We start from the raw sequence: 72,089 nt of genomic DNA on the forward strand, positions 1-72,089 counted from the left end.
CATAAAAGGATTTGTCAGATCATATGACATTTTCGTATCTTGGGTAGCAGTGATGTGTTGCTAGATACCGCTCACTATTTATTATGTTAAATACGCGATTTAATATAATTACCAATGTCGCGAGAACCTACAGGGTCACACACAAAAGGAAGGATTGATGAGAGATAGAGTAAATAAGGAACACTATAAGGTACGGTGCACTTAAGTGAATTGTAGAACATCGTAAGGTATGGTGCACTTAAGTAGAATACAAAATATGGTAAGGTACCATGTGCTTAAGTGATTTTGGTATATCATAAGATATGGGCCACATACACTTAAATGGTCTTTTTAGCTTACAACCCACACAGGTAGTTCTATATATAGAACCCTTGTATAGAAGCATTTGTTCATATGGAATTTTGTTTCTCTCTTTGTCTCTCACTCAAAGCCTTCATTCATAACAGCTAGCACTGAGATTGAAGGAATCCGTTCATGTGGACTGAGTAGAGGCGTTGTCACCATTCAACGTTCGTGATAACTCCTTAGATCTGCATCAAAGGTTTCAATCACCACAAGAGATAACGATTCTATCACTGATCATGCCCATTCGTAAGGATCACTAAAGGAGACATTTTAAATTTCGCTGCATTTTGGATTGCCATTCTCCTTCAACATTAATTCCAGAAAGTCCACTTCGGGCCACATGATTAAATTTATAGGGGGGGTTATGGCTTGACAATCCAAAGTGCAAAAGTATGTAGCACTCTCTACTACAGAGCTTGAGTTTATTGCAATTACCGAAACATGCAAAGAGTTACTATGGTTGAATAAATTTTTGTAGGAGCTTGTTTTTTTAAAGACAAATATGGGTTATTTGTTGATGGTCAAAGTGTCATTCATCTTGGTAAGAGTTCAACTTTTCATAATAGGTCCAACTCTGCATAGTGTGATCGGTCGCCAAAATTTAATTTGGTTTATTTAATTAAAAGAATTTAAATTAATAATAATAATAATGTGTTTATTATTATTGTCTTGTGGTGATCGGTTATGGCCTTAGATTTCCTTTATTTTATTTTGGGATTTTAAAATATGACCTGCGTGTCGTGCCTCTCTTTTAATCTCTTAATGTAACTGCTTTTCTCATCTCACTCCCTCGTATGTAAAACGAATTTCTTTTATGTAATGTAATGTTATGAAGAAAGAGAAGAATACAATATCAAAGGAGGACAACCTTGAAGATCTTGCTTGGAGAAGCTTAGATCGTTATTAGGTTAGCTTAGGTTCTCTCATTGGCTTGGGAGAACAATTGCGCTAGGGGCCATAACTGTTTCATTTTGTATGTATGTTGATGCATGTGAATGTATGTTGATGCATGTGAGAGATGATTTATACGATAAATGAGCCGGTGAGATCAGAATAATTGTAAATTCCCTCAAATTAAATATTAAGTTTATGCTTTCCAAGTTTTAGCACTCATCAAGACTAGTATCGAATAATGTAGGTTTCGCCTACGCGAGGTGCATATTCTATATTAGTAAGGTGCGATGGGATAATTGTAATATCCAATTGCTAAAACAATGGGTCAAACTTAACTAAACAAATTATAATAAGATTATATATGTTTAGAAGCAAGAGTTGGAAATGATCCATGTGATGGATTGGAATAAGAAGTTATTCACCCAACTAAAATATTCGAGAGTTGTATTAGATACAATTGGAAGGTTTTCCTACCTAAATAACCTAGTTTTGTGTAATCCGCCTACACGCACTTAAAACAAAGTGAAATGTGGATCTCGACCCATTAGAAAATCTTCCAACGAGATTTTCCGAATCAAATGGTGAGGGTCATTTATTTTGATAAAATAGAGGAAGCATATTTAATTAAAGGCCTAATTAAATATGTTATTGATACTTATATTTTCATAATTTTTATGTAGATTACCATGACAACAAACACCTCTAACAATATTTTGCGATCAATCCTTGATAAGGAAAAATTGTCTGGGATAAATTTTCTGGATTGGCACCGAAATTTGAGGATTGTCCTCAAACATGATAGAAAGTTGTATGTCTTGGAGAAACCTGTTCCTGAAGAGGAACCTCCTAGTTATGCACCTAAGGTAGAAAGAGATGCTTATAAGAAGCATGTCGATGATGCCAATGAAACTGCTTGCCTCATGCTAGCTACCGTGAACTCAGAGTTGCAAAAGCAACATGAGAATATGGCAGCGTTCAATATGATCGAACACCTGAAGATGCTCTATCAAGAGCAGGCAAGACATGAAAGGTTTGAAGTTTCAAAAGCCCTTTTTTAAGGCAAGTTAGATAAGGGAGCCCCTGTAGGTCCCCATGTGCTCAAGATGATTGAATATATGGAGAACCTTGAGAGGTTGGGTTTTCCCCTCGGAAAGGAACTTGCGACTGATTTGATCTTGCAATCGTTGCCAGATAGGTTCAGTAAATTTGTCCTTAATTTCAATATGAATGATATGGACAAATCTCTTCCTGAACTGCTAGCCATGTTGATAGCTGCTTAACAGAATCTGAAGTCAAAAGGGAAGTCCATTCTGATGATCGGAGATGGAAAGAGATAGAACAAAAGACCTACCAAGCAGGGTGATAAAGGGAAAGGCAAGGAAGTTGCCAAACCCAAACCCACTGCTCCTGCTTAGAAGCCTAGTGGAGGCATAGCAAAGGAAGGCACCTTCTTCCATTGCGGTAAGACCAGACACTGGAAGAGAAACTGCCCAAAGTACCTAGAAGATAAGAAGAATGGAGTAGAGACTTCAACTTCGGATATTTTTGCTATTGAAATTAATTTATCTACTTCTGCATCATGGGTATTAGATACTGGATGCGGTTCTCACATTTGTACCAATGTGCAGGGGCTAAAAAGGAGTAGAGATTGAGCAAAAGGTGAAGTTGACCTACGAGTTGGCAACGGAGAAAATGTTGTTGCTTTAGCCATAGGAACTTATGTATTGACTTTACCTAGTGGTTTAATAATTCAGTTAGAGAACTGTTATTATGTACCTACAATTAGCAGGTTTCTTGTTTAGACAAGTTTGGTTTTTCATTTATAATAAAGAACAATTGTTGCTCCATTTATTTGAATGATATACTCTATGCTACTGCACAAATGAACAATGGACTATATGTCCTTGATCTTGAAATGCCTATTTATAACATTAATACTAAAAGGATGAAACCTAATGAGTTAAATCCAACTTACCTTTGGCGTTGTCGATTAGGCCACATAAATGAGAAACGCATTTCCAAACTCCATAAAGATGAACTCTTGGACTCTTTTGATTATGAATCATATGAGACATGCAAATCTTGTTTAATTGGAAAGATGAAAAAGTCTCCATTCACAGGAAAAGGTGAAAGAGCTAATGATCTTTTGGCCCTCATACATACTGATGTATGTGGACCATTGGACATACCAGCCATATGAGGTTTTCAGTACTTTATCACATTTACTGATGATTTCAGTAGATATGGTTATGTGTATTTAATGAAACACAAATCAGAGTCCTTTGAAAAGTTCAAGGAATTCAAGAATGAAGTATAAAACTAAATAGGTAAGAATATTAAAACTCTTTGATCAGATCGAGGTGGTGAGTATTTAAGCCTAAAGTTTGATGACCATTTGAAATAGTGTGGGATCATATCCCAACTTACTCCTCTTGGAACACCCCAATGGAACGGTGTATCTGAGAGAAGAAATTGAACCTTGTTAGACATGGTTTGATCCATGAGGAGCCACGCCAATCTTCCAAACTCCTTTTGGGGACATGCACTATTGAGAACAGCTTACACACTTAACCGTGTTCCATCCAAAAAAGTTGAGAAGACACCATATGCGATATGAAGTGGTAAGAAACCACATATGTCTTACATGAAGATTTGGGGTTGCGAAGTTTATGTGAAGCGACAAATTTCAACTAAGCTTGAGCCCAAATCTGACAAATGCTTATTTGTGGGATATCCTAAAGAAATAAGAGGGTATTACTTCTACAATCCTTCTGAGGGCAAAATGTTGTCGCTCGAAATGGAGTTTTCCTAGAAAAGGATTTTATTTCCAAAGGAATCAGTGGGAGGAAAGTAGAGCTTGAAGAAATTAAAGAATCACAAAGCATTGATACACCTATGGAGGAATTAGAGCAGGAAACACAAGTAGTTATGGAAGAGCAACCTGCTCAAGTAGAACAAGACCAACGTAGGTCAAGCAGGATACGTCACCTACCTGAGAGATATGGATATCTCATAACTATTCAAGGTGATGTATTACTCATGGATCAAGATGAGCATGTGACCTACCAAGAGGCCATAACTGGTCCCGAGTCTGAGAAATGGCTAGAATCCATGAAATATGAAATGGATTCCATGTGCACAAACCAAGTTTAGACCTTGGTAAAGCCTCTTGTAGAGTTAACCCTATAAGATGCAAGTGGGTCTTCAAAAAGAAGACTGACATGGATGGTAAGGTACATACCTATTAAGCAAGACTGGTTGCAAAAGGATATAAACAAATTCATGGGGTTGACTATGATGAAACCTTTTCACCAACTGCAATGCTTAAATTTGTTTGGATTTTACTTGCTATCGCTGCATATCATGATTATGAAATATGGTAGATGGATGTCAAAACTATTTTCCTTAATGGGAATATTATTGAGGATGTATACATGACATGGCCTGAAGGATTTGACATACCAGAAGAAGCCCAAAAGATATGTAAGTTACAAAGATCAATCTATGGATTGAAGCAAGCTTTCAGAAGCTGGAATCTTCGTTTTGATGAAACAGTAAAACAATATGGATTCATCAAGAATGAAGATGAGCCTTGTGTATACAAGAAGGTTAGTGGGAGCATGATTGTCTTCCTGGTATTATATGTAGATGACATATTACTCATTGGAAATGATGTCGTTACCCTATAACAAGTAAAGTCTTAGTTGGGGAAAGCTTTTCTATGAAGGACCTGGGTGAAGCAATCTATATATTAGGAATTAGGATCTATAGAGATAGATCATAAAAACTGCTTGGCCTAAGTCAGAGTACATACATAGACAAAGTACCGAGACACTTTAATATGCATGATTCTAAGAAAGGATTCATACATATGCAACATGGCTTGTGTCTATCAAAAACACAATCCCTTTCAGCTAAGGAAGAAGGGGATCGCATGAATAAGACTCCATATGCATCTGCAATAGGATCTATCATGTATGCCATGTTATGTACTCGCCTAAATGTCTCGTATGCTTTAAGTGCAACGAGTAGGTACCAATCTGATCCCGGTGATGCTCATTGGTGAAGCGCCACGAAAAATACAGAGTCGCCACCGGATTTTATTTATTCCAAAGGAAATGGAAAATAGAGATAAAACCCCGAATGAGAGAAACGGTCTCGCATTCAAGAGCGTATTTAGAAGTCGGTTATGCAAAGGAAAGGTATTAGCACACCTCACATCCATGGTACTCCATGGAAACCACTTGCTCGTATCAAATGCGTATGGATGTTGTTTATCTGTATGTTGCTTGCTATCGGGAATGAGATGAAAGAATATGATGGGGAGAGAAAATAAGTTTTAAGTTAGTGTGCTCGTCAAGGATTTCGGCCCTTGTGCTTACGTATCCTCATACGTGCAATAAGGAAGTCAAAGCTTCTTAGTTCGGCTCACAAACGGAACATTTGTTTGGTTGTTTTTACTGAACAGTATTGACGTTCGCGTGCTACTATTCACTCGCTTGTATACTCTGCCATGGGAGCGGAAAGTATTTGCTTGTTTGCGGTAAAGTGGATACGTTTGGTTCACACTCTAGCAGTTAAACATTACTTGCTCGCACATGGAGGCTTAAGCGTTGTTCACGGTAGAACGAAAGTAGCACGTTCTTTTTGAAAGGTTTTGAAGAGAAATCCCTAAGGCAAAATATGGTTTGATTTGTTGGGGTTGATTTTATGTATAGAGACAAGCATCAAACCCTTGGCTAGATACAATCAACAGTCCAATAACTCAGGAGTTGAGAGGACAATGTTGTCCTAACCACTCTTTTTCATCCAAAAAAAATATTTGAATTGTGAAAAGAGTTTGGCAAGTATAATCATTGGAACTTAGAGGGCGACAAGTATCTGACCCTTGACTAAGTACATTCAATAATCAAAGTACTTGGGAATCGAGAGGATCATGGAGTCCTAACTATTATTTTTCTCCCTCATAGCACCTAGATCTAACTTGTTTGAAATATTATATTTTTTAAGGGGGGAATCCAAGTGTCGGGTCCTCAGGCTAGGTACGGCCGACAACCCAATTACTTAAATGTTGTGTACAAACACGTACACCCTATTTCACATCCCAATTTGTTATGAAAATGTTTTGAAAAAGGTACTTGACGTTGGATCAAGTGTTTGAATTTATTATGAAAAAGTGTGTGAAGAATGGAGGTGAGAGATAGAATGAGTGTGAGAAGAGATAGAATGGATGAAGAATACTTGATGTTGGATCAAGTATTCACGTTGCAATGGTGTGAGTTTTATTCGGAAAATAACTTAACGTTGAATCAAGTACCTTCTGTTTCTTTCGAAATGCTTTATTTCATTTTGTATTTTATCTTTGTTATTAACATGCATGGCTAACTAGAAAGCAATAAGTCTAAGCTATTACATGATTATGGGGTGGGGGAACATTTGACCCATAATTGGGGGATGGGTCCACACAATACAATATAAGGGAACGAAAAGAAAATACAAGTAACAAAGTATTAAACTATGTATCATGCCTAAAGCATACAAGTGGAATGGTGCTTCAAACAATACAAAGCTATTGAATGAGAATGAAATAATTAGGAGCATGGCTAGCTAGGAGTGAACTTGAATCTCAAAGTCAACATGTGGAAACACAAAGTAGCAAACGGGTTAGCATGAGATTAAGTCAAATGAATGAGAATGATACAACAATATATAAGTATGTACAATGGTTAAAATCGATTCGAATGGTAATGGATCAGTCAATGAAAAACAATCAAAGATCTATCATGTGATCATGACAAATGAAATTAGACATACAAAGTATTCATCACCTAAATTGAAATGGGATTTTCAATTTACAATATGTTCATAAACCAACAAATCGATTAAATGGACAATTAAAGTGTATATTAATTCTAAAAATTAAAATTTACCTAAACAAGAAGTAGAATTAAAATTAACCAAAAGGAAAATTCACAATCCAAATTCAAGAATTGAATCTAACCTACATGATCATACAAATCAAGTTGAGTGGAAATTAACCAAATGGGAAAATCATGGTAAAATCTACATTAATCATATTAACCCACATAAAATGAAATTATCAAAATCTAATGACTAAAACCTAATCATGGCATGGTTAATCAAATGAAAATTAATTTTGGAAAATTAAGAAATTAAATCTAATCTAAAAAATGATTAAACCTAATTTCTAACTAATTACCTAACCCTAATTAACCACATGAACTATACTAATTCCTAATCAAAAATCAAGAACCAAAATTTTCTAATTCCAAGATTTACAAGCAAAGTCAGAAATAGAGCTAGTCACCAGAAAACAAGATTAAGAACTGATTAATATAATTTAATGAGATTAAGAAGGGTTAGCATGGAATAATCATGGGCCAGCTTGGGGGTGCATAAGGGATTGACGGAGGGGTGTGGTGGATAGTTATTTGGGCCAAGGGGCCCAAGTCTAAGAAAAACCCAGGATCAGGTTCAAACAAATGCCTCGATGCTGTGTCCATACAACTACCGATTCACAACCCGAACTTGCCCAAACGCGCAGAGCCTCTTCCCTGACCTAAACCTCGTAATCTTCTATTACACCATTATCGTATCCAAGTTTCCATACAGAACTTCTCATCTCCGCCCCATGTCAATAAACACTCTAGAGCCTCACGTGTACCCCCCTCCAAGATTCCAAATTTGTGCTGGACACGAGCTATCCCGTGAAAATGAAATAGGACGCGACGCGTTTCCAGGATGAAGGTCAAATCTCAAAATTTGATTCAAAGCTCAACTCCATTTGCTTTCGCGCGTGTGTAGCATTGAAGGATGCAAGATTGATACAAAATAAAGAGAATCCGTTCTCACTCGAAACCTTCATTCATAGCAGCTAACACTAAGATCGAAGGAATCCGTTCGTGTGGACTGAGTAGAGGCGTTGTCACCATTCAACGTTTATGATCACTCCTTAGATCTGCATCAAAGGTTTCAATCGCCACAAGAGGTAACGATTCTATCACTGATCATTCCCATTCGTAAGGATCACTAAAGGAAAATTTTTAAATTCCGTTGCGTTTTGGATCTTATTCTCCTTCAACATTAATTCTAGAAAGTTCACTTCGGGCCACATGATTAAATTTGTAGGGGGGTTATGGCTTGACAATCCAAATTGCAAAAGTGTGTAGCACTGTCTACTACAGAGCTTGAGTTCATTGCAATTACTGAAACATGTAAAGAGTTACTATGGTTGAATAAATTTTTGCAGGAGCTTGGTTTTTTTAAAGACAAATATGTGTTATTTGTTGATGGTCAAAGTGTTATTCATCTTGGTAAGAATTTAACTTTTCATAATAGGTCCAAACACATTTGTGTGAGATATCATTGGATACATGATGTTTTGGATGTTAAGTTGTTGGAGTTAGCTAAAGTTCATACAAATGATAATGGTTCTGATATGATGACTAAAGCAGTACCAAGAGAAAAATTTGAAGCTTGATGTGATATCGACGGTTTGGTGATTTCTTCCACATAGTTGTGAGAGGGAGATATGTTGGGTTGGGGATCCCTTCTTATGTGGAAAAATGCCTAAATATGATTAGCCTATTTTTCTCACTTATTTAAGTGGAGAGTATCATTTTAGGGTTGAGAGAGATAGAGAGAAAATAAGGATTCAAAAGAGAGAAAAGAGGAGAGAAACTCATTCTCGTTTTTCTACAACCAGTTTCACTAAATCGATGATCCCGATTCGTTAACCGTCAGATCAAGCTAAAATTTGGAGGAAAGGTTTGTAGTACATGTATCTAACTTTTGGCCATTCAAAATTTCAAAAAAAAAACTTCTGAGGTGAGAGTTATCTGCTTCACACTGAAGCTGCAGATTTGAGATTTTTTTAGCTTTTTTAATTCTTATTTGTAAGCTAATTTACTTTGGGATTTGTGGTTGTTAGCACTAGTTTGTGAATCACTTTAAGACTCTCTTGTACCCTTAATTGATTATAGTGGAGTTATTTTTTGGTCTGGACGACTCATGGTTTTTACTCTCATATTGAATGGTTTTTCACGTTAAAAATATCGGCGTTCTTTTGTGCTTTTATTTATTCGATTTACCCTCTTATATTTGTTGTTGATCCTCAAGGTTCCTACAAGTTTGAGGGATTTTATATTTGTTATGTATTGGTCTCTTATTGTGTTTTAATTTTCCATCACCCGCTCCAACCTAAAATAACGACTTAAAAAGATTCCATAAGTATTGGAAAAATTTCAAATGTCACGTTGGTTATAAATAAAATTTTGAAAGAGTTTATATAGATTGACACCTCTCAGCTTACAAACTATAATATGGTATAATAACTTATCGATCAGACCATGGGGCACCCACTATATATATATATATATATATATATATATATATATATATATATATATATATATATATATATATATATATATATATATATATATATATATATATATATATATATATATATATATATATATATATATATATATATATATATATATATATATATATATATATATATATATTCATGCATCAAACTCAAAAGAGTGTTATCCATGAGGGGGTGTATTGCAGGTGTGAGGGAGTGTATTGAGAAAATTTTAAGTTTTAAATTGGTTAGAGATAAAGTTTTGAAAGAGTTTATATAGAATGACATTTCTCACCTTACAATCTAATTTTAAAACAAATTTTGTAAGAATGAGTTATGTCTAACTCTATAATAACAAATTTTATCTATTTGCTAAAGTGTATTTATAAACCTATAGAATATTACTATACACGGAATACTTTCTCAATCACTCATAAAATTGAAGCAAATTTATAACATATTATCACACACTATTACAAATAAGTGATTTTATCTTGGTTAAAAAATGATTTCGACCACAATCACAAATCATGTTGTAAGAGAAACATCAAATAACAGTTTTACAAAATCACGGTAGAAAGCGTACTAAACATGAGGCAGCGGTGAATGGTCATGGTACCAAACATACACTTAGGTTAAGAGACTTTTAAGATTTAATTTTATTTATGAAACAAAATCCCCTCAATTATAATCTACGTTGATATAATATTTTAAAAATTAAAAATATATTAATAATAAATATTTTTTTTTATCTTTCTATATAAAATTATTTTTTAAAATTTATTAAATATTTCTTTATATTTTTTAAAAAGTTTTCTTTTACACAAACAATCAATTCTATTTCCCTTCGAATTCACAATATGGCCTAAAGAGTATCTCTGTCACTGAGACATATTTTTTTTTCCAAATGAATGTCTATTGAAACTAACTTTGTGAGAAATTTTGTAAGAGATACATTTTTCTTCCGTAAACACGGTCTCCAATAACATTGCAAGATGCCTTATGCAAAAATTTATGAGAGTATTTACACAAAAAAATAAATAGTCAAAACATTAATTGTTCGTAGATTGAAGTTGAGGGTTTTACTACTAATTGCATTAAAATTAGTTGAAGTTGGAATTAAGTGATGCAAAAATGACCAAACGCTTACTATCAAATGTGACTAATAATTTGTAGGATAAGGTGTTAGTCACTATGGTGAAGTGAGAGTATTTGACTTTATGCTAATGTTAGAATCAATTGATATAAAATCAACTAACATGTAAAATAATTGAACGGTTAAACTTTGTTGATTACCAAGCTTAAATAGACTTTTATAAGCCATTATAAGTAACATTGAAATTATTTTTCTATAAACTGACATTGAAATTAATTTATGCAAGACTGATTGACAGTTGAACCAACGGTCGAGTATCAGGTCTAATTAGGGTTTTGATAATGTTTAATGAACATCTATCTCATTATAAAAAAGATTTGACTAAGTAAAAAAATCATATTACTATTTTTTTTACTTATGTGACATGTTAAAGGAAATGGCTGCAAGAGAGAAAAGAAGATAAAATTAACCTCAAAATGAATTTGAAAAACAAAAATATTATCAAATATTCACTACTTTGAAAATAAAAATGTAAAGAACATGATTGATTGACAACTAAGCGTATAATATTTTTTTCAATTAAATCATATTAGAAATATATTAATTGAACAAATTTATAATGCGTATAAAAACATATTTCCTTGAATACAGTGTTAAGGATGACATGATGAAAAGATTCTATGTTGCAACAACATAGTCTACGAAATACTCAATTTGTGTGTCAAATAAAATAGATTTTGAGTAGTAACTAAAATAAGACCATCTTTAACACAATTTTATTTTCACCAATATCTAAAAACATAATCTTATTTTAGTGTTAAGGATGACATGGTGAAAATATTTCATGTTCCAACAACTAATTTGATTTAATCGTTATGTTGGTAAATCATTTGTTAACACATTTTTGAGCTTATGTCAGTAGACTACAATTATAAGTTCACTATCATTTTTTTTTATGAAATGTCAATCAATGTCAATATGTTTTGTCATGTAATGCTAAATAGGATTATGTGCAATAATTAAAATCAATTTGTTATCGCAAAACAATTTCACGTGCCTTCTCATTATATCTTAAAGTGTTCTAGCACTTGTTTCATCAAGAATAGTTCACAATTTCCTTGTTCTATAGCTCCAAATTATGTTGCAACAATTGAGCGAACAACTACTTTTTATTTCTTACTTCTCCGTGCAACTAGGTTTCCACAAAGAAGTTACAATATCCTAGATCAGAAGTAAATCTTCTATCACTCACTAAACCTTCTAATAATAGTAAAAAAAATCATAAGTATAAATAATATTTATCTACATTTTTTGTGCATAGAGGATATTAATGTTTGATTTTAAATTGAAATGGGTTTTTCTGCTTGTGAATATATCTTAAAAGATGTGAGTGCAAGTTCTTTTAAAAATATTAACACCCGACTCCATGCTCAATTGTGGTGCCAATTTCTAATGTTACACACATAAAGAGGATCCAACACCACTATAGCAAGAAAATGGCATGGTATATGTCACAAGATGAAGGTTTAAATATCAACGAGCTTCAAACAACTCAAAGTTTCCTCCGCAATGCATCAATGAAGTGAAGTGATTGATTAATCTCATAATATGTAGAAGTATATGCAAGTTTAAACTTGGAAGTAAGAGATGTTACTTGTTCAATAAAAAATCACGAGTTGTTAGAAACATAAACTAAAAAAAACCATTAAAAAATCAAATAACCTAAAAGATCGATTGACCTATTTTTAAATGGATTAAATAAATTTCAACAAATTTAATGAGGTTGGTTAATTTTGAGTGGTCCAAGTTAAAATATCAGCCCACTCCAACTTAAAATAACGAGTTAAATAGATTCCATAAGTACTGAGAAAATTCCAAATGTCATGTTGGTTATAGATAAAATTTAAAAGAGTTTATATATATATATATATATATATATATATATATATATATATATATATATATATATATATATATATATATATATATATATATATATATATATATATATATATATTGACACCCCTCAGCTTACAAACTATAATATGTTATCATAGCTTATTGATCAGACCATGGGGCACCCATTATTTATATCCATGCATCAAACTCAAAAGAGTATTAGGCATGATGGGGTGTATTGTGGGTGCGAGGGAGTGTAGTGAGAAAATCCCAAGTTTCATATTGGTTAGAGATAGAGTTTTGAAAGAGTTTGTATAAAATGGCATTTCTCACCTTACAATCTAATTTTATAGCAAATTTTGTAAGGATGAGCTATGTCAAACTCTATTAATAACAAATTCTATCTATTTTCTAAAGTGTATTTATAACCCTATAAAATATTACTATACACACAATACTTTTTCAATCACTCATAAAATTGAAGCAAATTTATAAGATATTATCACACACTACTACAAATAAGTGATTTTATCTTGGTTAAAAAAAAGTTTCGACCTGGTTTAGTGGGCGGGATAAAATAGAGTGTCATGGAAAATTTACCACTCTTCCCGTCGGTTGAATTGACGCCCTTGTACCGGTCATGAGTTTGATTCACAACAACAACGTATTTGTATTTTTAGAATTGGAAGACAATAATAATATTTAAAAAAGAGCGTTCTATTAATAAGATTTTTTTTATTTGAATTATTTTAAAATTAAAATATTTTTTTTATTAATATTCCATTTTCTTAAATACTAAATCATAAAAATTGAAAATTTTAGATTCTATATTTGAATATGTAATTTCAAAATTGGAAAGTGCACACCATTTCCCCCCTCAGTTGAAATTACTACTCGAGGTGTAATACTTTGTTTATATATCTTTTTAACCTGTTTTTTGGTTTCAATCTAGATAGCATCAAATTTATTGACAAATTCTGAATTTTCCTCCCCATCCTCCTCCTAATCACAAAAAAAAATCAATATAGTGGTTAAACATTAAATCTCAACAACAAGAACAACAACAATAACAACACAATCAATAGAATCGATAAACATTAAATCTCAACAACAACAATAACTACGATAAAAAATGAATAAAATCAATAGAATAGTTAAACATTAAATCTCAACAACAACAACATTAAACATTTTATTTGATACAAGAGCAACAACTAATATTGATAAGTTATATTAATGTTTTCCTAACTAATATTAAGCATTTTTAACAAACAATAATAAGAGAAGAGATTTCATTAAGGAATCAACCTTGAAACTTTTTCTCCCTCTTGTAATTCATCCCAGAGAATGGTGTTGCACTTTATGCAATTGTTTTCATTATTATTGTTTTCATTATGTTAAATTTTCCTTTCAACACTTTGCGTCCAAAATTGATTGTTGCGATTGGCTGATGAGGGTTTTGTTAGGGGAGAATGTAAATACGACAAGGTCTAGTAGGGGACTGAATATACCGTTCCCCTTAAAAATAATAGATTTCAAAAAATGATTTCTTTTTATAAAATTAGAGTTAAAGTGTTGAAGCAAAAGACAACTAGAGGAAGAAAAATATGGTAAATGGATTATATAGCATGTGTTTCGTCATTATCATGGAACCAAGAGATCAAACGAAATTATTAACTCAAGTACACTTGAAATTGCTTTAACAAATAATTTAAATCCATAAACTTAGAGTTAATAAATGTGCGTGCACTATTCTCTTAGATATGTTTGAATGATGTTAAAACTAGGTCATTTAGTACTTTGTGTATATTGGATCTTACCATTTATGTCTAGATGTGCATCATCATAATAGGACATGTAAAATCATATTAAATAGGCCATTACAAGTTTAAAATACGATCTTTTATGAAAAATGAGTCAATGGGTCGATACAAATGGATATGTTGAAGTTTTACAAACTGGTTTTGGTAAAACAATTGTAATTAGATTCGCATACTATCAACATAAAGGGAAACAAGTTTGATGTTTTTTGCACACTAAGTGTTCAAAAAATTATTTGCACACTAAGTGTTCGATAAATTGTCTATATCAATTTTAGTTTTTTATTTTCATTGGAAATTGACTATCATTGTGTGGTTTTGTTCAAACGTATTGTGTAAAATATATTGATTCATTTTCTCATCATTAATGTAAGTTTTCTTGTGGTTTAAACGCATATCCGATTCTTCCGATAACGATTTAGATAGATGAGTGTTGATCCGGAATTGCTTCCGTTTGCCATAGTAAATATTTTCAAAATAAAATTTTTGATCTATGAAAATTTTAATAATGAATTATGCTCGATCATATATGATACAATGCAAAAAGTTAAAGAGATTGAGATGAAATTATGTACACAAGATATATAATGGTAAGACAATTCGTCATCGTTATACCTACTCCATTTTTCGATGATTTTCACCATCGAAAATGATAATGTCTTCCACTATTATAAAAGTCAATGGTACAAGTATTTTTGTACAACGAATTATTATGAAAGCGAACACTAACAACCCAACGCTTTAGCAAACGCGGTCTAAAACAATAATTCTTCCTGTTGGAACAAATTACTCACTACTATCATTCAAGATCTTCAATCATCTTGATCCACCAAATTTGATAGGCCCAATGACCTACTCGAAGCTTCAATTCTACAACATCATTTACTCGAATCTGAAGAATACTTGTATGAATAATTATTCTATCACCGATTGAGAATCGGTTCAAGAAAAAAAAACTAATAAAGTGTCCAAACAAATAGTTGAATAGAGGACCAGTTCAAAGAGAAAAATTATTTCTCCCGCAATTTGAGGGATAAAGAGTCTCCCATTACTTCCCCACTTTTTTGTTTGGGGAAGAAGAAAAATTTCTAGTGATTTCTAGTTCAAATTCAAAGAAATATCTCTGAATGCTTCAATCTCAAAATTGAGAAAGAATGTTCATGAATTTTATAGAAATTAGACAAATAGAGTCTCTTAAAAATATTTATAATTTTTTTTTAAATTGATTATTATTTAAAACTTTTACCAAAATAATACTATCAAATTAATCATTTCTAATCTAATAAAACTCAGATGTGATAATTTAACTTGAATGGAGGGAAGTTCAACAACTACACCTTCTATGAGAACACAGACGAGAAGTTCCACACAATAAAAAAGTGGATAAGCTAAAACCCTAACCCCATCTTCGTAAGAAAGAACCCTCTAGATTTTAAGTAGAAAAAACTCAACCACATCAACTGGTACTTTATGATGTCTCTCACCACGGCAGCTCTCACGCTGCCGCAAATATCACCGGTCATGTGTTTGGCGGCACTTCGTCGGCAGGAAGCTACTGTGAAAACAACAGACCAAAAGCCAGCACAAAACTTAGGTTTCCGCGGAGGCAAGAAAAAGGAATCGCCATGGCATTGTGTAGAAGGCTGTGGGGCTTGCTGTAAGCTTCAAAAAGGTCCTTCTTATCCATCCCCGGAAGAAATTTTCACCAACACTTCAGATGTTGAGGTCAGTTTTCACCCTTCTCTTTCAAACATTTCACAACAACAATTCAAACATCCTTAATATACTCTGTAGCACCGACACGCTTTGAAGAAACACATTTGAAAAAGTCCTTTGTTTCAAAAGTTGTCCGTGCTTCATATTTATAATATATTAAGTTTTGCTTCTTTAAATTGAGATATGAACATTCTATAATGTGAATTGAATTTCAGCTCTACAATAGTTTAATAGGACCAGATGGATGGTGTATTCATTATGAAAAGAGTACTCGAAAATGTTCCATTTACTCTGGTATGTATGTGGCCACAATATTTATCTCAGTTTTGAATTTTATCATTTTCAACTTCCTTGTGGGAATGTTAGCTTTTGAGTTTGATTTGTTATTTTTTGTGTTCTTGTTCAGATCGTCCATATTTCTGTCGTGCGGAGCCTGAGGTGTTTAAATCGTTATTCGGAGTTAAAGAGAAGAATTTCAACAAAGAGGCTTGCAGGTTCACCTTTCTCAATTTATGTTGTTTCCCAATCACATTTATGAGAAATTTTACTCAAAAGTCTGTCTTTTTTTATATCCTTGTAGTTCCTGTAGAGACTCGATTAAGGCCGTTTATGGTTCCAATTCAAAGGAGCTTCATAGTTTTGACAAATCAATCAAGAGTTCTTCTGGTTAGAGTTTTGGATTCTCAATTGCTCAAGGTCATATATCGTGTTTTGCCTTTATTAATCATGTATGTTGTTGGTTAGAGTTTTCTTATTTATAAGTTCTTAAAGTATATGAGTTCTTGAACTGACATAACTGTTGCATAATCTGAAAAAATATCTATATCTAATAGGTAATAGATTAATGAATTATCATTGCACTTTCTTTATTTAAGATTTATTGATTGTTGAGAACATAACTAGTTAGTTTTCCTATGTTTAAATCTGAGCTAGTAGAAGACTCCTATTAATAAAACCAACTATTGGGGACTATTTCAGTTCATCTATGCTTAAACCAACTATTTTGTCCCTGAATAAACCATTTAATATGATTTGAGTTCATCTCATAAGAATTTGTTGTCAAATAAAGCATGTAGGTCACATTCTTAATATGTACAAAACAGAGACAGGAGTGGAAAATAAAAACACAATTATTTGATTGAGGTGTCTTCTATAATGCAGCGGGAAAGATTATTAAGCTTAGGTCTCATGCGTTCTAATGAATATTCATGCTAATGTCTCTTATATTATTATGATTGCAGCACTTGGTGCTGTCTTTTGAGTAGCAACATGGACCGCCAGAGGCTAAACCCGAATTACAGGAAAACATGAACTCCAACTATGAGACTATAGTCTGCTCAAACTCATAATACCAATGAGCCAATAAACTTGATGTCATAATATTGTTTCTGTTAGATTGTTGAGCAGATTACTACATCCTAGTCCTATTTTGTATATACAAATTTATGGATCGGGATAGTTACACATGTCAAACTGAAAGAAAATAATTTTTCATCCTATTTTATAAGCAAAACATTATGGTTAACCTTACTCTGTACAAAAAGTATCTATTGTTTACTATCATTATATTAACGAACTATCAAGATCCAGATCATCCTCAATGTCATCTCCATTTTCAAGTAATTTCAGAAACCGAGCCTGGTTTTCTTCCTTTCTTTTCTTCCGCCAGAACTTATACGAACCCATCACTCCAAGAATCAGAACGATTGAGACCAGAGCACCAAGAAAAATCAGAATTGCTATATGCTTTCTGAGCTTATCAGAAGAGCTAGAAACTGCAGAGCACAATTACAATTCGTTTTGTTAATATAAAGTATAATTATCATGCAAAGGAGCATCAATATTCCTCCTGGGTTTACCATAAACTTAGGACATGAAAATAACTTGCACCTCCTCAAAGGCTTGCTAAAAAAATGTAAGGAACACTAACAAACTAATTCCATCTGACTTTCTTCCCAGTAACAAATGTAAGAAATATGGAAAAGTTCATGTTAAAAGTAAAGCAGTGAAGCATACAAGAATGAAAAACAAGATAAATAACCCTATGTGCCTTTTCTTTAAGCAATATAGTATTCCTCTATCTAGACAAAGTATAGATTCTTGAGTTAGTTAATTTTTCTTCTATTACTTTTACTTTGCCTAATGATAAGCCAACACATGGAAAAAAATAAACTTGAATTTATAATAAAAAGATCCCTACAATTTGTTAGGACACAGTTTGTACCATTTTGTTTATCTTTTCATAGCACAGGGATGGTTATAGAAAAAGCACAAAATATAGAAGATGGGCATAGTAATTAATTTTACAAAATATTGAAGATGGACATAGTAATTTATTTTAATAACTAATTGATGTATTTATTGATTAAATTGCATGAAGTAATAAAGAATATTCAATGGCATCGACAACTAGCTAGTATGATGGTGGATTTATGGTAATGAAGAATCTCCAAAGCAAAAGTTGCAAGATACTCACCACGAACAAGAGATAAACAATCCGGGCACAAAAAAGTAGCATTGAATTGCTTTTCTTTGAACCTAACATATTCACCATGGGGTGCAGTGAATTCAGAAGGACAAAACTCCCATTCATCATAAACATCACCTGAAGTAATGCTGTCTTCCTCATAGAGTCCACACCACTTGCATTTTATACTAGAAAAGTTACTTAAAACCTGGAAACACATGGCAAAATCTCAGTAGTTGCTTCAAATATCATCACATCACATGCATTATGCAACCTAAACATGAATATTGAAGAGTGAAGACAATTAGAATTTAATGACAGGTTCCTAAGCAAATTACTCAAACGGCTGCTTATAAAAATATACATATCACTTTCACTTATTATGTGAATATACACTTACAACCCGTTTGGATAGAAATTTAATTAAGAGCTTATTATACAAGTGCTTATGTATAAGTTATTTCTCTAACAAATTTGCATTATATGAAATAAAGTCAAACTACTTTTAAATAATCTATAAGTTCTTCTCACAAGCTCTCCTATTTTCTTTTTTTTTGAAAATTACCTTGTACATTTCATAAATGGCTTAAACAAGGTTTTAAAAAACATTGAAAATAACCGCGACAAAACGGTATATGCAGGTGCCGATATCGATATTGATACTATTATTCATCATTTTAAATTAAAGAATAAATTGTGGTTAATTTACACCGCGACGATAATAATTAATGTCGCGACGATGATAATCAATGTCGCGACACCTATATTGACCGAAATCACGAAAACTTTTACGTGATCACAACCGTTTTTTAAAACCTTCGTGATGATCTGAAAAAGTCAATAAAAGAGGTCTCATTATGTGAATAACCAAACTTTTGAGTCTAAACACTAAAACATTATTACTTGATTGATTAAGTTAGAATAAACTAGAACATAAAAATCAACTTTATTTTAGTTTATTAATTAGGACATAATTTAATACTGAAACAAAATTAAAAGCAATTAGTTAATTTATGGAAACGAAAAATACAAAAGAAAAACCTAACCTGCCAAGATTGTTGACCATTGAAAGCATAAACGAAACGAGTTCTCTTAACATCTTCAAACACCTTCTTGTTCTCTCCTTTACAAAGGAAATAAACAGTTGAAGTCGTTCTTAGCCACTCGCGGTTATCGAAGATCTCAATTGAACTCAGTGACACAACTGCACATAACATCAACCCTACACAATGCAAATACAATCAACATTCACACATCTTACACTTTTTCCGCTGCGCAATCGATCAATTAAACATGCAATCGAACGAAAAAGTAAAGAGAATGAGTTAGTTACCTGGAAAGTAGGCGAAGAATACGAAAAACGCGAAGAAAATTCTGGAATTGAACAACGACATGGAAGTGTGTGAGAGAGATTCGATCGAATGGAGAATCTCTCTGTAATCGGAATTGAAAATGGATGAAAAGAAAGAGAGGATGAAAGAGAATGGAAGATGATGAATTCTGTTATCTGGTTTGGGGAAGAGTGAATGAGGAGTCTAGTCTACGAGACGTGGGCATTACGCACCTGTTTTCTAATTCAATAACTTGCCACGTCACTTTTGGCGCCAACTAATTCCATTCACATCAACTATAATTACGACTCGGTCAACACTCAAGAGTGCTTGGTGGTCAATTTTAATGATTTATTTTTATTATTGTGGTCCATATTATGGTCAATTTTTATAAATTTGTTTATGCTTTCTTTTTTTTAACAATAATGTCACTACCAAATAATTAATCAACAACTTTTTAACTCCTTTATCTTTGTCCAACATTAGATATTTTGATGCATAATTCATATATTTTGTTGAGACTTTTTGACCAGAGTGCCCCTTGTTGAAAATTAAATCCTAATATATTCCATTTTGAAGATTTTTTTTTAGAATGTCTCACTTTTTTTTTTGGATTTGCCCATTTAATGGACGAGTGAGTGAAGCGTTGTATTTGGCTGCATAGACTCACCTTTTGATTGGACGAGCAGCCACGTCAATTATTCTCAAGCTTGAACTCGGTCAATGGATGGCCGAGTGTATGCAATATTAATTATTTTTGTTTTTTAAATAAATTTAAAAAAGATAATGAATTAATTTTATTTTGAAATAATATATTGCTATAAAAGACTTTCAATGACCGAGCAATTGCTTTGTGTTTGTACTGTCTCGGTCAATGATTGGTCGAGTATTCAAGTATTATTTTCCTATAAATAGCAGGACTTGTAGAAATGTAACTCAGAGCACTAAATCTTTTATTTTGGTAAAAATGTCTGTTTGGGGTCTTGTATTTTATGGACAAGGTGAAAAAATCAGTGTTTGCCTCGATCCACAATGGAATTTCAGAACACTAATTTCAGTCATCCACACTGGCTTCCGACAGTTGGGCGGACGTCGTATGAAGGTGAGGAAAGTAGAGTATCGTTGTCCATACATAACGTTGACTGATGCAAGCCCCGATGGCACGCACATGTATTACCTGGATTGTATAGAAAATGATGAAGATGTTTAGTGTATGTTTTCAGCACATAGTGATGAAGTTAACAGAGGAGTTGAAGGTCCACTTGTGTTGGTTGTTTTTGTTGACTAGTTTTTTAATAACCTCTAAAAATTTTAGTTGATGTGATCGTACTTTGTAACCAGAAGCCTTTGATTATCAAATGTATTTCATAATGTTTGTTTCCAAAAGACATTATTAATACACAATGGTTTATATATAGTACGTGCATAATAGTTAATAATTAAAAAAAACATAATCATCTGGAGGGTCCTGCAACATTTGGACATTTCCTACGCATGTGTCCTATTTCACGGCAAATTCCACACCTTCTCTTTTCCTTCTCAACGTTGTCCATCTAGGTTCTAATCCTGGTGTTGTTTGGGCGCCCTTTCTTCCTCCTTCTCATAGAGTCGTCGTGGCAAAGAGTAAATCCTTTATATTATGGCCAATTCTCCTCATGGGGAAGTCCTAGGAAACTCTCCTTATAGACCTTGAAGACGTTAAGAATTTTGAACACGTTTGGAATGTGAATGGAGTAGTCCTGGCGTATACTCGAACATGATACGATTACATGGGAGCAAGGTAAGTGAAATGTCTGAAATTTCCCACAATCGTAGTGTTGGTTCCTCAAATCAACACTGAATGTACCGGTTGGTCGACCATCATTCTGATTAATCTTCTCTTGGACCATGAAATAGAATCTCTCGCGATCACATTGCATGACGTTATGTGTGTTAGCTTTCATGACTTCCTCAACCATCCCCTTATTGCAGTTATCAGTGAAAACCGGCCCAGAGGCTAACATTTTTGTCCATTGATGGCCTCTTTTACCAAATAGTGATCCTAATCGATAGTACGTAGATATGACCAATGCAGTGATTGGAAGGTTTCGGGTTACTTTGAGTACCGAGTTCATTGCTTCTGCCAGATTAGTTGTCATGTGACCCCAGTGTTGCCCTCCGTCAAATGCCCTTGCCCACTTCTCTCGAGGGATGTTGTCTATCCATGATAAAGCGTCATTGTTTGTTCTTCGGATTTCCCCCCGATAGTAGTTAAATTTCTCCTTGGTCAACGCATAACCCATGTTAACAACTATTTTACGCAGTTCCTTGTCTTTAATCTCACGCATGAAGTTTTGCGCAATGTGTCTAATGCAATAGACGTGTGATGACGGAGGATACTATCATCCATTTTCCGGATTGTTATATGCACTCTTTATCGATTCATGCTTGTCTGATATTAGACACAAATTTGCTTTGGGAGTAACGTGTATTCTCAAATTCTTAAGAAAGAAACTCCAAGCATCCTTTGTCTCACTTTCAACAAATGCGAACGCTATTGGAAAAATGTTCCCGTTCTCATCATATGCCACAGCCATCAACAGAGTCCCTCTGTACTTGCCATACAACCATGTTCCATCAACCTGCACAATAGGTTTACAATACGCGAAACCACGTATACATGGTCGAAAGGCCCAAAAAAGACGATGAAAGATCCTTTGGTCACCCAAGTGTGATCCATCATTTGAAATCACAGGTAAGGATTGAAATTCTATAATAGTACCTGGTAGATATGTTTTCATTACCAGTATCCACAGCGGCAGATCGTTGTAAGATGTCTCCCAATTTCCATACAGCGACTCAATTGCCTTACACTTTGCAATCCATGCCTTTTTGTAGGATATGATATACCTGTATTTTTCAGTAACATGAGCGATGATCACCTTCACCTTAAGAGAAGCGTCGTGAATTATAAGCTCCATTATGCTCTTACTAATCATTTCTGAACCGAGTTTTGTATGGTCTTGTGACATAGAAGTGGTTGTGCATGTATGAGGCCCATCAGACTTACCAACTCTTCACCTTGAGTTGCCCTTACGCAAAGAAACCCTGCATTTGAAATTGCATGTAGAATTTCTACATTTGATGACATAAAGTACATTGTCAGATTTAGTCACAGAATAATCTAAACTACGTTTTATATGCCACTGTTGCAACGCAATAACACACACTTCCTTATTTTCAAACTCGATGCCCTCCTCTATTTTGTCAGCATTGTGAGTTGGTATGAAATTTTCAAAAACGGAGATTGGTTCAGCATCATCCAAACTTATATTTTGCATGTGAACAGGTAGGTTGTACAAACTAATCGGTTGAGCTCTTAGTGCAATGGTCAGTGTGTCGATGATATCTTCATTGACATCGTCATCGCTAACACCAAATAGATCTTCAAATCAAACCTCTTCTTGATCATCCTCACTATTGTTGCCTACTTCTTCATTTGGTATGAAAAGGTTCATTATTTTGAGTCGGTTCTTCATCAATGGTTTGACTCATTCCATACTCATGTGACTGTATAAATTGCGTTGGATAATTGAGATTTTCATTTTGAGTCGGTTCTTATTCAAGATTTTCAAGTAGAAGAACATATATCTCAATGGTGGGTAACTGAGAAAATGTTATATGACATTGAAACATCGACTTGACATCTTTGTCACTCTCAATGGATGTCATTATGTAAAAGACGGTATCATCGTCTTCATTAATTAATGGATGACGATAAATAATGTCTTTAACACAACTTTGTAACTTTTTTTCAATACGATCTTTTAGATGAGGAAGCCAGAATTGATGTGGATTTTGAATAAATGCACATTTGTATTTCTAAATGAGAATCCCTCATTAACATCTGTGAAAATTGATCCGTTGGAATGGATAGACACAACTAAATTTCTTTGAGCCATGAATATAGGAGATATGAATGTAGGAGATTTGGTTTGATGATAATGAATACCATTAAAGACATAATTTATAGTCAAAAATAATTTTTCCAAGTAAACTAAATCCTAAAGACCAAATTTATATTTTAAAAATCAGTCAGAAGTAGCTCGTCCTTCAATTTGACGAGAGAGAAAACGTGAAGACCTAACTCGTCCATTCGTTGGACGAGTCAAAACCCTAGAAGACTAAGCTCTTTCTTTCGTTGGATGAGTCAACAAGCTGCAAGACTTGGCTCAGCCATCAAAGGGACGAGTCTGCATGCATGCAACTTTGCAGTGCCATTTCCAATCATCTAGGGAATCGTTCTTGCAGGGATTCCTTGCAAAGTCACATGGAAAATGAATTTTTGCATGCATGCACTCACAAGTCCAATCAACCAACACTATTTTCACCAATAGATTTAATATTTTTTCACCACTATAAATTAACCTTTCCTCTACAATTCATTCTCATCAACTTCCTTCAGTTTCTATTTCATAAATATTTACTCTCTTCAAATATTCACTCTCTTCTATTTCAAATCTATTTCACAAATCCAAAATGTCTTTGTTGTGGATGGGTGTTGGAAAGTATTTCGTGTCGGGTTTTTGTTATCGTATCCACAGAGATTGTAAGATATCACTGCCGTTCAATGGTCGAATAATCTTAACTTAATGTAACACTAGGGTTTTGGTTTTAATCAAGTTATCTTGCATACAAAGTAATTAATTGCGGAAAAAGTTATGTTTTGATTAATATGAGAAATATTGTCAAAGTTAGGTTTCAATGACTACATTGCTTTGCATGAATTTGCTCGGTCAACAATCTTATAAACTCCTTTAGATGATAAATTATTTCACAAGGTCCTCTCAATGCGTTTCTCTCGAACACCCATTGTGAGTTTTGCCATTTTGATCCATTGTTTCTCTCGAACACAATCTATCAAAATGACAACTTTTTGGTTCAACCTTATGGTGAACAAAATCATTCGTTACTATCTCTAGCTAACAAACAAGTTTGGATGAAAACCTAGGTCAAGAATCGGTAAACATCTCTCAATCAAATACCAACACAAAGGGTTTTAAATAGAAACAAAGTTTTCATCATATATTTACCGTTAAAGAGTTTACATATGAGGATCCTTACATTTACACACAAAGCTAGCAATCACCTACATCTAACCTTGACAAATGGAAGACTTAGCTACTCATTTTCATGGTAGCTTGGTCGGCAAGTAAGGAAAGAGGGTTGATCAACATCCAAGTCGAATAATCGAGGTTGGATGGGAATCCACCTTCTTTTTGTGGAAGATGGTTGCTAGATGAAGAGAAATGAAATTAGGGCATAAAAGCTCCCACAAAACAATGCTGTAAAATATCTAGGAGAAAGTACAAAAAGTGGAAAAGTTGGTAAAAATGAGGTATGGTGCCCAAAAGTGGCACCTGCTACTTATAGACAAGTGCAGAACTGTCATGTTCGCTAGGCGAGCAGAATGGCTCGCCTAGCGAAGGTCAAATATGAGCACAAAAGGCCCCTGCGCCCAGAGAAAACAGGGCGTTGGTGAACTGTCATGTTCGCCTAGCGAACATACCTTCGCCTAGCGAAGGAAACGCTTCAAGCTCGCCCCAGCGAGGTTGAGAAGTTTTGCTACTGGAATGCTCGCTGGGGACTCGCTAGAGCCTCGCCTAGCGAGTGAGTGTTGGCTGCACTTTTCACCAAAACAGAATGAATTCGCTGCAAACTTCGCCTTGAGCTCGCCCAGCGAATTAATTTGCTAATTTACTGGAGCTGTTCGCCAGGAGCTCGCCTAGCGAACCCATTCTTCGCCACAGCCTCGCCTAGCGAGCAGGCAGATGAAATGCTCCTTTTCTTTGGTTCCTTTGCCAATTCTCTTGTGTCTTTATTATCAATTAATTCACGCCTTTCCTGCACAATAACACACACATCAAAGGCACCAAGCTTGTTTATCAATGTAACGCATTCCATGTAAAACAAATGTGATTTTGACAATTTTAGCAAGGCAAAAGAGTGAAAGATGCCCACATATGATAGCTCAAATAAGCACTTTTGGGCATGTAACAACTCTCCCCAACTAGATTCTTGCTTGTCCTCAAGCAAAGTATGCCTCTTGAAAGACAAGAGGATTTGCATTAAGAAACGGTTTCTCCGAAGTTGGATAAACGGCTCAAACACAAGCGAAATTCGCATATACAAGTTCCCAACGGTTCGAATAAAATAATACCTAGGAACTTAAACTTAAATAGCAATGCAAAATATTTATCTATCTACAACAATACTATTCTGAATGAATCATCCTATCTCTCCTCTTCGAATAAGGAATGAAGATTTTGCGCGTTTGCAACCGCGGGACTAATCTCACTCCCTAACAAATAATGAAGAAATCAAACAGATTCATACAATGTCTAATCAATTAAAAATGCTACTGTGGAAGCAAAAAGATCACTAAGGGCTTTTCGGTTGAAGCTTGGTTAGGTTAACAAACAAGGGTCATTTCTAAGGCCATTGAAACGAAAGTGCCGATGCAAAAGAGACATTCACAGTATTATTCACACTACTCGACTTTGTTTCCTTTGTTTCTTATTTGTAACCTTCACAACACATATTCCACAACTCCACTTTTATTTTTCACTATTTTTCTTCCAAGCAAGCATTTTTTTTCATTCTTTCTATTTTTGTTCTTTTCTTTCACATCAAATATACAAAACAAATGTTTATTTTCTACATTTTCTATACATATATTTTTCTATGCTTGCTCGGTTTTTCTTTTCTTTTTCAAGAGTTGTGGTACTTACCAATTCTTTTTCGTTCTCCCCAACTTATTTCTTCCACACCCTAAGTGAATGCTCTTAACTTTTTACGGCAAAAGAACAATAATCAAGATTTTCCGGGTTGTGTAAAAAAAAAGATTTTTGAGATCTCGCTTTATTTCAAGCCGAGATTCAACTGTTTAGGCTCAAAGGGGATAACAAATACTCTCTCTGCTCACAGGTAAGTTGTTTTTGGATGTAGTTGTGCTCGAAAGAAAACAAGTGCCTTGATCATTTCTAATTGCTTCCACAATTTCACAATAATAAAAGACAAAGCATGAATCACATGAATCAACAAAACTTATTAGAATCCAGCATTTAAGTGAACAATGGAGGTTTCCTCACAATTTGTGGTTTTAAGTTCTAGATGAAACATTCATTCAATTATGTTGCACAAAGACAATATTCAATTTACCAAAAAGAGTAAAGTTCCTAATGCATTCTAAAATTCTAGCCGACGGTAACCATGTACCTTAGCTTCATTCACTTGTTATTCTTATCATTACCATCCAAGCTCGGATGCACCTTCATTGGGTACTTCTTGAGGAGCAACCAATCTAGAAGGGTATGCCACTCATTCAACCAAAAATTTATTAAACACACAAAATTAAAAACATAATTAAATAACATTAACTGAAAATAAAAATTTGTTCGTGGGGGACAAAACACCCCAATAGTACAACACCATGGTCAAAATACAAAATCCGAGGATACAAATAAAAATAACATAAAAACTGAAAACACACAAAAACTTAACCCACAAAGGGCTCAGGACTCCTCCTCGCTACCGGCCTCAGAACCGGTAGCCTCATCATCAACATCATCATCATCATTCTCAGCTTCAACGTCCACCCCCTCACCATAGACTGGCCTGTCCACAGGCCAATTAGCGTTAAGCATAAACTGCTCACGCGCTAACAATGCTCGAGCACCGGAGGGGTCATTACCTTGCAGCTCCAACCTCTGCATACTGTTGTGCATATCAATCATAGCTCGTTGGGATGCTGCCATCCACTCAAAACTGTAGTCACACACAGCCCTCAGGTACGGATCAAGTCCGGGAGAAGAAGCACTAGGACCATCAGCAGCCCGAGTACTTCCTGAGGCTGCACTGCCACCAGTAGTCTTAGCTCTACAATACTTAGCCACATACCTATCATCTATAGGTGCCGGGATTCGAACCTGCCCACGAGACGGAAGTCTCACCCTAGCCTGAACACATAAGCTCATAATCAAACACGGGAAAGCCAAGGGGCAATTAACACGAGCCCCAGACTTAAGCCCGCTCTCAACCACGGTCTTCAGCTCATTGGCGATTATCCTCGCGACATCTATCTCGACATTAGTGAGGATGGAATGGACTAAATGTGCCACTGGGATCGGCACAGTAGAGGTGTGTGATTTGGGTTGGATGTTGGTCAAAACCAAGAGTAGGATCAGCTGAGCCATGGGAGTCATGTCCTCCCGATGATATCTCACAGGAACCCCAGATGGGTTCGGCTCAACCGATTTCCCTGGTAAAAGCAGGTCGGCGGTAATGGCAGCGACATCTCGATGAAGTCTGAGGTCGGTGTGGTACTGGTCTCTCTGATCAGCTCCCAGCTGGAGCGGTTCCCCTAGGATTCGGTTGATAGCATCCCTGTCAAATGGAATTGCACGCCCGGCAACTCTAGAAACCCAAGTGAAGGGCTCGTCGTCGTCGGGCAGTGCGTTAGCATAAAACTCCCGCACTGTAGCAATGTCGTAATGCTCCAAGGGACTTATCAACCTATCCCACTTTTTGGCGTCGATCAACCCGGCGAATGTTCTGTAAGTGCCTTGTGGGTTGATCAGAAAACGCTTCTCAGGAAGTATTTTTCTCTTTTCCAAAGCTATGTACCGTGCCGCTTGTTTCGGGCCTACAAACTTGTCTTGGTCGAATTGAATCGGCACGGTTCTGGAAGTAGTTGCAGCTCCCTTCCTTTTCTTACCAGCTCCAGATCTAGACTCCATCTGCAAAAGATACAAAGAAACAACACATACCAACACACAGATTAGCCATTAAAACATAAATCAAAATACTGTCATGTTCGCTGCTGCTTCGCCTAGCGAAGTTGCAGCGAACGTTCGCCCCAGGTCGCCTAGCGAGCTGCTAGCGAACCTTACGGGTTTTGGGATTTTCTGCATTTTCAAAGATGTTTTCCCCAAAACCCGTACTCTAATGGTTCCCACACAGAACCTAATAATTTCTCTTGACAATGAATCGTTCTATGCTATTGGGGATTGCCTAATTGCATGCAAAACCTAAATTAAAATTAAATCCCCAACTTGAAAACCTATTTGTACAAACATTGCAAACTCCCAAAACATCACATGCAACCTCAATTTCCCATACTACACTTCCCTATTTGCAATTCATATTTTGAATTTTAAGAGTATACAAAAAGAAAATGAAGTAGGGCAAACCTTAATTACACGGATTCGGAAAAATTGAAATGAGAAGAGTTTGCAATCGGACGGAAGGAGCGAGGGTTGGTGATAGCGATGCAAATGCGGGAGTTAGAGAAGTTTCGCAAAATTTTCTCAGCAGAACAGCTTTGAATATTTTTGAGGGTTTGGGGCAAAATGCCCTGCTGAGAAATTTATAGAACAGTACTGGTGCGCTCGCTACTGCCTCGCCTAGCGAGCAGCCAGCGAGCGCGCTCGCTGCAGACTCGCCTAGCGAGCTGCAAGCGAGCATGACAGCAAGTGCATTTGCAAATGCAGCACTTGCAAGTCATCCAGCTTGATTTCAGCACAGGGTACTCAATACAACAGAAAACATAAAACAGCAAATACTTACAATGTTGGGGTGCCTCCCAACTAGCGCTTGTTTAACGTCGGCTAAGCTCGACGGTGCGATGCTCACAGAGGAGCATCGAGCGGCTGAGCACAACTCTCGCGATCCACATGACCGCCGAGATACACTTTCAATCGTTGACCATTCACGGTCCAACTATCTTTCTCGTCCATGTCTTCAATGATAATGGCCCCGTATTCTTTTACTTCTTTCACCCGAAATGGCCCGGACCATTTTGATTTCAACTTCCCGGGAAACAACTTCAACCGGGAGTTGAACAATAGGACCAATTGTCCGGGCACAAATTCTTTGGTACGGATCTTCTTGTCATGATACTTCTTTGCTTTTTCCTTGTACAACCAACTTGAGTGGTATGCGGCATTGCGCATCTCCTCCAACTCAAGTAGTTGTACTTTCCTTTTGTTACCGGCCAACTCATGTTCAAAATTTAAAAATTTTAGGGCCCACAAGGCCTTGTGCTCCAATTCAACCGGCAAATGGCAAGTTTTACCAAATACCAATTGAAACGGAGTTAGGCCAATTGGAGCTTTAAAGGCCGTACGGTAGGCCCATAATGCTTCGTCCAATTTTTGGGACCACTCTTTTTTAGAATTAGACACGGTTTTTTCTAGGATTCTCTTAATCTCTCGATTAGAGACCTCCGCTTGCCCGTTAGCCTGAGGGTGGTACGGAGTTGTCACCCTATGCGATACACCATAATGTTTTAGAATTGTTTCCAAAGGTGCATTGCAAAAGTGTGACCCTCCGTCACTTATCAACACTCGGGGGGTTCCAAAACGGGAAAAGATGTTTTTCTTTAAAAATTTTATCACCGTTTTGGCATCCGCCCGAGGTGAGGCAATCGCCTCAACCCACTTAGAGACATAATCAACAGCTACAAGCATGTACTCATTCCCGTAAGAGGGTGGGAACGGTCCAACAAAATCTATGCCCCAACAATCGAACACTTCCACTTCTTGGATATTTTGGAGGGGCATCTCATCTCTCTTACCTATCCCACCACTTCTTTGGCAACTGTCACAACTTTGCGCATGGGTATGTGCGTCTTTGAAAATAGTTGGCCAATAAAATCCCGATTGAAGAATTTTAGTGGCCGTTCTAACCCCATTATAATGTCCGCCATAAGGCGAGTTGTGACAATGCCAAAGGATGCTCTGGGCTTCATCACCAGTTACGCATCTCCTTAATAGGTTATCGCTACCCAACTTAAACAAGTATGGGTCATCCCAAACATAATACTTCGCATCCGAAAGGAACTTCCTCTTTTGGTTCGAAGTTAGGTCGGCCGGCACAAACCCACTAGCCTTGTGGTTTGCAAAGTCTGCAAACCACGGCCTAACTTGAACCTTAAACAATTTTTCATCAGGAAATTCTTCCCGGATTTCCTTTTCAGATGCGGTAACCTCGACATTCACCAAGCGGGATAAATGATCCGCTACCAAGTTTTCCGACCCCTTCTTGTCTTTGATTTCGACATCGAATTCTTGTAACAAGAGGATCCAACGGATGAGCCTTTGCTTCGAATCCGGCTTGGTTAGCAGATATTTAATCGCCGCGTGGTCGGTGTAGACAACGACTTTCGACCCTATAAGATAGGACCTAAACTTTTCTAGCGCATACACTATTGCGAGTAGTTCTTTTTCCTTTGTGGCATAATTTATTTGAGCCTCGTTAAGAACCTTACTCGCATAATGTATAGCATGAAAAGTTTTGTCCTTTCTTTGGCCAAGTACCGCTCCAACGGCATAGTCACTCGCGTCACACATTAGTTCAAAATTTTCATTCCAATCGGGAGCGACTATTATTGGAGCGGTAACCAATTTTTCTTTTAAAACCTCGAAAGCTTGCAAACAATCTTCGGTGAAGAGAAATACCTGATCTTTGGCGAGCAAATTGCTCAAAGGCTTTGCCACCTTTGAGAAGTCCTTGATGAAGCGCCGGTAGAACCCCGCGTGCCCCAAAAAACTACGGATGCCCTTCACATTCACCGGAGGGGGTAATTTTTCAATTACATCAACCTTAGCTCTATCCACTTCAAGCCCCCTTTTTGAGACTTTGTGGCCTAGCACGATCCCCTCGGTCACCATGAAGTGACACTTTTCCCAATTTAGCACCAAATTAGTCTTCACACACCTTTCCAACACCGTCTTCAAATTTGCCAAGCATAGACTAAACGTCCCACCAAACACCGAGAAGTCATCCATGAAGACTTCCATTGTTTTCTCTATCAGATCGGCAAAAATAGCTTGGACACATCGTTGGAATGTCGCCGGCGCATTGCAAAGCCCAAAGGGCATTTTTCTGTATGCGAACACTCCAAACGGACACGTGAAAGCCGTCTTCTCATGATCAACCGGGTCAACCGCAATTTGGTTGTACCCGGAGTAGCCGTCCAAAAAACAATAGTATTGTTGGCCCGATAGTCTTTCAAGCATTTGATCCATAAATGGGAGTGGAAAATGGTCCTTACGAGTCGCGGTATTCAACCGTCTATAATCTATACACATTCTCCACCCCGTTGCAACTTTAGTCGGGATCAATTCGTCTTTGTCATTACGGATTACGGTCATTCCACCCTTCTTCGGAACCACGTGCACGGGACTAACCCACGGACTATCCGAGATCGGGTAAATCATTCCCGCATCCAAAAGCTTCACCACTTCCTTTCTTACAACCTCTTTCATCGTAGGATTTAAGCGGCGTTGTGGTTGAGCCACCGGCTTGAAATCCTCCTCCATCAAAATCTTGTGCATACAATAGGATGGACTAATTCCTTTTAGATCGGAAAGAGTCCAACCCATAGCTTCTTGATTGGTTTTTAGCACAATGATTAGACGGGCTTCTTCTTCTTTTGTCAAAAGGTTGCTTATGATGACCGGCTTTGCCTCGGTCTCATCTAGAAACACATATTTCAAAGTCGAAGGTAACTTTTTTAATTCAATTGGCACTTTCTCGTCAATTACCTCCTTCTTCAAATTTTCTTCCTCTACTTCCCACGGTTGTAGGTCTTCCAAGCTATCAAGTTCCTTTAAGCATTCCTCAAGAGCTAGCTCCTCCTCAACAGTGAAAACCTCCAATGAGTCGTCGAGAGCTAACTCCATAGGAGATATCTCGTGGATATGCTTTGAAACTTCCATAATAGCGTCTTCAATCACATCGATGCGAAAGCTATCATTTCGATCCTTGGAATGCTTCATCGCCTCGAATAGATCAAATGTGACCTCCTCATTTTGAACCCGCACCTTCATTAAACCGTCATCGACATCAATCATCATTCTTGCGGTCTTCATGAATGGTCGTCCCAATATGAGCGGAGCATCATCATCTTCCTCCATATCAATTACAATAAAATCCACCGGGAAAAAGAATTTGTCGACCTTCACCAACACATCTTGGGCTACGCCATGAGGATGGGTCGTCGACTTATCCGCCAATTGTAATGTCATTCGGATGGACTTAATCTCGATGTTGCCAAGCCTCTTGATAATTGACAAAGGTATAAGATTTATGCTCGAACCCAAGTCAATAAGTCCCTTCCCGACATAAACGTCACCAATCTTAATCGGCAATGTAACTCTTCCCGGATCAACCTCTTTCTTAGGAAGCGTCCTTTGAATGATGGCACTACAGCTCGCATCAAGGACGATGGTCTCCGGTTCCGTATACCTCCGCTTTTTGGTCAGTATGTCTTTCATGAATTTGGCATACTTTGGCATTTGTTCCAAAGCTTCAGCAAACGGAATGTTAATTTGTAATTGCTTAAAAATATCCATGAACCGGGCGTAATGCCGTTCATTTTCCCTTTTGGAAGGAGCATGAGGGTAAGGAAGATTTTGGACCGGAGTAGCGCTCACTACCTCCTTTCCCTTTGCAATTCTAGCACTTTTCCATCTAGGCTTCTTCACTACCTCCCTTATTACCTCATCACTTTTATTTTCCTCAATCTCCACACCTTTTTCTTTTTCAACTTCACCATTATTTTTATTCTTTTCAACTACTTCCTCATCACTCCACACTCCTACTTCACCATCAACATTTTCTTCCACTATTTCCTCCTCAATCTCCTTCTCTTTCTCTCTTTTTTCACTCTCCACTCTTTTTTCATTTTCACTACCCAACTCCCTTCCACTTCTTGTCATAATCGCCTTACAATGCTCCTTAGGATTTGTTTGCGTATTAGCCGAGAAAGAAGGACCGGTTTGTTGTTCATCTAGTTGCTTGGCAAGTTGCCCAACTTGAGTTTCAAGATTTTTTATGGCCGCGTCATTACTCTTTTGATTGGCCATTGACATTTGCATGAATTGCGTCAATGTCTCTTCCAATTTAGAATTGACTACCGGCGGTGGTTGAGATTGATACGGATTTTGGGGAGGGTTTTGACGGCTAGAAGAACCACCTCCATAACCTTGGTTATGATAATAGTTGCTTCTAGGTTGGAACCCTTGGTTCCCTTGGAATTGTTGTTGTTGTTGTTGTTGAGGGTGCGGTTGATAAGGTTGTTGTTGTCTTGGTTGATAGTCCCGTTGATTGGCCATGTAATTTACTTCGTCAAAACCGGGAGGTGGACAAAATCCGGTGTCATGTTCACCTTTACAAAGTTCACAACAAGCTATTTCTTTAGCTTTTGACGGTTCTCTTAACTCTTTTATTTGTTGCGTTAAGAGTTCCACTTGTTGTGAGATGAGCTTGTTTTGGGCAAGTATGGCATCATTCGTCCCTAACTCAAGCACTCCCGCCTTCTTCAAAGAATTTCCATGACTTTGACTTTGAAGATCATTCAAAGCCATACGGTTGATAATGTTTGTGGCTTCTTCGGCACTTTTTGACATCAACGAGCCACCCGAGGTGGCATCCAACAACGTCTTACAGTTTGGTTGAAGTCCATTTCTGAAGATATGGATTTGAGTTAGTTCATCAAATCCATGCCCTTTGCATTTCCTAAGCATGGACTTGAATCTCTCCCACGCTTCATTCAACGATTCACTGGTTCCTTGAGAAAACACCGAGATGGCCGTCTTTGATTCCATGAATCGGTTATGAGAGAAAAATCTTTCAATGAATTTCTCTTCTAACACATTCCAATCTGTCATTACGGCAGGTGTTTGATCGAGATACCAATCCTTTGCTTTACCGAGCAAAGCGTGGGGAAACAATCGTCTGAACAACGGAAGCTCCTGAGCCTGATCCACTCCGGCAGCCAATGCTATCTCATAAAATTTTGTGAGAAAAGCAAATGGGTCTTCATGGTCCATTCCGGTGAATGGACTCCCATACAATAAATTCAGAGTTCCCGTCTTCATCTCAGCTTGCCTTCCTGTGTGGTTGGCAAACTGAGCGGTGTTCCTTGGACTGTTGATACATGGAGTAGAAATAGGTGGTGGTGGTTGTGGCTCCATGTTTGGTATGAATGGGTGGTGATTTGTGGTCGAAGAACTTTCTTCTTGCTCTTGGCGTTGCCTAGCCTGTTGCCTCCTACGTCTCGTTTTGCTATTGAGCCTCCTTGCGGTTCTCTCGATCTCAGGATCAAAAAGAAGTTCGTCCACAGGGATTTGCCCTCGCATAAAACGTAAGCTGCACACTAAACCAAACAAATTACAAGCACAAGTCAAAAATTCACAAGCTAAAACTTAAACAACCATTGCGATGCTCGCAATATCAATTTACAATCCCCGGCAACGGCGCCATTTTGTTGGAAAGTATTTCGTGTCGGGTTTTTGTTATCGTATCCACAGAGATTGTAAGATATCACTGCCGTTCAATGGTCGAATAATCTTAACTTAATGTAACACTAGGGTTTTGGTTTTAATCAAGTTATCTTGCATACAAAGTAATTAATTGCGGAAAAAGTTATGTTTTGATTAATATGAGAAATATTGTCAAAGTTAGGTTTCAATGACTACATTGCTTTGCATGAATTTGCTCGGTCAACAATCTTATAAACTCCTTTAGATGATAAATTATTTCACAAGGTCCTCTCAATGCGTTTCTCTCGAACACCCATTGTGAGTTTTGCCATTTTGATCCATTGTTTCTCTCGAACACAATCTATCAAAATGACAACTTTTGGTTCAACCTTATGGTGAACAAAATCATTCGTTACTATCTCTAGCTAACAAACAAGTTTGGATGAAAACCTAGGTCAAGAATCGGTAAACATCTCTCGATCAAATACCAACACAAAGGGTTTTAAATAGAAACAAAGTTTTCATCATATATTTACCGTTAAAGAGTTTACATATGAGGATCCTTACATTTACACACAAAGCTAGCAATCACCTACATCTAACCTTGACAAATGGAAGACTTAGCTACTCATTTTCATGGTAGCTTGGTCGGCAAGTAAGGAAAGAGGGTTGATCAACATCCAAGTCGAATAATCGAGGTTGGATGGGAATCCACCTTCTTTTTGTGGAAGATGGTTGCTAGATGAAGAGAAATGAAATTAGGGCATAAAAGCTCCCACAAAACAATGCTGTAAAATATCTAGGAGAAAGTACAAAAAGTGGAAAAGTTGGTAAAAATGAGGTATGGTGCCCAAAAGTGGCACCTGCTACTTATAGACAAGTGCAGAACTGTCATGTTCGCTAGGCGAGCAGAATGGCTCGCCTAGCGAAGGTCAAATATGAGCACAAAAGGCCCCTGCGCCCAGAGAAAACAGGGCGTTGGTGAACTGTCATGTTCGCCTAGCGAACATACCTTCGCCTAGCGAAGGAAACGCTTCAAGCTCGCCCCAGCGAGGTTGAGAAGTTTTGCTACTGGAATGCTCGCTGGGGACTCGCTAGAGCCTCGCCTAGCGAGTGAGTGTTGGCTGCACTTTTCACCAAAACAGAATGAATTCGCTGCAAACTTCGCCTTGAGCTCGCCCAGCGAATTAATTTGCTAATTTACTGGAGCTGTTCGCCAGGAGCTCGCCTAGCGAACCCATTCTTCGCCACAGCCTCGCCTAGCGAGCAGGCAGATGAAATGCTCCTTTTCTTTGGTTCCTTTGCCAATTCTCTTGTGTCTTTATTATCAATTAATTCATGCCTTTCCTGCACAATAACACACACATCAAAGGCACCAAGCTTGTTTATCAATGTAACGCATTCCATGTAAAACAAATGTGATTTTGACAATTTTAGCAAGGCAAAAGAGTGAAAGATGCCCACATATGATAGCTCAAATAAGCACTTTTGGACATCTAACAATGGGCGAATCACACCATGGGACAACAACGAACATTTCCGAATATGTAAGTCTATGTATTCTTTATTTTAATATTTTTTTATCAACTACCTTCAGTTTCTCACATCAAATATTCATTACCATTTTTATTTGAATTTCAGGAAGACACTAGGTTCCGGGTCCATTCTCATACTTACATTCAACCAAGTGCAGTTATAATACCGTATTTGGAACTAATTGGTTTTGCAAATGTAGCCAAGATAGCAAGTTTAAAAATAGATTCTAAACTAATTGTTGCATTGTTAGAAAGATGGAGACCCGAGACACATACATTTCATTTACCAACGGATGAATGTACTATCACACTGGAGGACGTGAGTATGTTACTCGGTCTCCGAATTAATGGTAAAGCTGTTAATGGCCCAACAAATGTAACCAATGATGTTTTCATGGAGAATTTGGGCGTCGAACCAACCGCTTCAAATAAAAATGGGGCTTCTGTCAAAATTGTTTGGTTAGAAGCTCTATTAACACAGCTAAAAAATAACTCTAACCCGATGGAGGTGGAAAATATTTTTCATTCAAAAGTTTATATTTTACTATTAATTGTTACTTTTTTAATTCCAGATAAGAGTCATAATTTATTGCATTCTTCTTGGTTACCTTTAGTAGGAGACCTAGAAAAATGTAACACATACAATTGGGGTTCTGCTTGTCTGACGACACTATATAGACATATGTGCAAGGCAACCCATAAAGGAGTCAAGAGCATAGGAGGCTGTGTTGCATTACTAAGTCGTATGGGCATTCACACGCGTACCCTTGTTTACCCTAGTTAGTAACGAGGTTCCATCACATCCGTATGCATTAAGGTACTGATTTTCATTGAAATGCAATTTATATTTCTCAAAATTAATTATACGTCACTTTAAGGTATTTTTTTTCATATGCAAGATGGTGTAAACGAGGTATGCATTACGAAAATAATCCTCGTCATCATCTAAGGGGTACCGTGTTGCAATTGAACACATGGAAGAAAATGACGTAAGAATGGTTAATTATAATATTCAACTTATCTAAATTTCTTTTATACATTCTAATAGTTATATTTCTTTTAACAGTTTATAAATAGGCCGTACATACAATATCTAGTTCCTGGTTATAGTGACAACCGAGTTTGGAGTGCAACAACATATATAGTATGTTTCTTTAGCATTGAGATGCATCAGACGGATCGGGTCAAACTCCAATTTGGTTTTGAACAACAAATCCCGTCTCGGCCAAGATGTCTAAGTGAACACCATAATATGACTATGGTCCAAGCTTGGGATAAACATTGGCAAGATTTAAACAAAGAAGAGCTAAAAGAATGGAAAAGGAGAAGGCATTTAGTGTTACAAGGTAACTCAGTAATTGGTGAGTCTAAGTCGGGTAGAGAATACATGAATTACTTTTTGTCAATTCCTTTTACGCACGTTGCTCTAACACAATTTTTTACTGATCCCCGTCAACGTGTAGCTTCTTCAACCCAACAAACAACATCACCTTTACATCAAGACATTCCCCCCACATACACATCCCAATTTGGGGTCCAACCATCATCATCAGCTCAACAAACTTACCAACACACCCAGACCACCCAACAACACACCATTTATTCCACCTTGATTAGTCACCATTTGCATTAAGTTTTCGTTACTGATACGACAAGAAACTGAGGATTTTGAAACACTGTGCAAGCATTTTTGATACTTTTCAAGTAAATTTTATTTCCGGTATAATATTTAAGCATTTCCATTCATTATTATATTTTAATTATATTTTCGTGATTTTATGCGTGGGATAGCTGTGTTTTTGTCCGACAGGTCCAGGTAGAAGAACCAGGGAACTCAGAGCAAGAACCAGGTAGAATAACCCGGCGTGCTCGTTTTATTTTTTAGACCACTTTTTCGGTCGCATTTTGATCAGCCTGAGTCTTTTAATTGATCATTTTTATTTTAAAATTTGATCAAAATCTGTATGTTTCCGAGAAGTTTATTTCGCGCTGATCATTTTGGTGCATTCGGTTTATTTTTTAAAGCATTTTAACACCCAATTTTTATTCATTTTTAATCCTTTTATTTTTATTCTTTTGTCAACATGTTCGTAAAAATAAATAGATTTATCTATATATTCATTTTTATTTTTATTTCGATTATTTTAGAATGTGTGCTTTTATTTCATTTTTAATTCAAAAATATCAAAGAACAAATAGGAAGATGACACATCACTCGGGTTGCATCAAAAATTTGAAGGAACACATTGGATCCTCTTTTTCCAACATACACCCACTTTCCAGCTCATTCATGAGTGGCTGAAGAAGAAAAAAAAACGGTCTCTTGGGGCATCCAAAAAATGGATAACTGTGGATTTCCAAGAGAGAGAGGGTGGCCACAATTCTGAACCATCCACATGGCTGATAGGCGTTGGTTCCTTTTTAAAGATTGGACGAAGACCAATTAATAAAGGAGATCGAGGAATACAAAAACGAGGGCGCTCATTAATTGTTTTGGTTTCTCCTCAATTTTTAAGATACAAAAAGAATCAATCAAAGAAGGAGAGGTTTTGTTTCAGTCCGTGAGAAAAAAACATTTGATTGTCTTCTTTATTTTTCAACAGAACTCTACCTCTCTTTTCTTGTTGTTTCTCTTCTTCGGTTAGCACCCCTTTTCAACTGAACCTTCTTTCTTTCTCAAGGTCCATTTTTTGCTCATCATCTCCATCAGTTAGTTCTCTTCACTGAACTTTTCCATTAACCTTTCTCCTTCACTACTTCTCACACCGCCGACCACCCTTCCCTTGTAACCCACACCGTTCCTCCGTTCTTCAAACCTTATGTCTGTCGTGATTCAACACGACACACCTTCTGTTCAAGTTTTTGACGACCGAAACTTCACCTCACAACATCCATTAACCTCCTCCATCCAAACGACTTACAACAACCTCTAAACCTCTGTGTCCCCCTCCGTCACCGACCAACAAGCTTTCCACCTCACATTCACTCCTACCACCCCACTTCACCACAACCTTCACCTTACCACCACTTCAATCTCCATCCACCCAATGATGCTAACACCACATGCAGTAACCAAGCAAACACCTTACTCCATCTGCGAGTCAACTTCTCCAACCATAATCTACTAACCACTGATTCAACAATTTGAAACCACGCTAACCTCTTGCAAACACACAAACACCTCACTGCAAATTCTGTTCAAAAACACCACAAAACAGATCCACCACCATATTTCATTCACGCCGAAAAATTCCAAGCAAACATCATTCTCCATCTCAACTCAAATGCCAGGCCGACAAGCTTCTTTGAAGCTCCATGTGACCATTTTTTTTCTTTTTCTTCTTGTCACTCTTTTCCAACCATTTTTTTTGTTCAAATATTATTCTATTTAAATTTTATATGGTAATTCTCATATTTTGCTTATTTTGTTTTTATTAAAAAATTATCTCTATATGGTTGATTAGTTTTTGTTAAAAAATTATCTTTATATCCTTTATTAGTTTTTGTTAAAAAATTATCTCTATTTTTATTAGTTTTTAATCCAATTTCTAAGATCAAAACAACCAGGTTGGTTATTGACCTTGCAACATGAAAAACTGGCACTGTATCAGATGAACGTGAAATGTGCATTTTTGAATGACCCCTTAGATGAAAAAGTTTATGTAGCACAACCAGTTGGTTTTATGAAGCAAGGCAAGGAAATCAAGGTATATATGTTGCATAAAGTCATGTATGAACTCAAACAAACTCGAAAAGTTTAGAGTAAGAAGATAGATGACTTCCTAAGGAAGAAAGAGTTTATAAAGTGCACAACTGATCATGAAGTATATGTTAGGATAAGCAGGATTGAGCTGCTTATACTATGTCTCTTTGTCGATGACTTGTTGATAATAAGTAGCTGCAAGAAGGAGATCAAAGATTTCATATGACCTGGGCAAGGAATTCGAAATGTCTGACATGGACAATACTTCATATTTCTTTGGCATCGAATTCTGCAAGAGTAGTAGAGGGTTGATGTTGCACCAAAGAAGGTATGCAAATGAGATACTTAAAAGATTTGAGATGGATGAATGCTACATCAATACTCTCATTACAACCCATCGATACCCCACATGCACACATAATTCAAAATATATGTTTAATTAAAAATACATCATATACTAATTAATTACAAAAATACTAATAATTTTATTAAACAATTTAATCAAATTACAGGATGTTACAAGGACGACCAATGACCCACTATATAATACACACTTGATTGATTGACTTATAGGTTGGACTCTTTCAAGATCCAATAACAATATATTTTACTTTATTAGATGTATAATGTGCAATTTTATTAGTATAATAATAATCACATTTATTTCATTCATCTTATTATTTAAGTTTTTATACATCATTTCAATTTCTTTTGGTTATTCAAACTGTTTTTAATAGTAAATGTTATGAATATATACATGTATGAAATGAATACATTTAAAACATTTTTAAAATTAAAATTAATATATATGCATTGAACTTTTGATTTGATTACCAACAACTAAAAGCATATTTACCCCCATTACAAGTGTGAATTAAAAACAAACAAGAAGCAGTAAAAATGGAAGATGTTATCTATTATTTCAAAATGTTTGAACTAATTAACTTGTATATTGTAGCTCAAAAACACCAAACGAATTATACGAATTATGTACAATTTGCTAGAGCAACTAGAGTACAACCAAATTAACAAGATTACAAAAAAACAGCTCCAAAATATAAAGAAGACATAAAAAGGAGCATATACATAATCTCTGTAATGCAATTTATTATAATTTACATTAAAACCACAAACAGCATGAGTCAGAAATAATAATAATAATAAGATTATCCTTAAACTATCAAACAAAGACACTTATTCATGTGTCTTAGTTTGATATTAGGTGGATGATTTGGTTAAGTAAAATGAACAAGAGGGTTCTCATTAACAAAATTACCCGGTGGATCATACTCACAGGCGATAAGCATTCCATTGTCACTATTCTTGCAATGCTGCAACGCGCATCCAACATGCGAAGAATCCCTCCAAACCATCTGCGTAAAATGTTCGCAAAGTTTCGGTGGTGGCTCGCACTTGAGCGTGCTGAAATCAAACGAATCTTTCTCCATGTACCAGTAATAAACCGCATCAGAAGGTGTCCAGTGCAGTTTCTTCCCCCAGAACATGTTCTCGCCGAAATTCGCGGTAGAATGAACCAGTTTACAATCCTCGTACCTTTCCGAGAGATATTTCCTCGCGACGTCCGCGAGGTCCTCGCTCCATGCTAACGCCGGTAGTTTGTATTCCTTTCTCACCCAGTTGTGCGCGTGCATGAACTCATTCGCTAATTCGGTTTGGTTGTGGAGATACATTGTGCGGTTTGTCCGAATGTATCCGAAGAATTTAGCTGCATTGCGACGGCGGCCATCGCGTTGGCCTTTGACGGGGGAAGCTGGCACAGATGATTGTTGTGTTGTGGGTGTTGCGGGTGTTGTGGGTGTTGCGGGTGTTGCGGTGACGACGACAGCGGTGGCAACCGTGGTGGTGGTGGAGGAGATTACGGTGAAGATGAAGAAGAGAAGAACCGTAAAGAAAAGGAAGGTACGCATTGTGAAAATTGGGGACTCGTGTTGTGCGAGAGCCCCGGTTAGAATTAAGGGGGAGAAATTGTTGGGTTTTATATTTGTTAAGTTAATTACCTTTCAAAACAGAAAAATGTAACGATTCTTTTGTTGATTTAGGATTTTTACGGTCTTAGACTTCATTTTGCTATTTTTAAATTCATGGATGAAAATTAATAGGGTTAGTTATGTGTACAATTTGGTAATTTGATAATTTGGATACCAGCAAAATGGGTATTCTAGAAAGAAAAAAATAGCGTGGTTTTTGGATGTCCGCATGACAGTGGTCTATCTATAGTCAAAATATATTCATGATTTTTTTGGGCTGGAAGATTGACTAATTGATCATTCTTGATTATTGGATTAAATACTTAAGAGAAACATCTGTAGTTAATAGTAATTTAGTTTTAATGATAAAAATATAATGGATTAGATTTTCTTTTAATAGAATATTAGGAGGTGCATCTAAGTTTTAAATCAATGTTTAAAAATGATATCTTACTATTTCTAAAATTATATTTTACTATTTCTCTTCTATATTTCTTCCATCTTTTTCTCTTCTTTCTCGTTTCTCACTTATTCCTCAAAGATTTTTCAATGAAAATATAGAAGTTGTTTTGTACTTCTACTTTAGTTGCGGGGTAAGTTAAAAATCTTCGGTTTAGTCTATATACCTTACAACAATAATGATCAATATAAAAGATTAAAGATAAATAAAAGTAAAAGACGATGATACGATAGATATTTATTAATGTAGTTCGGTCAATAATATCTATTTTTGGGACTATGGAGCAAGTATTTCAAAGACTACCATCCTTATAAGCCTCCGGTCACATACCCACGACAAACACATTAGTCTAAGACATATTTGAAGTTTCCATGTTAAATTCAAATGTTCTTATTGGGTTTCTCTTTGTCTTTATATAAATCATACTCAACAATCTCTATATTTTCGAATATCAAACCCCTATAAAGACTTCCGCCATGACAGTCACATCCTGACAACTAGAGAGGTACACCTCATGGTTAACATTTAGAAATACGTAACAAATTCAAACAATGCTTGAATTTGTCAATAATAACTATCTTGATCAACATATTAGCTGCATTGTTTGAAGTAAGAACTGTTTCAAGTGATATTTGTTCATATGTAAATAACTCTCTGATCTTGTAAAATCTTATATCAATATGATTGGTCCCGACATGATAAACCTGATTGTTTTTCAAATAAATATCACTCTGACTATCACAATGCAACCAAACTTCACCTTTCTTAACACCTAGTTCTCTCACCAATCTTGTAAGCCATACATGACCATTATGAATTAAATCGATGATTTCCAACAAATAGGCCTTCCTGCTAAAGTAAAGACATGCCATATTATAGACCTTCTACCATCACTACGCCAAAAACTGGAATAGACAGCGCCCCTTAGAGGGCGCTTTATGTAGGAAGCGCCCTCTAAAGTGAAGAGAAAAAATAAGGAGCATACTATTGGAATAGACAGTGCACTTTAGAGGGCGTTTTGGTAACAAAGCGCACTCTAAAGTGAAGCGAAAAAATAATGAGGAAATGGAGGGACACCAATAGAGGACGCTTTATTGAAAGCGCCCTCTAAGGGTAACCTTAGAGGGCGCTTTTGAAAAAGCGCTCTCTATGTCCATGTACATTTCCAGTTTATAAGGCGCTTTTGGAAAGCCTTAGAGAGCGCTTTTAGAAGCGCCCTCTTAGGCCCCCTTTAGAGGGCGCTTTTGTAACAAAGTGCCCTCTAAAGTGAAGCAAAAAAATAATAATGAGGAAATGGAGGGACAACAATAGAGGGCGCTTTAGTGAAAGCGCCCTCTAAGGTTACCCTTAGAGGGCGCTTTTAAAAAAGCGCTCTCTAAGTCCATGTACATTTCCAGTTTAGAAGGCGCTTTTGGAAAGCCTTAGAGAGCGCTTTCAGAAGCGCCCTCTTATGCCCCCTTTAGAGGGCGCTTTTTTTACAAAAGCGCCCTCTAAGGTCCCCTTTAGTAAACATTAAAATTATAACATATACTGCATGTCTCTTTATTTTCCCTCTCTACAAGCTATTTCGTTTACGTAACTGGGTTTTCTCTCTACTGCGACCACCGTCTACTGCGATTACTTTCGTCCTCCGTTCGTTCTCCCTCCCTCACCGTCGTCGTCATCGTCGCCTTTTTCTGCTGCTGCGTTCACGTTCACGTCCACCGTCACTGTTCACTTTCTTCTCCATCGTTACCGTCACCTTGAAGGTATTTCTCTTCTCCATCTTTACCGTTCACTTTCTTCATGTGTTTGATTAGGGCATTTTCTAAACTTAGTTTTACATTTTGTGCATTATGTTGATTAATGTTGTTTAGGGCAAACTGAGTTTTTTATTTCTGATTGAAAACTGATATCATTTGAAGTGTGTTTGAGCTTGTGCTTGGAAGTTTGATGATTATGGATGCAAGTTTGTTCATGTTCCAAACACCATAAGTTTGCATTGGTCTTTTGCATGCAGTAGGTGTGTGTGAGTTTGCATTGGTCTTTTGCATGCAGTAGGTCTTTTGCATGAGAAATGGAAGGTATATGAATGTGTTCACGTATTGAATCATTGTCTTACTTGGGTCTTATTGAATCATTTCTATATTACAGATAAAATGGCTAACCAAGACGATACCCATGACGCGAATGGATCACGTAACAATGTTGAAAAAGAAATCAAACGAGGATTGACGGTTATGAAGTCAATCATTCGTGCAAGAGACAAGGGTGTAAAATTTGAAGTACATTGGAGTGCTGAAGACCAACTAATTGAGCCTAACGGTTCAATGTTGGCAAGTTACATTGGTTTCCTTGTTCGACAACATATTCCGATTACATGTGATAATTGGAGAAGTCCGGACTTAAAGGTTGGCAAAGAAAAAATATGGTCGGAGATACAGGTACTTACCATATATTGTTATATGTTTTTTTTGTTGACTATTTGTTGACCATATATTGTTATAATATTACTTTATAATAACACACTCCATGTGTATGTTTTTTAGAGATCCTTTCACATCGATGAAAGCCGGCAAAAATATTGTATTCAATTGGCCGGAAAAAGACTCCGAGGATTTCGATCCTTTTTGTCCAACAAATTTCTCAAGGATGAGGAAGGAAAATTTGTTGAAGCAGAACGGCCAATGAAGTATGCCGAGATTATTTCAGCCGATGAATGGAATAACTTTGTCGCCAAACGAAGAAACGAAAAATTCCATGTAATGTCTATTAATTATGGTATTATACAATTGTTAAGTTACTTGGTTCTAATATGCCTTAAACTTTTTTATCCAGGAAGTAAGCGACATAAATCGGAAAAGGGCATCAAAACCCGCGTATCCGTACAAAAAAGGGCGTACGGGATATGCACGGTTACAACAAAGAATTGTGAGTATATTCAAATGTTATGAGCTTATACATTGTCACAATATGTTATAATTGATGATCTTATAATCTAATTCAATGTGTAGCTAGCCGAGGAGAAAAGTGACGCAACATCTCTTCCGGAGCACGTATTATGGAAGGCTGCTCGGGTTGGGAAGGATGGGGCTGTCGTTGAAGCGGTCCAAACTGTTTATGACGAATGTGTAAGTATATGTAACATTATTTCTTTAATTATATCGAAAATTTTGTTAGACATATAATTCATTTTTAATCTCCTCTAATAATATTTCAGTAGACTTTATCCCAAACCGTACCTTCAACCGAGGTCCAGGATTGCAGGAGCGTACTTAGTCGAGTACTAAATGTTCCTGAGTATTCCGGTCGTGTGAGGGGTAAGGGTTTTGGTGTGACTCCGTCGTCATTTTATAAAAAACCAAAAACAAAAAATCCTACCAACAAAGAGGTGATGGAGACCTTGGCGGAGTTAAGGGCACAAGTACTCCAACTGCAAAACGAGAATGCAAGGTATAGAGAGGAAAGGTGCGCCTCCGAGGCAAAAGATACTAGTGACCGAGCTAGTATCAATTGTCAACCGAAATTTCCCGAGGTAATTATATATGTTATTATGAAATTAAAATAGCACTTTTTTACTTGACACATATACACGTTAACAATAACATTTATTATTGGTTTAGGGCATTTCACCTTGTCAGCTGTATCTATCGTCACCAACTTATCGCATGGTTGGCAAGGGAAAAGTGCACAACACTTCGGGTGAATTACTTCACCATAATCCCCTCCCGGTGGGATATATGAAAGTTTCGGTTGGCCTTGTATTAGATACCGACGTGCTTCTACCATTACCTGACGTTGTTTCAGAGACAACGTTGATGCGAGAAGTAGTCAGATCCTTTGTTGGATGGCCGTCAGATCTAATTTTCCCAGATGCCGAGGTATATATGTTCTAAATGATTATGAATCTTTAGTATTCACATTTCAATTCAGCTACAATTATGATATTTAATCAATCCTTATTACATGGTAATGTTAGACTCCTACAAGACCCACGCATAAAGTTGGTAAAGGGATTTCAAGACGCATCGAGTCGGTTGCATCTCTAAAAGAGGTACAAATATATATACCTATTGAATTATATACGCAACGATTCTGTTGCATCACAAAAAGTCATGATTTAATTTATATGAATTTTTAGGTTCCCGGTCGAAAGTTGAAAAAAGCTGGTAACAATATTCCTCCAACGACGTCCGGGACAAAATCTCAAATTATGATGCGTCTTGAGAAAATGGTGAATGAGTCCGATATTATGCAAGGGGCCATTCGTACTATAGATTTTGATGAAGGTGTTTTCGGAGCTGCTCATTTCGAAATAATTGCAAAGGAGGACATGCAACAACTTTTTGAACACGACGAATTGGGCATCGCTGTCATTCATACATACATATGGTACTCCGATCAATCTATAATTTACTTAGTTGAACAATTTATTTACACATTTCAATGAGTAGTCTAATGTTTATTATGTTTCTATTTAAGGTATATGTATGTAACATTGCTGCGGGGAACTGAATTGTGTAACCGTTTCAATTTTATTGCTGCTTCCCGTATCAACGCAACGTTAATAACGAAAAATCCAACATCCGTAAAGAATGATCTAGTCGATAGATTCATGGCGGCCGGCGATAAGACTACACCCAATTTGTATTTTTTACCGTTTAATTCTGGCAACGGGTTAGATTTTCTTTCTAATAATTTCATTCTAATCTATGTATATCTTTTACGTAGAAAATTTTCATTCATCTAAATTTTTGTTTTATTTTACAGTGGTCACTGGGTGTTGGTTGCTATGGATCTTTCGAGACTAATAGTGTATTATCTCGATTCGTTATCGGGTGATTGGAGTAAATATCCGAGTATGAAGAAGACGGTTGACGCGTAAGTGAAATTCCCCTAAATATTCGTGTGTATTTGTATATTTAATTATGTCTGTCAGATTGATCTCAATATACGTTTTTATTTTGTTAGGGCAATAATAAAATTTAGATCGAAAAAGAATTATCGCAATAGGAAGGACATTACCTGGATCAGAGTTCAGGTATATATTAAGTATCTTATTTTTGCTTATAATAGTGTTTGTTTTTTTTGCTTATAATAGTGTTTGTAAGAAATTAACTATATATATATTGTTTGTTTTTCTGTGTAGTGTCCTCAGCAAAATAATTCGGCCGATTGCGGATTTTTTGTATTGAGATTTATGAGAGATATCATTGCGTTGAATCGTATAGACATCCCAAAAATGGTATGGAATAATAACTTAGGGTTTATTTTAATATTATCGGATATTTCATCTAATTTGTTACTAAATCATGAATATGTTTTATTCTCTTAATTGTAGTACTTTGAGGAATACAAATCTTACTCAAGAGCTCATTTGGATGAAATGAAGGATGAATTGTGTCAATTCATTGTTGATCAAAGAATCATATAGCTAGGTTGTATATTGTTGTACATATATGTATGGAATGTTGTTGTTGTATGCTGTTGTTGTATATATGTTGTATATTGTTGTTGTACTTTTACTAACTCATGAATATGTTGTTGTATATTGTTGATCAAAGAATCATATATTATGTTGTATATATGGAGGATTAATGTTGTATATAAATGGATTCATGTTGTATATATCAATGGATTAATGGTGTATAACATTGGATTAAAGGATGAAATCAATATAAATTTTACACTTTTGCAGCATGCGAACAGGTTACCAATTAAATATCCACTGTTTTTCAAACAAATTTTTTTAAAACAACTAACACTTTAGAGGGCGCTTTCTGTAGGAAGCGCCCTCTAAACATTTTACATTGACAACTTTAGAGGGCGCTTTATCCAGAAAGCGCCCTCTAAACACTTTACATTGACAACTTTAGAGGGCGCTTAACACTTTAGAGGGCGCTTTATGTAGGAAGCGCCCTCTAAACATTTTACATTGACAACTTTAGAGGGCGCTTTGTCCAGAAAGCGCCCTCTAAACACTTTACATTGACAACTTTAGAGGGCGCTTTTTCCAGAAAGCGCCCTCTAAACACTTTACATTGACAACTTTAGAGGACGCTTTTTCCAGCAAGCGCCCTCTAAGGTGTCCCTTTATGGACCACTCCAGAGGGCGCTTTTTTCTGAAAGCGCACTATAATGTGGCCCTTAAAAGGCCACTTTAGACAGCGCTTTCTCCAGGAAAACAAAGCGCTGTCTTTACCTATGCCAGCGCCACTTTAGAGGGCGCTTAAAAGCGCTGTTGTAGGCCAAAATAAGCGCCCTCTTTTCCCTTATTTGGCGTAGTGCATCCATATCAACAACATAGTCAAAATCAACATATCCAACGACTGAAGGATCATCATATGCTAAACATGATATCATGACCCGTTGTACCCTTCAAGTACCTAAAAATCCACTTGACTGCTTCATGATGGTGTTTTCCTGATTTGGACTTAAACTTAAAAACTTGACTTACAGTGTGGAAAACGAGGTCTACTGTAGAAGACTTTATCATGCATTAAACAAGCAACAACAATGGCATAAAAAATCTTTGACATGCACTCATCGTTTGCACATGTCTTTGGACGCTGATCCAATGGGAGTTTAAAATGACTCACCAATGGAGCACTTACAACATTTGAATTACTTATATCAAACTTGTCTAACACCTTTTCAACATAGATTTTCTGAAAAAACCATAATCTTTAGCAGTTTTATCCTTGTGAGTTTTCAAACCAAGAATCTTAAATTGCAGTCTGTAACAACCTAATTCCCGACTCTACATTTAATAAGATAATTCTATGAGTGCAACTTTCTGTTAGATGTATTTCGTATAATATCAAAACTAGAATACTTTAGTGTTTATGTATATCGGACGGTATCTTTTGAGTCTTAATGTGAATCTTAGCATTAGGAAGCATAAAAATATTTTGAAACAAGTTGGAAAAGATTTCATGCATGAAAAACAAGTTTTTATGGGAAAAACAGTCTATGTTTTGACATATACGTGTTATTGGTAGACACATAGAAGGAATTTTTTCCTATGTGTCGACACATTCAAGTTACATGTCGACTCATGTACTCCATTTTTAAAGCCTTTAGCTTCTGTTCGATGTGGCGTATATACAGGTCGACACATGACCTATACAGGTAAATGCATGCATCAAACAGGTCGACACATGACTTACATAGATCGACTCATGCAACATATTTTTCCAAAAATTCACAATTTATTCAAATCTTTTGCATTCATTTTTCCTCCAAACATGCATGCATATAAATACTTCATACATGCATAATTTCTAGTAAGGTTCTAGAATAAACCTACACTAAATCGGGATTTCAAAGAGTTCTCATCATCTTTAACCTAAACAAATCCTTGTGTACTCTATCTCTCTCTCTCCCCCCGTCTCTCTATCTGTCTCTATCTATCTCTATCTTTTTTACATTTTATTTGCAAATTATTGAATTCATGTATTGTGAGATCAATACAGTTGGATAAAATTTTGATAACATTTTAAAAGAGGTTTTTATGAGTTGATCACAATCAATTAGATTATGGTTGGATTTGAAGATCAATAAAACCATACAAATTTCCAAAAAAAATTGATTGCACACAATGTTTTTGATAATTTATCTTAATAGTATTTTTGTGTGATTTATCATTGGGAATAGTATCCATTTTTAGCATTGCATTCAATTAAACATGGTTGATAGTTTGTTAATAAAATTTATGCTCATTATCATACCTTTATTGCAGTTATGCATATCCGAGCTTTTTGATAGATGTTCAGTTAGACGATTCGATCCGGGTTACTTTCACTCGCCATAAAATTTTCAAAACAGTTTTTTGTTAAAGTTTTTAACTTGTGATCTATTCACCTCCTCTAGATCAAAGTCTACCATCTAACAAGTGGTATCGCGAGCTCCAGTTAATTTCGTGCTTCAATATTTTCTTATTAGAAAATAGATACCGAACCTAAAGGGGCGTACAATAGAGCATCCATTTTTATCGGGGAAAATTATGGCTATTGGAAAGCATGTATGTGTATCCATGCCAACTCTGTTGATAAGGGTGTATGGGACATCATCATCAATGGTCCTAATCAAATTACAATGACCAATGTTGAAGGCGTCGTCGTGCCAAAACCAGAAGATCAATGGAATGATAATGATAAGAAATTGTGGTCACATGATTGGAAGGCACAAAATATTCTCATATTTGAACTCGGTATTGATGAATATTATCATGTTTCCCTTTGTGAAGCCGACAAAGCTATGTGGGGCGCATTAGAAGTTTCCCACGAGGGAAATAATAAAGTCAAACAAGCTAGGATCAAGAGTTTGAACTATTTCGTATGAAGCATGGTGAAACCATTGCTGACATGCAAAAGAGGTTCACACATCTTATAAATCAATTGAATACTCTAGGTAACACTATTTCCAATTATATTACTAGTAATAAAGTTTTGAGGTGTCTTAATAGGGAATGGAAACCCAAGGTCATCGCAATTAAAGAAGCGAATGATCTTAAAACACTTGATCTCACAACTTTATTTGGCAAGATAGAAGAACATGAGCAAGAAAATACTTGTTGATTCTTAATATTGGCAGCAATTTTGGTAAAACAAAGAGTGTTCACAAGATGTTATGTGTGATGTCTTAACATAAGATATTCTATGTACCTGTTGGAGCTTAAGGAACATGATCATGCAGGATTGTTTCAGAATGTCATACACAAGGTCATGTCATCTGATATGTATGTACCTGCTGGAGCTTAAATGAAAGACATGTTCATGCAGGATTGTTTCAAGATGTCATACACAAGGTTATGGCATCTGATATGGTTGTACCTGCTGGAAGTTATAAAAGGAATTATTGAATTATGCAGGATTTTTCCAGGATGTCAAACCCGATGTCATGACATCCTGTACAGAGAACATTCAGTGTGAATGTCTGGTGTTTTGTGATTGCACAATTAATGGAAATCTATGTATGATTGAAGATCTGATTAGCTGGCGCATTCAATCATGGATTAGAACCTGATTTACTTATTTTCCAAGGAGATCTAACCAGCTGTTATAAAAAGATTTGATTGGAAAATAGATTTAGGGTTTTCAAGATGTCCAAGCCCAACTGAATGCTTCTATAAAAAGGGACTTAGATAACCTGTTTTACAACACAACCAATACTGAGCGAAATATAGAGAGAGATATAGGGTTTGTGTCTGTTTAGTCGTAAGACTTGTAAGCCATTCAAGTCATCTTTTGATGATTGAATTGGACTGATTTGTGGTTGTAATTTGTCACTCTAAAGCTGTTAAGCAAGAGTGTGTGTCTACTTGATCAAAGTTGTGAAGCAAGATCAAGTGTGTGTCTTCTTGATCAAAGTTGTTAAGCAAGATCAAAAGTGTGTCTTCTTGATTGAAACTGTGAAGTAAAATCAAGAGTGTGTTATTGAAAAGTGTTTTCTTTTCTCAAGGGATTGTTGTTTAAGATCACAGGTGTGATTGTAGGGAAGTGAGTGGGTTCTCATATCTAAGAGTGCTTAGGTAGAAATTGCACGGGTAGAGATTAGGTGAGAAAGACTGTAACTTGTTGAAGTGTACGGAGAGTCTTTGAACTGATTCTATTTTAGTGAATTTCCTTCCTGGCTTGGTAGCCCCCAGATGTAGGTGAGTTGGACCAAACTGGGTTAACAATTGCTTGTGTATCTTGCATTACTATTCTCTATCTTTATTCTGTTTGCATTACTCAGATATTAGTGTCGTGACATTACCTTCGACATCTCATATCTGATACCAGAATTTCAATTGGTATCAGAGCAGGCATCCTGCTCTGGTTCTGGGTGAGATCTAGGGGCAATACTTTCTAGTACAATGGAGAGAGATAGAGGATCTATTCACAGGCCACCAATTTTGGATGGTTCTAACTACGACTATTGGAAACCTCGAATGGCAGCCTTTCTAAAATCTCTTGATAACAAGGCTTGGAAGGCTGTGTTGACAGGCTGGGTGCACCCTGTAGTTACTAAAGAAGGAGAAGCCACTGCTGAGAAAAAGCCTGAAGAACAATGGTCGAATGAGGAGGATGACCTAGCCCTTGGCAATTCTAAAGCATTGAATGCCATCTTCAATGGAGTGGATAAGAACATCTTCAGATTAGTAAACAACTGTGAAGTAGCTAAAGATGCTTGGGACATTCTCAAAACCACTCATGAAGGTACCTCTAGAGTGAAAATGTCTAGACTACATCTGCTCACCACCAAGTTTGAAAACTTAAGGATGAAAGAAGATGAAAATATTCATGAATTTTACATGAGTATCCTTGAAATTGCCAATGCCTCTGGAGCTTTGGGTGAGAAGATGTCAGATGAAAAGTTAGTAAGAAAAATACTCAGATCACTCCCCAAGAGATTTGCTATGAAAGTAACAGCCATTGAAGAATCTCAAGACATCTCAAATATGAGAGTTGATGAGCTAATTGGATCCCTCCAAACATTTGAGATGGGAATATGTGATGGAGCTGAAAAGAAAGCCAAGAGCATAGCATTCATGTCAAACACTGAAGAGGAAGATGAGGAAGGTGGTCAAGATATTGATGAAGATCTGGAAAATGAGATAGCAATGCTGGGAAGACAGTTCAACAGACTGATGAAAAAGGTAGATGTGAGAGCAAAGGGCAATATCAAGAACATCACATCTGACATCAGTAAATCCAACAGCTTTGGAAAGAAAACAAAGTCTGAAGAAAAGCGCAAAGAAGTTCAGTGCTATGAGTGTAATGGGTATGGTCATATTAAAACTGAATGTGGGACCTACCTCAAGAAACAAAAGAGGAGTCTTGTGGCCTCTTGGTTTGATGGAAGTGAAACAGAAGAAGCTACAAACCATGTGACTACATTGACAGGAAGATGAGGGTCTGAGGAAGAGTCAATTGATGATGAAAGAACCTTTGAAGAGCTGGCCACTACCTACAAAGAGTTGTGCCACAGAAGTGCAGGAGTGTGCAGACAAGTTGAAAGCCAGAAGAAAGTGATAGCTCAGCTGGAAAATGAAAAGGAAGAGTATGTGGAAACCATCTCAAAATTGAAGACTGAAGTTGTATTCTTGAATTCCAAACTAGATGAGATGACTAAGTATGTAAGAATGCTTAACAATGGATCTGCCATCTTAGACAAGATTCTCCAGACTGGCCAAATAACAAGAAACAAATCTGGCATTGGATTCAAGGCTGAGTGCAGTTACACTGGTTGCAAACCAAAATCCAAACCTAAGTGCAGCCATGTTAAAAGCAAACCTGAGATGTCACATCAGATGTCACAACAGCAGAAAGGGAAACATCAAAGATGGAGATGCCAATACTGTGGAAAATTTGGCCACCTGAAGCCCTTCTGCTATAAGCTATATGGTTATCCTGGCCCTGTTCAGTCTCAATACCAATCAAGATCCAAGCATCACAAGATTGTCAACAAAAAGCAATGGGTTCCTAAGACAAAGGTCACAAGTCTAATAGCTCACACTTCCCTCAGAGTTTCAGCCAAAGAAGATTGGTATTTTGACAGTGGTTGCTCCAGACATATGACTGGGAACAAAAATCTGCTAACTGAACTTCACCCTCATGCCATGAGTTATGTTACCTTTGGTGATGGTGCAAAAGGTGAAATCAAGGGAATGGGTAGGTTGGATTGCCCTGGAGTTCCTGACCTTGACGATGTCCTACTTGTTAAGGGATTAACTGCTAATCTTATAAGCATTAGTCAACTGTGTGATCAAGGTCTAAATGTAAACTTCACCAGAACTGAATGTCTGATTACTAACAAGGAAAATGAAGTAATCATGAAGGGAGTAAGGTCTAAAGACAACTGCTACATGTGGAGCTCTCAAGAAACTGGATACTCTTCAATGTGTACCTTAGCCAAAGAAGAAGAAGTAAAGATATGGCATCAAAGATTGGGCCACCTGCACCTTAAAGGTATGAAGAGGATCATATCAGTTGAAGCTGTTAGAGGAATTCCCAACTTAAAGATTGATGAGGGAAAAATCTGTGGAGAATGTCAGATTGGAAAACAAACAAGGATGTCACACCAGAGGCTCAGACATGACACAACTACCAAAGTCTTGGAACTTCTCCATATGGACTTGATGGGACCCATGCAAGTAGAAAGCCTTGGTGGGAAGAAGTATGCATATGTCGTGGTGGATGATTTCTCCAGATACACCTGAATCAATTTTATAAGAGAAAAATCTGATGTATTTGAAGTCTTTAAGGAGCTTTGTCTGAAACTTCAAAGGCAAAAAGAAAGTCATGTTGTCAAAATTAGAAGTGATCATGGGAAGGAGTTTGAGAACAACAAATTTGCTGAATTCTGCTCTTCAGAAGGAATTCATCATGAGTTCTCATCTCCCATCACTCCCCAGCAAAATGGTGTGGTGGAAAGAAAAAATAGGACTCTTCAAGAATCAGCCAGAGCTATGATTCATGCTAAGAAATTGCCCTACCATTTTTAGGCTGAAGCCATGAACACAGCCTGTTATGTTCACAACAAAGTGACATTAAAGAAAGGGACTCCCACAACCCTTTATGAAGTCTGGAAAGGAAGAAAACCTACAGTCAAATACTTCCATGTATTTGGTAGCAAGTGCTATATCTTGGCTGATCGTGAGAAAAGAAGGAAGATGGATCCCAAAAGTGATGAAGGAATATTTCTGGGCTATTCAACAAACAGCAGAGCTTACAGGGTCTTTAATTCCAGAACTAATGTATTGATGGAATCCATTAATGTTGTGGTTGATGACCAGCAGACTGATGTCACAGACGATGTCGAGACATCTCTGAATGATTCTCCAGCTGACTTCTCAGACAAAAATAAGGAAGAAGAACCTCCTAAAGCTGAACCTGAAGATGACAAAATCAACAAGGGACCCTCTATCAGAATTCAGAAGGATCATCCCAAAGATCTTATCATAGGAAATCCAGATAAAGGAGTCACTACTAGATCAAGGGAAGTGATCTCACATGGCTGCTTTGTATCAAAGATTGAACCCAGAAATATCAAGGAAGCCTTGACTGATGAGTTCTGGATCAATGCCATGCAAGAGGAGTTAGGCCAATTCAAGAGGAATAAAGTATGGGAATTGGTTCCTAGACCTGAAGGAGTAAATGTCATAGGTAAAAAGTGGGTATATAAGAATAAATCTGATGAACAAGGGGTTGTTACTAAAACAAAGCTAGATTAGTAGCTCAAGGATATACTCAAGTTGAAGGAGTAGACTTTGATGAAACATTTGCTCCTGTAGCTCGCCTTGAGTCCATTAGATTATTGCTTGGAGTGGCATGTATTCTGAAATTCAAACTGTTTCAAATGGATGTGAAAAGTGCCTTCCTGAATGGCTACTTAAATGAAGAAGTATATGTTGAACAGCCTAAAGGATTCACAGATCCAAATCTTCCACAACATGTGTACAGATTGAAGAAAGCCCTCTGTGGGTTGAAGCAAGCTCCCAGGGCTTGGTATGAGAGACTCACAGTGTTCCTCACTGACAATGGATACAGGAAAGGAGATATTGACAAAACTCTGTTTGTGAAGAATGAAGGAGGAAAGCTCATGGTGGAACAAATATATGTAGATGAAATTGTATTTGGTGGGATGTCAGAACAGATGGTTGAACATTTTGTTAGACAAATGTAATCTGAGTTTGAGATGAGCCTTGTTGGAGAAATGACATACTTTTTTGGGCTACAAGTCAAACAGATGGAAGACTCTATCTTTCTATCTCAAAGCAAGTATGCCAAGAACATTGTGAAGAAGTTTGGCATGGAAAATGCAAGCCATAAAAGGACACCTGCTCCTACTCATGTGAAAATCTCCAAAGATGAAAATGGTGTCAGTGTAGATCAGAGTCTATACAGAAGCATGATAGGTAGTCTGCTATATCTCACAGCAAGCAGACCTGACATTGCATTTGCTGTAGGTGTTTGTGCTAGGTATCAAGCTGAACCAAAAGTCAGTCACATAAACCAAGTGAAGAGAATACTGAAATATGTCAATGGCACCAGTGACTATAGGATGTTGTATACTCATGGATCTGGATCCATGCTGACTGGTTACTGTGATGCTGACTGGGCTGGAAGTGTTGATGATAGGAAAAGCACATCTGGAGGATGCTTCTTTTTGGGGAACAATCTGATTTCATGGTTCAGCAAGAAACAAAACTGTGTATCTCTATCCACTGCTGAAGCTGAATACATAACAGCTGGGAGTAGCTGTTCTTAACTGGTCTGGATGAAGCAAATGTTGTCTGAATACAATGTCACACAAGAAGTCATGACATTATACTGTGATAACCTGAGTGCCATAAATATTTCCAAAAATCCTATTCAACATAGCAGGACAAAGCACATTGACATTCGTCATCACTTCATTAGAGAACTTGTAGAAGAAAAGATCATAACTCTGGAGCATGTCACTACTGAAAAGCAATTAGAGACATTTTCACTAAAGCTTTGGATGCCAATCAATTTGAATGTTTAAGGGGGAAGTTGGGGATCTGTGTTCATGAGAACCTATAGCAAGCAAAGGAGTTTGGGTTTGTTCATCCCAGAGGATATTTTTGACTGGGTGAAGTGTGATGTGGCAAAGACTGGTCTAGTATGGCTGAAGATGTGTTGCTGATGGTTGGATGCTGAAGTTTTTACTGTTTTTTGTGGCAGTCCTCATTGATGCCTGTTTGTAATATTTTGAGCTCTTAATGAGTTCCTTGGATTTGTTCATTATCCCAGCTATCACAGCTGTGTATGATGATGGTTTATACTGCCTAACTTTTATGTTTTAACATTTTTAATGTTATAACATCTGATCTGACATTCTCTGCTAGGCTAATTGACATTTATTTTGTCTAATTGGTCACCTTTGGTCAATTTTGACTAAAAAGGGGGAGAAGTGTTGATGTGGAAGCAGTTGTGGAGTTATGAGATGTATGTAGTTGAACTGAAGGACAACTATCATTAAAGGAAGTGCACAGGTGTTAAAACAGAATATTGTTCTGTTTATAGATGTCAAAGGGGATGTCTGATATGGTGCACAGGTGTTGATGTTGAAGCAGATGTCAGAATGACATTCTGGATGGTACAGGTGTTGTGGTTACAGTAGCTGTTATGTTCATGGATTTAGGGGGAGAAGGAGTACCCTTGTGCATTTGTGTGTCTTACTAGTTGCATCCATAACTAGTAATTCTGTTTTTGTTGCACATATTTAGGGGGAGGAGAAGTACCCTTGTGCATTTGTGTATTACTAGTAACTAGCTAGTAATTGTGTTGCTTCTGCTGCTGTTTAAACTACTATTATGTTGTTTAACTGCTGAAAGTTTACCTTGTGAACAAAAAGGACAGATGTATGTTTTAGCCAAAATTTGCCAAAGGGGGAGTTTGTTGATTCTTAATATTGGCAGCAATTTTGGTAAAACAAAGAGTGTTCACAAGATGTTATGTGTGATGTCTTAACATAAGATATTTTATGTGCCTGTTGGAGCTTAAAGAACATGATCATGCAGGATTGTTTCAGAATGTCATACACAAGGTCATGGCATCTGATATGTATGTACCTGCTGGAGGTTATAAAAGGAATTATTGAATTATGCAAGATTTTTCTAGGATGTCAGACCCGATGTCATGACATCCTGTACACAGAACATTCAGTGTGAATGTCTGGTGTTTTGTGATTGCACAATTAATGACAATCTATGTATGATTGAAGATCTGATTAGCTGGGGCATTCAATCATGGATTACAACCTGATTTACTTATTTTCCAAGGAGATCTAACCAGCTGTTATAAAAAGATTTGATTGGAAAATAGATTTAGGGTTTTCAAGATGTCCAAGCCCAGCTGAATGCTTCTATAAAAAGGGACTTAGAAAACCTGTTTTATAACACAACCAATATTGAGCGAAATATAGAGAGAGATCTAGGGTTTGTGTCTGTTTAGTCGTAAGACTTGCAAGCCATTCAAGTCATCTTTTGATGATTGAAGTGGACTGATTTGTGGTTGTAATTTGTCACTCTAAAGCTGTTAAGCAAGAGTGTGTGTCTACTTGATCAAAGCTGTGAAGCAAGATCAAGTGTGTGTCTTCTTGATCAAAGCTGTTAAGCAAGATCAAGAGTGTGTCTTCTTGATTGAAACTGTGAAGTAAAATCAAGAGTGTGTTATTGAAAAGTGTTTTCTTTTCTCAAGGGATTGTTGTTTAAGATCACAGGTGTGATTGTAGGGAAGTGAGTGAGTTCTCATATCTAAGAGTGCTTAGGTAGAAATTGCACGGGTAGAGATTAGGTGAGAAAGACTGTAACTTGTTGAAGTGTACGGAGAGTCTTTGAAATGATTCTATTTTAGTGAATTTCCTTCCTGGCTTGGTAGCCCCCAGATGTAGGTGAGTTGGACCGGATTGGGTTAACAATTGCTTGTGTATCTTGCATTACTATTCTCTATCTTTATTCTGTTTGCATTACTCAGATATTAGTGTTGTGACATTACCTTCGACATCTCATTTCTGATACCAGAATTTCAATACTTGCTTGGAAAAACATGAAAAAGAGCTTGAGAAGAAGGTAAATAAGCAAAAAGGTAAATACAAAGAGGTAGAAAAGAAGTCTATTTCTCTACAGACTTCAAGTTCAAAGTACTCACCCAATGAGCAAAGTGATTGTGAAACAAGAGATGACAAGAAATTCGATGATGAAGATATGGGGTTGTTCATCAAAAGGTACCAAAGGTATATAAGGAAAAATGGATTTAAGCACTCTGACAAGAACCTAATCAAATTTAGAAGGCTATCTAACTCCTCGAAGGAAGATGAGAATAAGAAGGGAAAATTTAGAAGTTCATACTACAATTGTGGAGAAGCCGATCATTATTGTTGATTCTAAGTGTTGGCAGCAATTTTGGTAAAACAAAGAGTGTTCACAAGATGTCATGTGTGATGTCTTAACATGAGATATCCTATGTACCTGCTGGAGTTAAAGAACATATGCAAGCAGGATTGTTTCAGAGTGCCACATACAATGACAAGGCTTCTGATATTGGTTGTACCTGCTGGAGCTTATATGGAAAACATGTTCATGCAGGATTGTTTCAGATGACATACACAATGTCATGGTATCTGATATGGTTGTACCTGCTATAAAAGGAAATTGGACTATGCAGGATTTTTCCAGGATGTCAGACCCGATGTCATGACATCCTGTACACAGAACGTTCAGTATGAATGTCTGGTGTTTTGTGATTGCACAATTAATGGCAATCATTGGATGATTGAAGATATGGCTAGCTGGCGCATTCAATCATGGATTACAACCAGATTTGCTTATTTTCCAAGGAGATCTCTACAGCTGTTATAAAAAGATTTGATTGGAAAATATATTTAGGGTTTTCATGATGTCCAATGCTTCTATAAAAAGGGACTTAGAAAACCTGTTTGAAGACACAACCAAGACTGAGCGAAATAGAGAGAGAGAGAGAGCTAGGGTTTGTGTCTGTTTAGTCGTAAGACTTGTAGGTCATTCAAGTCATCCATTGATGATTGAATTGGACTGATTTGTGGTTGTAATTTGTCACTCTAAAGCTGTTAAGCAAGAGTGTGTGTCCACTTGATCAAAGTTGTGAAGCAAGATCAAGTGTGTGTCTTCTTGATTGAAACTATGAAGTAAAATCAAGAGTTTGTAATTGAAAAGTATTTTCTTTTCACAAGGGATTGTTGTTTAAGATCACTGGTGTGTGATTGTAAGGGAAGTGAATGGGTTCTCATATCAAAGAGTTCTTAGGTAGAAGTTGCACGGGTAGAGATTAGGTGAGAAAGACTGTAACTTGTTGAAGTGTACGGATAGTCTTTGAACTAATTCTATTTTAGTGAATTTCCTTCCTGGCTTGGTAGCCCCCAGACGTAGGTGAGTTGCACCGAACTGGGTTAACAATTGCTTGTGTTATTCGCTTTACCATTCTGTTTATTTTATCCATTGTGTGTTAGCAGATATCAGTGTCGTAACATTACCTTCGACATCTTATATCTGATACCAGAATTTCAATTGGTATCAGAGCAGGCATGCTGCTCTGGTTCTGGGTGAGATCTAGGGGCAATACTTTCTGGTACAATGGAGAGAGATGGAGGATCTGTTCATAGGCCACCAATTTTGGATGGTTCTAACTATGACTATTGGAAACCTAGAATGGTAGCGTTTCTGAAATCCCTTGATAAAAAGGCTTGGAAAGTTGTGCTAACAGGTTGGGTGTATCCTGTCATTACTAAAGAAGGAGAATCCACCACTGATAAGAAGCCTGAAGAATAATGGTCCAAGGAGGAGGAGGATCTTGCTCTTGGAAACTCTAAAGCCTTGAATGCAATATTCAATGGGGTAGACAAGAATATTTTCAGGCTGGTAAATAACTGTGAAGTGGCCAGAGATGCTTGGGACATTCTCAAGGTCACTCATGAAGGCACCTCTAGGGTAAAGATGTGTAGACTTCAGCTGCTCACCTCCAAGTTTGAAAACTTAAGGATGAAAGAAGATGAAAACATTCATGAATTTCACATGAGTATCCTTGAGATTGCTAATGCTTCAGGAGCCCTGGGAGAGAAAATGACAGATGAAAAGTTGGTAAGAAAAATACTCAGGTCACTCCCTAAGAGATTTGCAATGAAGGTGACTGCCATAGAAGAGTCTCAAGACATCTCCAACATGAGGGTAGATGAGCTAATTGGCTCCCTCCAAACCTTTGAGATGGGATTGATTGAGGGAACTGAAAAGAAAACCAAGAGCATTGCCTTTGTATCCAACACAGAAGAGGAAAACAGTCAAGATGCGGATAAAGAGTGGGCCAATGATGTTGCAATGTCGGGGAGACAGTTTAACAGATTGTTAAAGAAAATGGATGTCAGATCCAAGGCAAATGTCAAAAACATCTCATCTGACATCAGCAATGGAAGAAGAGTAAGGTCAAAAGAAAAGCCCAAAGAAGGAAAAGAAGTAAAGTGCTATGAATGTGATGGGTATGGACACATTAGAACGGAATGTGGTACCTACCTCAAGAAGCAGAAGATGAGTCTTGCTGCCACCTGGTCAGATGAGAGTGATACAGAGGAGGCTGCAAATCTTGTGACTGCTTTGACAGGAAGATGGGGATCTGATGAAGACTCAAGTGATGGTGAAGTAACCTTTGAGGAATTGGCCTCTACCTACAGAGAGTTGTGTCAGAAAAGTGTAGAGCTAAATAAGCAGTCTTTAAACCAGGAGAAAGACATAACTCAACTTGAGAATGAGAAGGTAGAATACTTGGAAACCATCTCCAAATTGAAAACAGAAGCTGTGGCTCTAAAGGTCAAGCTAGATGAAGATCAACAAGTTGAGAGCCAGAAGATAGTTCAACTGGAGAAAGAAAAAGCAGAACATGTGGAAACCATCTTCAAGCTAAAAACTGAAGTTGTGCTCTTAAACTCAAAACTAAAAGAGACAACCAAGTATGTAAGGATGCTGAACAATGGATCTGACTCCTTAGACAAGATTCTTCAAACTGGACAAATCACATGAGTCAAATGTGGAATAGGGTACCATAAAACTAAGGCTGAAAGTAGTTACACTGGCTGCAAACCTCAAGCTAAACCTAAATGCAACAATAGTAAGAGTAGTTCCAAGATGTCACATCATATGTCACACCATCTGAAGAAAGAACAACAAAAAGACAAACACCAAAGATGGAGATGTCATTACTGTGGGAAATCTGGACACTCTAGGTCTTCCTGTTATAAGCTGTATGGTTATCCTAGCCATGTTCATCAATAGACTCACTATCAACCCAGACTCAAACATCACAGGCCTATCAACAAGAAGCAATAGGTTCCTAAGACTAATGTTACAAGTCTAATGGCTCACAAAGAAGAGTGGTATTTTGATAGTGGATGCTCTAGACACATGACTGGGAACCCAGACTTGATAACTGATCTTCACCCTCATGACTTAAGCTATGTAACCTTTGGTGATGGAGCTAAAGGTGAAATAAAGGGGATAGGCAAGCTTGAGTGTCCCGGAGCTCCTAAACTTGACAATATTCTACTGGTCAAGGGCTTGACTTCAAATCTAATAAGCATCAGTCAGCTAGGGGATCAAGGTCTGAATATCATCTTCACTAAAACTGAATGTCTGATTGTGAACAAAGACAGTGAAGTAATTATGAAAGGAATCAGGACCAACAACAACTGCTACATGTGGAGCTCTCAAATGGATAACCCCTCTAAGATGAGTACAGTTGCAAGAAGAATCATCAAGGGAAAGGAAAAGTGTCAGATAAGGATGCTAAGACCTAACCTCAAGGAAGAAAAGGTCATGATGGCCCAAACACCTGAACATATGACTGGTGGTATGAAGTCTGAAGGTAGTAAGAGCTTTGCTGAGACACAAGGGACTATGAGTACAAAGGAAATTGAGAAAATATCAGATGAAAGCAACAATGATCAACCAAGTTGGATGAAATTACTGATAATTATATACAATGTCACACTCGATGTTATGACATTATATTATGACAACCTGGATGGTACACCTTTGTCCAAAGAACATATTCAGCATAGTTGGACCAAGTACATCACTTGCTTTCATCACTCATGTAGAAAATATGTTGAAAACAAACTCATAGTTCTACAGCATGAAATGCAACTAACCAACAGGACTACAAGGGATTGGTATGTTGTTCAACTGAAATATGAAAAGGGAAAATTAGGGGATTGGTTTCTTGAGAAAATATGGCAATTAATGAGAAGTGGAAAAGGTAACAAAAATATTGTCTGCCCAATGAAAAGAAAAAGCCACATTAATAATGAATCATCTCCTAGTATTGGAAATAACATCTATTTCATTTGCACACTCTGCCTGAACACAATTCTTTCCATCTTCATCAAACTTCTCAAAGAACCTCTGATAGGGCTAAGAAAGTTTTCTCAAAAGTTCAACAACATGTCTCAACATCCGTCAACATCTAGCTCAAAATCCTTTCATACTAGAACTTCCTCCATGGAATTTTTAGATGAAGATTTGATGGACGTGACTCCTCTGCGTATGATACCAGGTAACGTTCCAAGCTCCCCTTCCATGGCTAGAGCTAAGCAAGGTAAGACTCCTGAAAAATCGCCTGATAAAGAGGACATGCACTCTACTGATCGCATCATAAGAAACCTAGTTACTAGGATACTGAATGAAGAGCATGGAGTTAAGGACATTTTTAACCCTCTGTCCAGAAGGGACCCCTCACCTGAGGTGGAAACCCAAGCTGAGAAAGATGATGACTCATCTAAAACAGAAAAGGAAGTAGCTGCTGAGAGACTATGTTCTCTTGGAAAAAACTTACCTAGTATGTCCCCTGATACTACTCAGGACATTGAGGAAGAAGGGTCTGAGGAAGAAGATGACATGTTGGTCAATCTTGTGAAAACAAGTGTAGCTAATAGACTGAGAAAAAGGAAGAGTATGGCTAAGATAAGGATAGGTAGGAAAGAGAAAAGGGTTGCTGGTATTGGTCCCTCCAAGACTTGGAGTAAAGTAGAGGTCAGGAAGATGAAGGAAAGTGAGAGTTTTGAATCTGATGAGGATGTCGAATATGATGTCTCAGACATTCCCCCTGTTAAAAGGAAGCCTGTAAAGAAGTCTCCAAACAAAGTGGTTGCTGTTCATCTTGACAATATCTCATTTCACATGGAAGGTGGTGCTACCAAATGGAAGTTTGTGACTCAAAGAAGGGTAGCAGTTGAAAGAGAATTGGGAAAAGAAGCAAGTGAAGTAAAGGAAGTCATGGAGTTAATTAAGACAGTTGGTCTTATGAAAACTGTGACTGCTCTGCCTCAGTGCTATGAGGGGTTAGTCAAAGAATTCATTGTGAACATCCCTGAGGAGATATATGAAAGAAGCAGCAGGGAAGGCTGCAAAGTTTTTGTAAGGGGTAAGTGTGTGAAACTTTCACCTACTATCATCAACAAGTTCCTAGGGAGAGGAACTGATAAAGGAGTAGATCTAGAGACCACAGACAATGAGGTCTGTAGAATTATTACAGCTGGCCAAGTTAAGGAATGGCCTAGTAGGAAACACCTATCAGCTAGTAAGCTCACTGTGAAATATGCCATTCTGCATAAGATTGGTTCAGCAAATTGGGTACCTACTAATCATGTCTCTACCATCTCCATTGCCCTGGGAAGGATCATTCATGCAATTGGAACCAAGATAAACTATGATTTTGGGAAATTCATATTTGACCAAACCATCAGACATGCTTCTACAAATGTTGCGAAGTTACCTATTGCATTCCCTTCCCTTATGTGTGGCATTATCCTTAGCCAACAACCAGGCATACTCAATACTAATGACATGCCAAGCAGGAGAAAAACCCCTCTATCCATTCATTATAAGTTGTTTGAGGGAAGTCATATAAATGATGTTGTTATGACATCAGTCAGAAGAGAGCCTACATCTCAAGGAAGCCTAATTGATCAATTGAAAGATACCTGCAAGGAATTGGAGAAGGGTATGAAGGTGGCAAAGGCAATAAAAGAAGCTTTGGAAGCTCTTATTTGTAACCTGGAAAAAGAAGAGTTAGAGAAGGATGGTAAGGACTCAGATGGAAAAGCACAATCCAGTGGATGCTCTGGAAGCTCTGAGTGTTCAGAAGATGAAGATGAAGGTGAAGGTGATACTTCCTCTTTTGATTAATGGTTCCTGCCTGAATTGAAGACTGAGAGGTGTGGTGGAAGTTGGGCTGCTGTTTGAAAGGCTGTTGTCTTGATTGGTTTTTGTTTTTGTATTTTGTGGCAGTCCTCTTGATGCCTGTTATGTAATATTTAGGGCTCTTAATGAGTTCCTTGGATTTGTTCAGCTATCACAGATGTGTTTAATGATGGTGTGTACTTCCTGACTTTTTATTTTAACATGCTTAATGTTATAACATCTGTTCTAACATTCTCTGTTAGGCTAATAGATATTTATTTTATCTAATTGATCACCTTTGGTCAATTTTGACTAAAAAGGGGGAGAAGTGCTGATATGGAAGTTGTATGTGGCTGGACAGAAGGACAGCTACTATTGGAAGAAGTGCACAGGTGTTAAAACAGAATGTTTCTGTTGTTCTATTTGCAGATGTCAAAGAGGATGTCTGATATGGTGCACAGGTGCTGATGTTGTAGCAGATGTCAGTATGACATTCTGGCTGGTATAAGTACTGGAGTTCAGTAGCTGTTATGGTTGTTGCATGCACAGATTTAGGGGGAGAAGAAGTACCCTTGTGCACTGTGCATTTGTGTGTCTTACTAGTTGCATCCATAACTAGTAACTCTGTTGATTGTTGCACAGATTTAGGGGGAGGAGAAGTACCCTTGTGCATGTGTGTATTACTAGTAGCCATAGCTAGTAATTGTTTTGCTTCTGCTGCTGATTAAACTTCTGTTATGTTGTTTAACTGCTGATAGTTTGCCTTGTGAACAAAAAGGACAGATATATGTTTTAGCCAAAATTTGCCAAAGGGGGAGTTTGTTGATTCTAAGTGTTGGCAGCAATTTTGGTAAAACAAAGAGTGTTCACAAGATTTCATGTGTGATGTCTTAACATGAGATATCCTATGTACCTGCTGGAGTTAAAGAACATATGCAAGCAGGATTGTTTCAGAATGCCACATACAATGACAAGGCTTCTGATATTGGTTGTACCTGCTGGAGCTTATATGGAAGACATGTTCATGCAGGATTGTTTCAGATGACATACACAATGTCATGGTATCTGATATGGTTGTACCTGCTATAAAAGGAAATTGGATTATGCAGGATTTTTCCAGGATGTCAGACCCGATGTCATGACATCATGTACACAGAACGTTCAGTATGAATGTCTGGTGTTTTGTGATTGCACAATTAATGGTAATCATTGGATGATTGAAGATATGGCTAGCTGGCGCATTCAATCATGGATTACAACCAGATTTGCTTATTTTCCAAGGAGATCTCTACAACTGTTATAAAAAGATTTGATTGGAAAATATATTTAGGGTTTTCATGATGTCCAATGCTTCTATAAAAAGGGACTTAGAAAACCTGTTTGAAGACACAACCAAGACTGAGCGAAATAGAGAGAGAGAGCTAGGGTTTGTGTCTGTTTATTCGTAAGACTTGTAGGTCATTCAAGTCATCCATTGATGATTGAATTGGACTGATTTGTGGTTGTAATTTGTCACTCTAAAGCTATTAAGCAAGAGTGTGTGTCCACTTGATCAAAGTTGTGAAGCAAGATCAAGTGTGTGTCTTCTTGATTGAAACTGTGAAGTAAAATCAAGAGTTTGTAATTGAAAAGTATTTTCTTTTCACAAGGGATTATTGTTTAAGATCACTGGTGTGTGATTGTAAGGGAAGTGAGTGGGTTCTCATATCTAAGAGTGCTTAGGTAGAAATTGCGCGGGTAGAGATTAGGTGAGAAAGACTGTAACTTGTTGAAGTGTACGGATAGTCTTTGAACTAATTCTATTTTAGTGAATTTCCTTCCTGGCTTGGTAGCCCCCAGACGTAGGTGAGTTGCACCGAACTGGGTTAACAATTGCTTGTGTTATTCGCTTTACCATTCTGTTTATTTTATCCATTGTGTGTTAGCAGATATCAGTGTCGTAACATTACCTTCGACATCTTATATCTGATACCAGAATTTCAATTATAGGCCGGGTTATCCTATGATCATGAAAGACAAAGAGAAAGGTCATCGCAAGAAATTTAGCAAGTCTATAAGAGCCTATGTTGCTTGAGAGAGTGAAAGTGATTCTTCAAGTGATGAAAGCTCAAGTTCAAGTGTCGAATCGGATCGGATTTTCCTCATGGCAAAAAAAAAGGAAAAGAAAATTGTAAGTCTTTCTAAGCTTGAATCTATTAATGAAATATCTTATTCTCAATTACAAAAAGCTTTTGAAAATCTACATAGAGAAGCCGTAAATGCTTTTAAAAACTTAGCTTCACATTAAAAAATATTTTCACACTTAGAGGCTAAAGTCTTAGAAACCAAAAAGAAGATGAAATCTCTTAAGCAATCTATGGTAGATATTCAAAAGGACAAGAATGAGGATGAAAAACCTTCATGCTTTGGTTGTGAATCTTGTCACATTTGGAAAAAAAGAGGTAAATACTCTTCAAGCTAAATTGGACAAGGCATTACAACCAAAAATTGCATTTGCTATTGATCCATCAAAGTTTGAACAGTCTTTGAACCCTTCATATAAAAAGTATAAATATGTTCAAAAGGAGTCAAATATTAAAATTACATCCCATCACAACTTACCTTGTCACTATTATTGCAAGAAAGTTTATACTATTGAAAAATGCAAGTTTAGGATACTTTTTGTTCCTAAATGTGCTTTTCAATGGTTGCCCAATTACAACCTCATCTACTACTATTTTCGATGTTATGGTAGTTGATGGTCTTAAATATAACCTCCTTAGCATTAGTCAACTATGAGACAAGGGCTTTGAAGTTACTTTTACAAATACTTATTGTTTGTTTGAATATAATGATAAGAAGGATTGTATGTTTAAAGGATTGAGGGTTAATAACACCTATATACTTACTTTAGATGACGTATCCTTGGTAGGAACTAAGTGTCTGGTGACCATGAGCAAAGACTCTTGGTTATGGCATAGACGCCTAGCTCATGTTAACTTTTATTTAATAAACAAAGTGAATTTAAAAAATTAGTAATTGGTTTGCCAAAAATTAAGTTTTCTAAAAGACCATATATGTGATGCATGCCAAATGGGCAAGCAAACAAGAGTCTCATTTAAATCGAAAAACATTGTTTCAACTTCGAGACCTCTTGAGCTTCTTCATATAGATCTATTTGGTCCCTCAAGGACCAAAAATATAGGTGGTAATTACTATGTTTTTTTATAGTAGACGATTACTCAATATTTTTTTGGGTCATGCTTTTGTATAGTAAAGATGAGATTTTTTCCAACTTTCAAACAATTTGCAAGATTATCCCAAAGTAAGATGAATTTGAAATTATTGCTATCTGAAGTGATCATGGAGGAGAATTTCAAAACCTCCTATTTGAGAAGTATTGTGATAAACATGGTATGTTCAACATAATTTCTCCGCTCCAAGAACTCCACGATAAAATGGTGTTGTGGATCGCAAAAATTGTGTTTTAGAGGAGTTGGCTAGAACTATGCTCAATGAGAGTAATCTGTTAGACGATAGTACTGATATAAAAGGCGGGGTTGAATAGATCAATTTTGAAATTTAGCGCTTTTTAAAAATGTTTCAAAGGTTGCGGAAGCACCCTAGATTATAATCGTCTAAACGACCCGTTAATGGAAAGATCAGATATGTGTGAAACCGATTGGAATAACTAAGATAGAGATAATCAACCACTATCTAAATCAATTGATTAACCACTATAATCCTTGATATCGTTACCTCTAATAATGCTTAAACACAATAAGAGATCAAGTAAAATATTACTAAATTTGTGTGAGATTAATTTTATCAAACACTTGGTGTGCACTCCACACCAAGTTTCAATTTCACTCAAATTGAATGTGCAAATTTTTACTCAGTTGCAATCAAAGTGATTGCACCAATTTATCAAACAGTTACTATGAACAACAATCAAGCGATATTGATTTTACTATTAATTTCATACAAAACATAATTAATGCAGAATTTAAAGAGTTAAGAGATAGAGAGAACAAGACCGGATTTGTTGAGGCAGTTCCCCTACCGTCCTCGCTTAGGGTATGTCTGCCCTCAATTTTAAATCTAGAATTGAGATGTTTTTACTAACACGTTGCGAAGTCAATACAAGAGAACAAATGATCACCACCAATCAACCCCTAGAGTTGTTGCAGATCATATTCTATTCTCTCCCCTTGATTCGAGTTGAACCAAGTCCTTCAAGCGCTTCGAACAAACCTCTGGTTACCACTACCTTATTGCAAGAACGCCATGTTCTCCAAAACTTCAGCTCGGCTGATTTCGAATGCAATTCGCTTGAATCCTAAGCTTTCTTCACAATCCTCCGGTTACTGTTACTTGTTTGACCGAATCCACCGTTCTTCAAACTTTTCACTCGGCTGAATCTACGAAGCAAAGGTTAGTGCAAAAAACCCCAATTCTTGGAGGACAAAACCTCAATGGTTTTATTCAAGAAAAATCCACACAAAGCCTCAACCCAAACTATGATAATTCAATCTTATTTGAACGTTATCACAACAGCAATGTACAATGCTCAACAAAGATTATTATGTGTGAGTATTGAGAAATGCAATGAAGAATGAAGATGATGAGCACTTTGGTGTATATATTTCACTTTCTTGTTAATTTTTTAAGAAGAGACTCTAGAATATTTATTTGATGCATGGACCAACTAACAACCATAACATAATTATTTTGCAAAATTACATAGCAGAAAATTAAGTCTAAGCAGCGGCCACTCGACCTGTATGGACCCGAGGAAAAATTATTCAAGTAAGACAGGCGATGAGTCGACTCAAACAAGGGATGAGTCGACTCAAACAGATTTTTTCCAGGGTTGAGTCGACCTATGACTCGACCTGTTCAGACCCGTGACTACATGGTTCAAATGAAAATAGGCATTGAGTCAACTCAACAGGTGGATGAGTCGGCTCATTCAGTATTCCCAGGATTGAGTCGACCTGTGGCTCGACCAATTTAGACCCGAGAGTTACGCTCTGAGTCATTGACTCGACTTGTGACTCGGCCTGTTCAGACCCGAGAGTTACGCTCCGAGTCATGAGTCGACTCACAGGTCTTAAACTCCAAAAAATGAGTTCTGAGATGTATTTTGACCAATTTAAACTGATCTCTTATGAACCTAGGATATTTACTATGATCAAGTGCATGATTCACCTCTATGATATGCTCCTATATGCCTGGACACGTTGAACCTATATTTTGAACATGTTAGAGGATGAATGCATTCTATGATATGATGATATTGTCCAAAGTATACGTTATGGGCGATTAGAAAGGTTTGACATCATTAAAATAAGGACTAGGCATATTTGCCCTCACATACTCCCCCTTTTTGATGATGGCAAACAATGGCACAATCGTGTACTTTGATAGATATCCTCCCCCTGATTTTATGCATGTCTTTAAACATTCTACTATTATCCTTTTGCTAAATCAGCTATTGTGTTTTTTTCTATTGCTTCTCCCCCTTTGACAACATCAAAAAGAAACAATGAAACGATCAACATGAAATAAAGATATTTAGAAGCACTTAGTCAACAACTTTGCAACATATAGACATCAACAACCATGCACATAACATGAAGTCAATGGAAGAAGTATATGCATAAATATTATGCAGAGTAAATAAAAATAAGTAAATAACATTGTCACATTTGTTTAGCATAAACTTTATGAAAAATGACTAAATACAGTAAATATGATACCTAAGCAAGTTCAAGTATAATTCAAACATAATAGTTGATCAAACTTAGACCAAGCCATCAAATGACATCAAGAGTTACATAGATCAGGTATATACATACATAGTTGATCAATATAGGTCAAATGGATAGGAACGATATTACCTTCAATGGTGATAGACGACGAGTGCCCTCACATAGCCGCACTTATAAACCAAGGAATAGACAAGCATAATAAATGTATTTAAACGCGATCCGAGATATCGAGAACACAAAGTTCCCTATGGATGTGGAAGAAAGGCTCTGTCGCATGTGGTTTTGTGAAGATATTGGCAAGTTGATTTTTGATATCAACATGCTCAAAGACAACATCACCTTTCTCAACATGATCCCTAAGGAAGTGATGTTGAATTTCAATATGTTTAGTGCGTGAATGTAGTATAGGATTTTTGGTTTAATTGATGGCGCTTGTGTTGTCACAAAAAATAGGAATACGTTCAAGTTGAACATTGAAGTCAAATAATTGTTGTTTGAGCCACAAAATTTGAGCGCAACAATTACCCGCAGCAACTTATTCCGCCTCGGATGTTGACAAAGCAACTGAAACTTTATTTTTGGTGTGCCAACTCACTAAGGAATTTGAATAAAAATGACAAGTGCCACTAGTGCTTTTCCTATCCGATTTGCAACCGACAAAGTCGAAATCGGAGTAGCCAACCAAAGAGCAA

The 72,089-nt window shown here is 36.7% G+C and overlaps 4 protein-coding genes across 6 annotated transcripts; 2 read left to right on the forward strand and 2 right to left on the reverse strand.

Annotated features, from left to right (window-relative positions):
- The first annotated feature begins 15,728 nt into the window (after positions 1-15,728).
- On the forward strand, positions 15,729-17,754 carry LOC127094366 (uncharacterized). 3 transcript variants are annotated; one of them, XM_051033206.1, is made up of 5 exons: positions 15,729-16,171; positions 16,378-16,456; positions 16,569-16,656; positions 16,743-16,858; positions 17,404-17,754. In XM_051033206.1, the coding sequence occupies exons 1-4, from the start codon at positions 15,917-15,919 to the stop codon at positions 16,831-16,833; spliced, it is 513 nt and encodes a 170-aa protein (XP_050889163.1). In that variant the 5' UTR covers positions 15,729-15,916; the 3' UTR covers positions 16,834-16,858; positions 17,404-17,754. The 3 variants fall into 3 exon arrangements, 2 of the variants coding, with proteins under 2 accessions (XP_050889163.1, XP_050889162.1); XM_051033205.1 differs by having other exon boundaries at positions 15,730-16,171; positions 16,743-16,828; XR_007792616.1 differs by having other exon boundaries at positions 15,731-16,171; positions 16,743-16,890.
- LOC127094365 (uncharacterized) lies at positions 17,509-20,196 on the reverse strand. The gene is made up of 4 exons (XM_051033204.1): positions 19,963-20,196; positions 19,676-19,851; positions 18,639-18,837; positions 17,509-17,937 (listed from the first exon to the last, which is right to left on the reverse strand). The coding sequence occupies exons 1-4, from the start codon at positions 20,021-20,023 to the stop codon at positions 17,726-17,728; spliced, it is 648 nt and encodes a 215-aa protein (XP_050889161.1). The 5' UTR covers positions 20,024-20,196; the 3' UTR covers positions 17,509-17,725.
- A 21,545-nt stretch (positions 20,197-41,741) lies between these two features.
- LOC127094204 (pathogenesis-related protein PRB1-3) lies at positions 41,742-42,434 on the reverse strand. The gene has a single exon (XM_051033062.1). It carries the CDS (start codon positions 42,432-42,434, stop codon positions 41,742-41,744), a length of 693 nt encoding a protein of 230 aa, XP_050889019.1.
- Positions 42,435-47,115: 4,681 nt separating this feature from the next.
- On the forward strand, positions 47,116-47,709 carry LOC127098438 (uncharacterized). Its single transcript, XM_051037037.1, has 2 exons — positions 47,116-47,325; positions 47,416-47,709. The coding sequence occupies exons 1-2, from the start codon at positions 47,147-47,149 to the stop codon at positions 47,681-47,683; spliced, it is 447 nt and encodes a 148-aa protein (XP_050892994.1). The 5' UTR covers positions 47,116-47,146; the 3' UTR covers positions 47,684-47,709.
- The last annotated feature ends 24,380 nt before the right edge of the window (positions 47,710-72,089 follow it).

Source organism: Lathyrus oleraceus, chromosome 6, assembly GCF_024323335.1.
Source record: "Lathyrus oleraceus cultivar Zhongwan6 chromosome 6, CAAS_Psat_ZW6_1.0, whole genome shotgun sequence".
Lineage (NCBI taxonomy): Eukaryota > Viridiplantae > Streptophyta > Magnoliopsida > Fabales > Fabaceae > Lathyrus > Lathyrus oleraceus.

Excerpts from the sequence above, each read along its gene's own strand:
- LOC127094366 (XM_051033205.1), top strand. The coding sequence starts at position 15,917 with ATGATGTCTCTCACCACGGCAGCTCTCACGCTGCCGCAAATATCACCG. Across the intron at positions 16,457-16,568 it reads AAAATGTTCCATTTACTCTG|ATCGTCCATATTTCTGTCGT; the intron begins GTATGTATGTGG and ends GTTCTTGTTCAG. Across the intron at positions 16,829-17,403 it reads ATCAATCAAGAGTTCTTCTG|CACTTGGTGCTGTCTTTTGA; the intron begins GTTAGAGTTTTG and ends TTATGATTGCAG.
- LOC127094365 (XM_051033204.1), bottom strand. The coding sequence starts at position 20,023 with ATGTCGTTGTTCAATTCCAGAATTTTCTTCGCGTTTTTCGTATTCTTC. Across the intron at positions 19,852-19,962 it reads ATTCTTCGCCTACTTTCCAG|GGTTGATGTTATGTGCAGTT; the intron begins GTAACTAACTCA and ends TGCATTGTGTAG. Across the intron at positions 18,838-19,675 it reads ATGGTCAACAATCTTGGCAG|GTTTTAAGTAACTTTTCTAG; the intron begins GTTAGGTTTTTC and ends ATGTGTTTCCAG.
- LOC127094204 (XM_051033062.1), bottom strand. The coding sequence starts at position 42,434 with ATGCGTACCTTCCTTTTCTTTACGGTTCTTCTCTTCTTCATCTTCACC.
- LOC127098438 (XM_051037037.1), top strand. The coding sequence starts at position 47,147 with ATGATGCGTCTTGAGAAAATGGTGAATGAGTCCGATATTATGCAAGGG. Across the intron at positions 47,326-47,415 it reads GTCATTCATACATACATATG|GTATATGTATGTAACATTGC; the intron begins GTACTCCGATCA and ends TTTCTATTTAAG.